This window comes from Enhydra lutris, unplaced genomic scaffold (assembly GCF_002288905.1).
Source record: "Enhydra lutris kenyoni isolate GAN:26980312 unplaced genomic scaffold, ASM228890v2 scaffoldscaffold53, whole genome shotgun sequence".
NCBI lineage: Eukaryota > Metazoa > Chordata > Mammalia > Carnivora > Mustelidae > Enhydra > Enhydra lutris.
The window spans coordinates 1,577,011-1,649,099 of NW_019154137.1; the positions used below are offsets into that span (position 1 = coordinate 1,577,011).

General features: G+C 40.4%; 1 pseudogene; it reads left to right on the forward strand.

Annotated features, from left to right (window-relative positions):
* Nucleotides 1-36,745: 36,745 nt before the first annotated feature.
* On the forward strand, nucleotides 36,746-41,312 carry LOC111157218 (annotated as a pseudogene).
* The last annotated feature ends 30,777 nt before the right edge of the window (nucleotides 41,313-72,089 follow it).

Genomic DNA, 72,089 nt, shown 5'->3' on the forward strand with positions numbered 1-72,089 from the left:
TAATGGTAAAAGATAAAAAGAATATACATTTTTAATGAGGCAAAGATAAAATCTTTCTAAGGGCCAACACAAAACTCAAAGCCACAAAGAATAGGAAAATGGTTTCCAAGTTTGTTAGTGAAAAGCAGGGTTACAATTCTATAGGGTACAGCCCACCATAAACATACTGAAAGATACAGCAGCCAGTGGGGAGATGAGGAGGAAGCCTGAGACACGGAACAGGTGGAGGTTTAATGTTCACAATACATAAAGTATTCCCCCCAAAGATCAGCAACAAAGGTGTATGATCCAGTAGGCAAGTATCTGAAGAGGCCTGGCAGAGACAAAGAATAACAACAGAAAGAATAAGGACGGTTGGTGGGAATGCCAGCTGGTGCAGCCACTCTGGAAAACAGCAGGGAGGTTTCTCACGAAGTTGAAAATAGAGCTACCTTACAACCCAGCAATCGCAATACTGGGTATTTACCCCAAAGATACAAATGTAGTGATCCAAAGGGGCACATGCACCCGAATGTTTAAAGCAGCAATGTCCACAATAGCCAAACTATGGAAAGAACACAGATATCCATCAACAGATGAATGGATAAAGAAGATGTGATATATATATATATATATATGTATATATATATATATACATATATATATACACACACCTATATATATACATATACATACAATGGAATACTATGCAGCCATCAAAAGAAATGAAATCTTGCCATTTGCGACAACGTGGATGGAACTAGAGGGTATTATGCTTAGCGAAATAAGTCAATTAGAGAAAGACAACTATCATATGATCTCCCTGACATGAGGAATTTGAGAAACAAGACATTGGATCATAGAGGAAAGGAGGGAAAAATGAAACAAGAGGAAACCAGAGAGGGAGACAAACCGAAAGAGACTCAGTCTCAGGAAACAAACTTGAGGGTTGCTGGAGGGGAGGGAGGAGGGAGGGGTGAGGTGGCGAGGGGATGGACATGGGGGAGGGTATGTGCTATGGTGAGTGCTGTGAATTGTGTAAGACTGGTGATTCACAGACCTGTACCCCTGAAACAAATAATACATTATATATATTAATACAAAAAAGAGTAAGTGAAAAGAACGACGTTTGACTTCAATCGCATGGGTTTGCGTGTGTGTGTATGTGGGTAAAACTGAGAGAAAACGCACAGCCATATTAAAGATACATTCATCACACAACATCCTGCTCTTCCTCACATTTTCACTTTCAAAAGATACTAAGACACCTCTCAGGTCCTATTCACCATGGAAAATCCTGATCTCCCACGAAAACTTCCTAGCAAGAGAAAGACAGCGAAAGAGAGAAAGGCAGCTTACAAGAAACCTAAAAATGAAATGTAGATCAAAATTCAGGAAAGGTAAACAATTACTGTGCATTTTACTGGGGAAGGGAAACTAAGTGGGTATCATCTATGAAAGCTTCCAGTTTGGGCTGCATTTAAGCAAGCCGGTGAAGGTGGTTGTTTTTCCCCATCTCCATGCGAGCCGGCTATAATTCAATTTGTCCTCAATGTTCCAAAGGGTAAAATTCTTAAGTGGTTTTATATTACAGTAATCATCTTACCAGAAAGCTGTTTATCCAAGCAAAATGAGATTCACAAGTGATCTGAAAACAGAAATGTTTGTATCTCCAATATAATGGAATAATCAAGTTCCAAGTGACTGCTGAAAAATCTAGATGCAATGCAGGGTTTTTATTACATTATATTTTTCTAGTATTATAAAAGTAAAGATTGAATCATTTTATTGTCTTTGTAAAAGAGATCGTTAAGCTGACGGATTCTGGTCTTCAAATCAATCCATAGCAGAAATCTAAAGTCCACGCTTTAAATGCTAAGCAACATCTAAACAGTAGCAAAAAGAAATAAAAGTATTTCCTTCACAGTGACAAATTCAGTATGGCATTTCTTTAAAAAGTATTAATCGTTCCTCAGGAACTTAGGCTAATATGAATAGAATCTTCTGACTATATTTTGGACAAAATTTTTATGAGAAATTTTTGAAAAATTCACAAAGATGAGACTTGTTAGTCTACTTGTTTGTATATAACATACATTTATATATTTTATATAAAATACTATATATACTTGTTATTCTGACCAAGAAGAATATATTGAGCTCTACCCATATGATCAGTTATTTATATTGAGTTAACAACCCTCTTTAATTAAGATCTACAGTAATTTACAGACCACAATCTCAGAAAAAAATTGGGTATTTAATAGTAATCTGCCTTCTTAAAGGTTTATCCTATTCGTCAACATTAAATTAAAAATACAAAGAATTTCCTTTTAAAAAGATACAATACTATTTGACATCCCATTCGGTCATAATCACCATGAATCAACTAAATGAAAAACAAACAAAAAAAAACAACGCTGGTCTCATCACAATTAGTGTAGTCCATTCACTAGAGTTATACCTCTTTTTAGTAAGTAACTTTCAAATATGGTAAGAATTGTTAAGTGGCAATTCACTACTCAGAATTCCAAAGAAAGCCAACTCTTTCAGACTAAGAGTTTTCCAACATAAGTCTCCACTTTACAAATTAGGTCACTCAACTTTTACTGTGCAAGGGATTCAAAGGAGTACAGGATCCAAGTCTGGATAGAGAAGAGTTTTCCTGGGTCCATACCAGATAAGTTTAGCAAATTTAACAAAATGAAAGAAGGCAGCAAGGGACATGCAGGTACCTCTATCATTCATCCGATCTTACATATTCACAGTGAAAGTTGTATTATGGGATTTAGTTAGGCCCATAGTTCACTGGTGAATCAAAAAAGTGAAAGTAGGAGTCATTTGTGATTTGCCTTATCATTTGATCTACAGCCAAGGCTTTATCTCTGTGCACTGGCCTACTAATTGAATCTTGGCATCTTCTTTCATAAATTAAGCTCACCATCACAATAAATGTATGAACTGTGATTTATTGATTTGTTTTATTTAAAACAGAGACTATAAATGCACTTGCATAACAATATGAATTCAGAATCCTTAATAGGTTTTACAATTTCTCCCAAAACTTTTTTCTTTAAAATTTTTTTAAAATTTTAAGTAAACTCTACACCACACATGGGGCTCAAACTCATGACCCCAAGATCAAGAGTCACATGCTCTATCAACTAAGCCAGCCAGGTACACCTCTCCCCCAAATCTTTAAAAATGGCAGGGGCAAGATGGAGTGAATGCAGTTACACAGCAGACTCAAAATTTTAAGAGAGTACCCAAAACTCAGTATTAAAATAAATGCTAATTTAATGCAGTTTTTAAAAAGCAATGTACAACTACCATTATACTTAATAATAAAAGATTGGGTGCTTTCTCTCTCATATGAGGAACAAGCCAAGGATAGATATCCTTGTGCTCTTACCACTTCTATTCAACAATGGGCTGGAAGTAGTAGTCAGGGCAATTAATTAGTCAAGGAAAAGAAATAACTGGCATCTACATTAGAAGGGAGGTAGGTAATAAGACTATCTCTATTAGCAAATGACTTGAACTTGCATAAAGAAAATCCTAAAGAATCAAGTAAAAGATTATTAGAATTAATAAATGAGTTCAGCAAGGCAGGCTATATACACACCAAAATCAACTGTACTTTCATACACTTGCAATAAACAAAATGAAAATGGAATTAAGAAAGCAATTCCAATAAAAACAGCATGAAAAAGAATTTAAAAAACAGGAGGTGTATGAATCCCAAATGGGACACCCCTACAGTGTCTGGCTCAAGTGACCATGGTGGATGGCACTCCTGGGCCCCACAGGACACCTTCTACATAAGGCCACTACTTTCAAGAGCAGGCAACATAACTGACCTACCTAATACACAGAAACAGACACCGAGAGTTAGACAAAAGCAGAGGGGAATATGTTCCAAAGGAAGATCAAGACAAAACCTTGGAAAAAGAACTAAACAAAATGGAGATAAACAATCTACCTGATAAATTGCTCAAAATAATGGTCCCAAAGATGCTCACTGGACTTGGGAGAAGAATGGATGAACTCAGAATGTCAACAAAGAGAAAATATAAAAAGAACCAATCAGAGCTGAAGAATACAATAACTGAAATGAAAAATACAGTAGATGAAATCAACAGCAGATTATAGGAAGCAGAAGAAGGGATCAACAATCTAGAAGACAGGGTAATGGAAATCACCCAAGTTAAACACTATAAAGGAAAAAGCATTTAAAAAATGAAAATAGGTTAAGAGATCTCTGGAACAACATCAAGAATGTTAACATTCACATTTTAAGGTTTCAGAAGGACAAGACAGAACAGAGCAGAAAGATTCATTGAAGAAGTAACATCTGGAAATTTTGTTAACCTGGAGAAGGAAACAGATATTCACATCCAGCAAGTACAGAGAAACCCAAACAAGGTGAACCCAAGAGGGTCCAGGTATGTAATAATTAAAATAACAAAAATTAAAAATAAAGAAATAATCTTAAAACTGGCAAGATAAAATAGTCACTTAAAGAGAAAGCCCAGAGGCACCTGTGTGGCTCAGTGGGTTAAGCCGCTGCCATCGGCTCGGGTCCTGATCTCAGGGTCCTGGGATCAAGCCCCGAGTCGGGCTCTCGGCTCAGCAGGGAACCTGCTTCCTCCTCTCTCTGCATACTTGTGATTTCTCTCTCTGTCAAATAAATATTTAAAAAAATAAAAATAAATAAAAATAAAAATAAAGAAATAATCTTAAAAGCAGCAAGATAAAATAGTTACTTAAAGAGAAAGCCCAGAGGCACCTGGGTGGCGGTCATGATCTCAGGGTCCTGGGATGGAGCCCCACATCAGGTTCCCTGCTCACTGGGAAGCCTGCTTCTCTCTCTCCCTCTGCCTGCCACTTCCCTGCTTGTGCTCTCTCTCTGGGACATGACATGACATGACATGACATGATATGACATAAAATAAACAGAAACCCCAAAAGATTATCAGCCAATTCTTCAGCATAAAGGCCAGAAGAGAGTGGCATAATATATTCAAAATGCCAAAACGGATGACCAAGACTACTTGGCATAGTTATTATTCAGAATTGAAGGGGAGATAGAGTTTCCCAGACAGATAAAAGTTAAAGGAATTTGTCACCACTAAACTGACATTATAAGAAATGTTGAAGGTGCTTCTAGAGCAATAAATCAAGGCTATAACTAGAACTAAGAAAAATAGGAAAGGGAAAAATTCCACTGGTAAAAGCAAATATATAGTAAAGTTAGTAGGGAAATCACTTATAAACTAGTATAAAGTTTAAAAGATGAAACAAGTAAAATCAGTTACATCTAAATAATTAGTTAAGGGATATATGAAGTGAAAAGACGTAAAACATGACATCATATACATAAAATGGAAAGGGAGGAATATAAATGTAGTGCTTTTAGAATGTGTTCAAATTTAAGTGACCATCAACTTAATATAGACTGCTATATTACAGGGATGTTATACATGAACCTCATGGTAACCACAAAACAAAACCTATAAGAGATAAAAATAGAGAAAGAAATCTAAGCACAAACACTAAAGAAAGTCATCAAATCACAAGGTAAGACAGCAAGAGAAGAGGGAACAGAGAACTACAAAAACTACCAAAAAACTCAACAAAATGGCAATAAGTACATACCTATCAATAATCACTTTAAGTGTAAATGGAATAAAGGCTATAATCAAAAGACAGGGTGACTGAATGGACGAAAACACAGGACCCATCGATATGCTGCCTACAAGTGGATTCACTGCAGACCTATAAACAGATTGAAACTAAAGGGAAAATAAAATATATTTTATGCAAGTGGAAGTGAGAAAAAAAAGCTAGAGTACCCACACTTATTTCAAACAAATAGATGTTAAAACAACAACTGTAAAAAGAGACAAAGAAGGGCATTACATAATTTTAAAGGGATCAATCCAACAGAGGATATAACAATTTTAGGTATCTATACACCTAACACAGAAGCACATAATGTATGAGGCAAATACTAACAGACATAAAGAAAGAAATTTACAGTAATAATATAACAGTAGGGGACTTTAATCCCCACTTACATCAATGGATAGATAGACAGAAAATAAGGAAGGAGTAGTTTTTTTTTTTTTTTTTTTTCATTTTAGAGACAGAGTGTGCCAGTTTGGGGTGGGCAGAGTGAGATGGAGAGAGAATCTTAAGCAGGCTCCACACCCAGCAAGGAACCTGATACAGGGCTTGATCTCACAACCCTGAGATCATGACCTGAGCTAAAATCAAGAGTTGAATGCTTGACCAACGGAGCCACCCATGTGCCCCTAGAAAGAGTAGCTTTGAATGACCCATTAGACTAGATGGACTTAGCAGATATATACAGACTATTCCACCCAAAAACAGCAGAATACATATTCTTTTCAAGTGTACATGGAACATTCTCCAAGACAGATCACATGTTAGGACACAAAACAAGTCTCAATGAATTTTAAAAGATTAAAATCATATCAAGCATATTTTTGAAGACTGAAATGATATCAATCACCTTTTCTAACCACAGGAGCATGAACAACCTTGTAGAGGTTAAACAACATGCTACTAAACAACAGACAGGCCCAAAAAGAAATCAGAGGAAATAAAAAAATGAAATGAAAACACAATAGTTCAAAATCTTTGGGATACACCAAAAGCAGTTCTAAGAGGAAAGTTTATAGTGATACAGACCTACCTCAAGAAACAAGAAAAATTTCAAACAAACAATCTAACTTACACCTAAAGAAACTAGAAAAAGAAGCGGGGGGAAGCCCAAACTGAGAAGAGGGAAATAATAAAGATCAGTTTGGAAATAGATGAAATACAGACAAAAAAAAAAATCAAAGAAACTATAAGCTGTTTCTTTACACTTGATCTTAGCCAAAAGGCTGAGAAGCGATTGAGTTGTTTCTTTAAAAAGACAAACAAAATTGATAATGTTTAGCCAGATTCAGGGGGGAAAAAAAGAGGACTCAAATAAACTCCGAGTTGAAAGAGAAGTGATAACCAACACCACAAAAATAAGAAACTACTAAGAAAAATTATACACCAACAAATTGGACAACTTAGAAGAAATGGATAAAGTTCTACAAATATACATCTTCCAAGACTAAATCAGGAAGAAAGAGAATATCTGAACAGACCAATTACTAGTAACAAAATTGAACTGGTAATCAAAAACCTACCAACAAACCAAAAACCAAGAGCAGATGGCTTCACAAACAAATTCTACCAAACATTTTTAAAAAGAGTTAATATTGGGTCGGGATGCCTGGGTGGCTCAGTTGGTTAGGCAGCTGCCTTCGGCTCAGGTCATGATCCCGGCGTCCTGGGATCGAGTCCCACATCGGGCTCCTTGCTCGTCAGGGAGCCTGCTTCTCCCTCTGCCTCTGCCTGCCATTCTGTCTGCCTGTGCTCGCTCTCTCTCCCTCTCTCTCTCTGACAAATAAATAAATAAAATCTTAAAAAAAAAAAAGAGTTAATATTGGGGCACCTGGAGGTACGGTCAGTTAAGCGACCGACTTTTGATTTCAATTCAGGTCTTGATTTCAGGGTTGTTTTTTTTTTAAGATTTTATTTATTTATTTGACAGAGATCACAAATAGGCAGAAAGGTAGGCGAGACAGAGGAAGGGAAGCAGGCTCCCCGCTGAGCAGAGAGCCCGATGCAGGGCTCGATCCCAGGACCCCGGGATCATGACCTGAGCTGAAGGCAGAGGCATTAACCCACTGAGCCACCCAGGCGCCCCTTAATTTCAGGGTTTTGAGTTCAAATCCTGAATTGGGCTCCATGTTGGGTGGTGCCTACATTAAAAAAAAAAAAAGAGTTAATACCTATTCTTAAACTATTCCAAAAGATAGAGGAAGGAATGCTTCCAAGTTCAGTTCATGAGGTCACAATTGCTCTGATACCAAAACCAGACAAAGACACTAGAAGAAAAATTACAGATCTATATTTGTGTTGAACACAGATGTAAAAATCCTCAGCAAAATATTAGCAAACTGAATTTAACAATACACTAAAGAGATTATTCATCATGATCAAGCGGGATTTATCTCAGGGATGCAAGGATGGTTCAATATCCACAAGTCAAAGTGATACCCATAATAAAATGAAAGATAAAAATCATATGATCATCTCAAAAGATGCAGAAAAAGCGCTAAACAAAATTCAACATCCATTCAGGAACATATCTCAACATAGATTAGAGTGAACACATCTCAACATAATAAAGGCCATATATGATAAACCCAGAGCTAAGATCATACTCAATGGTGAAAAAGTGAAAGCTTTTCCTCTAAGATCACAAAGAAGATAAGGATGTCCATTCTCACCACTTTTATCTACATGGTACTGGAAGTCCAAGCCACAGCAATCAGACAAGAAAAATAAACAAAAGGCATCCAAAATTGTAAGGAAGAAGTAAAACTGTCACTATTTGAAGATGATATGATACTATATACAGAAAACTATAAAGACTCCACCAAAAACCTATCAGAACTAATAAATGAATTCAGTAATGTAGAATACAAAATTAATATACAGAAATCTGTTGCATTTCTATATACTAATAATGAAATCACAGGAAGAAAAATTAAGAAAACAATCCCATTTACAATTGTATAAAAAGAATAAAATACCTATGAATAAGTTTAACCAAGGAGGTGAAAGACCTGTACCCTAAAAACTAGAAGACAATGATGAAAGAAACTAGAGATGACACAAAAAAATGAAAAGATATAACTTGCTCATGGATTAGAATAATTAATATTTTTAAATGTCCATACTACACAAAATAATCTACAGATTCAATGCAATACCTATCAAAATATCAATAGTATTTTCTACAGAACTAAAAGAAATAAACCTAAAATTCATATGGTACTACAAAAGGCCCCAAATAGCCAAAGTAATTTTGAGAAAGAACAACAATGCTGGAATTACTGCAGTCCCAAATTTCAAACTATATTACAAAGCTACAATAAGCAAAAGAGTATGGTACTGACAAAAGAAAAAAATGGACACAGAGATCAATGAAACAGAAGATGGAGCCCATGAAAAATCCATCAATTAATCAATGAGAAAGAAGGCAAGCATATACCATGGGAAATAGATGGTATTTTCAATAAATGGTGTTGGAAAAACTGGATAGTTACGTGCAAAAGAATGGTACGGCACCACTTTTTAAAAAATACCATATACAAAAATAAGCTCAAAATAGATTAAGGACCTAAATAAAAGACCTGAAACCATAAAATTCTCTTTTTTAAAAATTTTTATTTATTTATTTGACAGAGATAGTGAGAGTGAACACAAGCCAGGGGAACAGGAGAAGGAGAAGCAGGCTCCCTGTTGAGCAGGGAGCCTAACATGGGGCTCGGTCCCAGGACTCAGGGATCATGACCTGAGCTGAAGGCAGAGGATTAACCAACTGAGCCACTCAGATGCCCCCAAACCATAAAATTCTTTTTTTAAAAAAGATTTTATTTATTTATTTGACAGACAGAAATCACAAGTAGGCAGAGAGGCAGGCAGAGAGAGAGAGGAGGAAGCAGGCTCCCTGCTGAGCAGAGAGCCCAATGCAGGGCTCGATCCCAGGATCTGAAGGCAGAGGCTTTAACCCACTGAGCCACCCAGGTGCCCCCAAACCATAAAATTCTTAAAAGAACATACAGATAGTAAACTTTTGGACATTTGTTTTCATAATATTTTTCTGGATTTGTCTCCTCAGACAAGGGAAACAAAAGCAAAAATAACTAATTGGGACTACATTAAACTAAAAAACTTTTAAAGATTATTTATTTATTTATTTGACAAAGAGAGAAATCACAAGTAGGCAGAGAGGCAGGCAGAGAGAGAGGGGGAAGCGGGCTCCCTGCTGAGCAGAGAGCCTGACGTGGGGCTCAATCCCAGGACCCTGAGACCATGACCTGAGCCGAAGGCAGAGGCTTAACCCACTGAGCCACCCAGGTGCCCCTAAACTAAAAAGCTTTTGTCCAGCAAAGGAAACCATCAAAAAAAATGAAAAGGCAACCTACTAAATAGGAGCAGATATTTGCAAATGACATATCCAATAAGGTGTAAATATCCAAAATATATTTTAAAAACCCTAACAACTCAACACCAAACAACAACAAACAATCCAATTAAAAATGAGCAGATGGCCTAGAGACATTTTTCCAAAGGAGACATTAAAGATGGCCAACAGACACGAGCAAGGATGCTCAATATCACTAACCATCAAGGAAATGCAAATCAAAACCACAATGAAGTATCCCCTCATACCAGAATGGCTAAAATAAAAAAGATAAGAAGTCACAAGTGTTGGCGAGGATGTGGAGAAGAGGGTAGACTCCTGTGCACTGTCACTGGGAATGTAAATGGTTACAGCCACTACGGGACACAGCATGGAAGTTCCTCAAAAAATGGAAAATAGAAATACTATATAGTCCATTAACTCCACCACTGGGTATTTACCCAAAGAAAACAAAAACACTAATTCAAACAGATATATGCACTCCTTGGTTCATTTACAATATTTACACATATTTACAATAGCCAAGACATGGAAGTGACCTGTCCTTCAATAGATGAATGGATAAAATGTGGTATTGGACGCCTGGGTGGCTCAGTCAGTTAGGCGTCTGCCTTTGGCTCAGGGCATGATCCCAGGGTCCTGGGATTAAGCCCCACATCAGGCTCCTTGCTCAGTGGGGAGTCTGCTTCTCCCTCTCCCTTTGCCTCTCCCCCCGGCTTGTGCTCTCTTTCTTGCTCACTCTCTCTCTCTCTCAGATAAATAAACAAAATCTTTAAAACAAAGATAGAGAGAGAGAGAAAAGTTGTGCTATATATACACAATGGAATATTAACCATAAAAAAGAATGAAATCTTGCCATTCACAACATGGATAGACCCAGAGCATATTGTGCTAAGTGAAGTGAGAGAAAGACAAATACCGTATAATTTCACTTACACACAAAAATCTAAAAAAGAAAACAAACACAAGAGAAATTGAAAGAGACTTATAAATACAGAGAACTGGTGGTGAGTGAAATAGATAAAGGAGATTAAGAGGTACAAAGTTCCAGTTATAAAAATAAATAAGTCACGGGAATGGAAAGTACAGCATAGAGAATATCATGAGTACTACTGTAATTACTTCGTACGGTGACAGATGGTAACCAAAGTTACGGTGTATGTATTAACATATATAGGGGTGCCTGGGTGGCTTAGTGGGTTAAGCCTCTGCCTTCAGCTCGGGTCATGGTCTCAGGGTCCTGGGAACGAGCCCTGCATCGGGCTCTCTGCTCGGCGGGGAGCCTGCTTCCCTCTCTCTCTGCCTGCCTCTCTGCCTACTTGTGATCGATCGATCTCTCTCTCTCTCTCTCTCTCTCTCTCTCTGTTAAATAAATAAATAAATAATACTTTATAATTATCAAGCACTGTATCATACACCTGAAACTAATATGATATTGTATGTCAACTATGTTTCAATTAAATTTTTTAAAAAAATGAATAAAGAAAAAACTAAAAACAAAACCAGCGGGAAAACAATTATAAAGTTTTGTGTACCAAAGGACATTATCAAGAAAAGCCGGGGGCACCTGACTGGCTCAGTTGGTAGAGCGTGAAATTCTTGATCTTGGGGTTGTAGGTTTGAGCCCCACACTGGGTATAGAAATTACTTGGGGAAAAAAAAAAGATCTTAGAAATAAATAAAGAAGAAAGAGTAGGCAGCCAGAAGGAGGCAACTGTGGCGGAGATGTTCTCTTCTTCTCTGAGCAGTCACACAAAAGAAGGGCTGTGGAGGGACGCCTGGGTGGCTCAGTTGGTTGGACGACTGCCTTCGGCTCAGGTCATGATCCCGGAGCCCCGGGATCGAGTCCCGCATCGGGCTCCCAGCTCCATGGGGAGTCTGCTTCTCCCTCTGACCTTCTCCTTGCTCATGCTCTCTCTCACTGTCTCTCTCTCAAATAAATAAATAAAATCTTAAAAAAAAAAAAAAAGAAGGGCTGTGGAAAAGAGAAGTTTTGAAGCCTCGGGCTTGCTGCCCAGAGAAAAGAGAGAACCTGGAGATGGGGTGGGTGAAAGACGCATCCTGGGCGCCTCTCCAAAGGGCAGGCATGGACAAAGCTCCCCAGCCTGGAAGGAAGAGGGAGGGGGCCTCTGCTCCCAGTCAGCCCCCTGCAGCCTGCCTGGGAGGCCTGAGCACCACGCTCAGCCCCATTTCAGAAATAAAATAAATGAATAAATGTTTTCAAAGTGTGAAAAGAAAATGAAAAAAGAAAACTGAAAAGACAACCTCCAGAATGGGAGAAAATATTTGCCAATCACATATCTGATGAGGAATTAATGCCCAACTTAACAACAGAAGAGCCAGTTAAAAAATGAACAGAGAACCTGAAAAGATATGTTCCAAAGAAGATAAACAAGTGACCAACAAGCACATGGAAAGCTGCTCAGCATCACTAATCATTAGCAAAATGCAAATCAAATCCATATCGAAATACTACTTCACACCCATTAGGATGGCTATGATGAAAAACCAAACAAAACGGACAGTAACAAATGTTGGCAAGGGCATGGAGAAACTGGAATCCTTGTGCATTACAGGTGAGAAGAGAATATGGTGCAGCCACCATCAAAGAACTTGGCAGTTCCTCAATGCACTGAACGTAGAATTACCGTATGACTTGTACATCAACTCCTAGAAACATACTCAAAAGATCTGAAAACAGGGGATCAAACAAAAACTTACACACACATGTTCACAACAGCACTATCCAAAATAGCCCAAAACTGGAAAGAACCCCAATGTTCATCAGTGGGTGAATGAATAAAGAAAACATATTGTGTCCATAGGATGGGTCATCAGTCAGCCACTGTGGAACAAACACTTGGGTGGCACAGTCGGTGAAGCATCTGACTCTTGATTTCGTCTCAGGTCATGATCTCTGGGTTGTGGGATCAAGCCCCACGTTGGGCTCTGTGCTCAGCAGGGAGAGTCCTGAAGATTTTCTCTGTCCCTCTGCCCCACCCCCTCCACGGTCCCTAAACAAATAAACAAACAAACAAAAAAATCTTAAAGAAAAAAGAAGCCAATCAAAAAAGGTAACATACAGTATGACTCCATTTGTATAAAATGTCCACAATAGGGAAATTTATAGCCAGGAAGTAGATTAGTAGTGCTTAGTGCTGGAGGAACTAGGGGCAGAGGGTGACATCCGAAGGGCAGGGGTGGTATTTTTCTGGTGATTAAAAACTTATGAACATGGATTGTGGTAAGAGTTGCACATATCTGTGGATATACTAAAAATTATGGAGTTGCACATTTTATTTTTTTATTTCTTTTTTAAATTCTTTTTTTTTTTTAAGATTTTATTTATTTATTTGTCAGAGAGAGAGAGGGAGAGAGAGCGAGCACAGGCAGACAGAATGGCAGGCAGAGGCAGGGGGAGAAGCAGGCTCCCTGACGAGCAAGGAGCCCGATGTGGGACTCGATCCCAGGATGCTGGGATCATGACCTGAGCTGAAGGCAGCTGCTTAACCAACTGAGCCACCCAGGCGTCCCGGAGTTGCACATTTTAAATGGATGAATCCTATGGTATGTGAATGAACTCTCAATAAACCTGCTTTTCCAAACATCTAAGTTAACACAGAAAACCCATGATGACCAAAAGATCAGTATTTTCAATAAAGACAGCATCAGTGTTACTGATCTGTCCTTTTGCCTCAGGCTCCAGGATGGCTCAGCAGGTAAAGCCGAGGTCTCACCCGCACCCAGTGGCAGCTCCTTTGAAATTCAGCACTTAAATACATCCTTGAATTTTCAGTGGTCATTCCAACACAGTCAACTTTGTTTTCTGAGAAACAACTCTCTGTTCACACTCACATTCGAAGGGTGAATGTAATATATAAATGATGTAATCACAGTAACCGGTACAAAAGGCATAGAGAGGTTAGGTATTGAGGCGCCTGGGTGGCTCAGTTGGTTAAGCGTCTGCCTTCGGCTGAGATTATGATCCTAGGGTCCTGGGATCGAGCCTTGTGTTGGGCTCCTCGCTCAGCGGGGAGTCTGCTTCTCCCTCTCCCTCAAATAAATAAATTAAGTCTTTTTTTTTTTTTAAAGAGGTTTGGTGTCAAACCGCTGATCCATGACGCCATTGGCAGTACAACTAAGACTAGAAGGACAACTACAGAAGAGACCCCTAGTCAAGAGAATTCAGTGTGTCATGGCTTCCATTAATATGACTTGAAGGCTTGTTATGACTTGTTAAATGGGACTTCTAATGTTCTTGGCTTACAGGAGGGTTGCCAGGCAAAATGGAGGACACTGATTCAAAACTTCAGATAAACAGTAAATACATTTTTTAAAAGATTTTATTTATTTATTTGAGAGAGAGAGAGAGCACGAGTGAGTGGCAGAGGGGCAGAGGAAGAGGGAAAAGCAGGACTGGATCCCAGGACCCTAGAATCATGACCTGAGCCAAAGGCAGGCGCTTAACCGACTGAGCCACCCAGATGCCCCAGTAAATATATTTTTAGTATAAGGATGCCTCCAATATTGCCCAGAACTTCCTTATACTAAAACAAATCAGTTGTTGTTCATATAAAATTCAAATCAAATGGGGCATCCTATATTTTTATTTGCTAAATCTGAAAACTGGACTCTAAAGAAATTGCTCATAGGGCAAACCATGGATACTAAAAGTGACCAGTGAGTGGCTGAGAATCTGGGAGTCTGCCCTATGAGATGCAGCTTCATGAATTCTGAAATAAGAGTACGGAAAGGAAGATCATCCAAAAACACAAGATTCATTTTACTAAATATTTTTTATTACTTAGCATTTCCAACCGCTATTCCATCAACCCCCACAGACTAGGAAACAAAAATTTAATGATTATTTACTTAAGAAAAATACACACAAACACAAAAAAACTTTTTTCTAATATTTTCAATTCAAATATTTCTCCCTTCTTTCCTGAAATTTATATTAACAGGAAAAGGCACTTAAGGCTTTGGTTTGGGTTAGTATTTAAAAGGGAAAGAAAAAAGTTCAGTTGCAAGTGTCCAGAACACCAAGGCTTACATTTAGAACTTCCTTCCCCCTGCAAAGTTCAGGACTCATATTTGAAAGGCTCCTTTTCTCTACACTACAGGAAGATGGCCAGCAGTCCAGCTGGGAAACCTGTGGTCCTACAGAGGCCCAACTTCCCATCACCAGCCTGGGCAAGAGTTCAGAGGCACTTGCATTTCATCCTCTGTCTGCTTTATCAAGGACAAAAACCAGTTTGCTTCAAAAAGCTTTTACCAAAGTGGTTAGAAATCATGAGATGGGGGGAAAAAGGTTGAAAGGAGAAAAAAAGGTATTTTTAAATATTTTCTTCTCACAATGTGTATGAGAAGGGGAAAATATAACAAAGACTGTGTAAATATGCTGTTTTTAATAAGATCACATCAGTCATAGGTTTCAGAATCTCCATGGCATCTCATTAAATCAGAGAGATGTAAACTATGGCCAATAATGAGGGAATTGAATACAAACCTTGAACATATCAACTGCTGACGTCATAACCTGCCTCACCACGAAAAGCCCAATCATACCAGCATTAACTCACCACCCGGTATTCCGCATTTCTATTGTCAGACTACACAGGATGTCCATAAGTTTCATTTAAGGTAGAAATTTTCTTTTCTTTTCTTTTTTTAAAGCCTTATTTATTTATTTATTTGACAGAGAGAAAGAGATAGAGATCATAAGCAAGCAGAGAGGCAGGCAGAGAGAGAGGGGGCTGCCCGCTAAGCAGGCTGCCCACTAAGCAGAGAGCCTGATGCGGGACTCGACCCCAGGACCCTGAGATCATGACCTGAGCCGAAGGCAGACGCTTAACCCACTGAGCCACCCAGGCAACCGCCACCCAGGCAACCCTAAGGCAGAAAATTTCTTAAGAGATCTAACTTAAGGTCTTCTTAGTATCCTCACAAGGCTCTTCACTGTAGTACTAATTGCAAAAGCAGAAACCGTCCAAATAGCCCTCAAGAGGGGACTGGTTGAGGGGTGCCTGGGTGGCTCAGTCAGTTAAGCATCTGACTCTTGATTTTGGCTCAGGTCATGATCTCAGGGTCCTGGGATTGAGCCCCACATTGGGCTCTGCACTCAGTGTGGAGTCTGCTGGAAATTCTCTCTGTCCCGCTGCCTCTGTCCCTCCCCTTGCTTGCATGCTTGCTCTCTCTCAAAATAAATAAATAAAATCTTATATCTATATGGAGTGACTTTAAAACACAATTTAAATATATATTTCTGGTGGGATACACCTTAAGGACAAAAACACCTACCCATGAGCACAAGCATGTAAGCAGGCCCATGTGTCAATGTTCACACACACACACACACACACGCACACACACATAAATTGTAAATTGCTTCTAATAATCATGTGTTCACAGTACTGTTGATATTGTTATTCTGAGTACGTATACTGGGATAAACAAAACAATTACATAGGGGTCACTGAATTTTTTTGATTTGTTGAAAGGGGAGAGAGATGTGATATCAATGAGGTTAAGTAAAAATCATGTAGCCTTAAATTTGGATTAGCACCATCAAAAAGAACACGTGACATAGCTTATCTTAAAGGAAAATTATAACTGTGTGCCAGAAAAAGGCTTCAACACAATGACTATCCTAGTAATAATAATGCTTCTACCAAATATATAATAATACTGAAATAACGTCCCTCCCCCCCAAAAAAGGAGTAAGAACTCCATTTTTTAAATGGCTGGTTATGGGGTCTAGAGCAGAAAATGTAGAAGAGGAGACTGGAAAAGCTTACACTGAAAAGCAAGGAAGTCATAAAAGACGATTAGGGCCATGCCAAAAGGACTCTGAAACCAACGCAAATAAGCCTCCTTTGGCCAAATGTGGGATCATTTCAGCATCCCTGAGGGTAATAACTACAAGGATTGAAGCACATCATATATGTTTAAATGCAGGAGTTCATAAGGATGCAAAAAATGATCCTTGATCGTCTTTGGAAGTTGCTAAAAAGCCAGCTCGTTATTTTGGAAACTGGTAAATAAAGGGAAAGTATCAAGTACTCCTCTCACCTTTTCCATGTGATTTCTACCTCAGGATAAATGTACCATAATAGAAATAAGCATACAAACGTGGGCACCAGAGAGAAGCGTGTCAAAATCAAGCTAGAGGAACTGGGGAGCACCTGCCAGAGTGTGGAAGACCAATGGGGAGGTGCAGCGAGCAACAGTGAGAACACTCTGCAGTCATCCCAAGAGTCTAAAGGAGCGGCAGGTAGATCTGGAAACATGGCAGCGAGGAGGTTGGAGAGGAGTAAGCAAATGTCACTAATTGGATGGATGGAAGGAGTTTAAAAATATAACTAACGTTTTCGCATCTTGGGTGATTGACGGATGGCGGTGCCATGAACCCAACTGATGAATGTCAGGAAAAGCTGTACTCCCATCAAATTCCAGCAACGTTCGAAATCACCCTTAGAAAAAAATGCTCAGTGGTCAATCAGGAGATAAGGAAAACCAGGCAAAGTAAGGGCTGGTATTATCCTTTTTTTTTTTTTAACTACCTTTTAATTTTTACTTGGTCCATAGAATCCATTACAACCCCTTCCACTGTACACAAATACTTGTTCAATGCTGATTTTGCTAGGTTCATTTCTGTGGAAGACACCTCAAATAAGTGATTCTATGCTCGCTGCTTCCAGGATGATGAAACCAAAGACCTGGGTTTCAGTTCTCCCTCTGCTTCCAGCCATGTGACTTTGGGCCAGTTACCTTTCTGAGCCTCATTAGTCTTATCTCTAAAACAGGTGATAGTATTTATCCTATTTATTTCCCATGCTGTTCATTCATTCAGCTAATAAACTACAAGGAGAGCAGTGATAGCAGCAATAAGTTAAAGCTGCTTTGAACACTGTAAACAGATTTTCCAGCAGATTGTTTCAGTAACGTTTTGCAATTGGATATGTTGGAAAGTAAAACCCTTTCTGCTTTACTGAAAGAAACGGTGCTGTCATTTAGTCTGTTGGAAAGGGGGAGAAAAGTCAACAAATATTTTCAGTGGTAGTTTTGTGACCTGCATTTATTTAGGTACTTTGCAGGTGAGTGACCGAGTGATTCATTCTTTTTTTTTTTTTTAAGATTATTTATTTATTTATTTGTTTGAGAGAGAGAGTGAGCACAAAGTCAAGGGAGAAGCAGAGGGAGAAGAACAAGCAGCAAAAACTCCTTTTCTAGGAGAATGCAAAAAAAGAGGGCATGTATGCTTTAAAGTATTCTAGAAGATACGTCTTCCATTTATAATTACTTATCAACAGTTGCTAGATGTACATCATGGTACAGGATTAACCATACATTAGTAGGTATCCAATGAAAAATTAACTACTTGCCAAGCACTCTCCTAAGCAATCAGTATGTATATTTTCAGTAATTCTCACTCTCCTTGAAGGTAGACATCATTATCTGAAATTTACGAAGGAGGACCTTCGTAATAGATCCGTCCAATGTCAAATCAGCCAGAAGTGATGAAACCAGGGATCTAAGCCTGGAATGTCTTCTGGATCAAGAATTATAACTCAGGAGGTTCCTGAGTGGCTCAGTGGGTTGAGTATCCGACTCTTGATTTGGGCTCAGGTCACGATCTCAGGGTCATGAGATCGAACCCCACATTGGGCTCTACGCTCAGCACAGAGTTTGATTGTCCCTCTCCCTCTGCTTCTCCCTGTTCCCTCTCTCTCTCTCTCTCTCTCTCTCTCTCTCTCTCTCTCAAATAAATAAATAAATAAATAAACTTAAAAGAATTAGAATTCAGTCACTCACCTGCAAAGTACCTAAATAAATGCAGGTCACAAAACTAGCACTGAAAATATTTGTTGACTTTCCTCCCCCTTTTTCAACAGACTAAATGACAGCACCACTTCTTTCAGTAAAGCAGAAAGCATTTTACTTTCCAACATATCCGATTACAAAACGTCACTGAAACAATCTGCTGGAAAGTTACTTGACTATTAAGCCAAACAATTCTTTTGAACCCATAAAATGAAAATGCCTAACATTTTACAAGATAATGCCTGGAATGAACCCATTTTGTGGGAACTTGCTTCAAACTGCGGCAGAGAAGTACATAAATCATAAGAGGCCTTAGAGACAAAACAGACGTCCCAAAGCTCAGGCACAGATGAACATCCACTTTGGAACTGACATGCCCCTTGGTCCTTTTGAGTCCAGTTCTCAAGAAGCTGGGCAAACTAGTTTTGCGCCTGCAACAAATCAGAAAGGGGCCAGGAGGTAGCTACAGGAAGGCACACTGACAATGCAACCACATGACATCCAATGGCAATAGAAAGAGGAAAAGCATAAACACCAGTTCAAGGAAGATAAGAAGAGCACTGCCACCCGAGATCATACGTTACAGAAGCAAATATTTCTGCAAGTCTCAACAAATCCTGAGGGCATCTTTAAAACACTGTACAGTAATAGCCGTCAAGATGAACACGAGTCAGCGAGAAAATATGTAACCAAAGTATTTAAAATGAAACCACATTGGTGATAAGGGGGTAAAAACTGTTACCTAAGAAGAAAAATTCTACAGCGGCCCATTGCCCAAGGAATCGAAAAATCTGAGTGGTGTCTACTTTCCACCTTTCCTCACCTTATTTTCACTCAAAATACAGCGAGTTGCCTACAGGTATATCAATGGCCTTAATTCTGCCATGAAAGTAAATCTCGTAAGGTGAGAAGTAGTTGGGGGTAATGACACCGGCATACTGAGGGACTGAGGGGGCTTACCGTGAGAGAAATTCACTCGTCATCACTATATAAATACATTGATAATGACCAAAATGCATTTCAGAGATAAATTCATTGTGTGCACCTTCATTACTAATAGTTGATATCACACAGGAAAAAAGTGTGTACAATAAAATATGACTTCCTTTCTAAGTAAGCCTTGGGAAACACACACATTCACGCGCACACACACCAGCTTGCCTCCGGGTAAGATGCGCTTCAGGCTCCTGACGGTGTCCCCCAGGAGACGCTCCACATTCTCTCTGGCTAACCTTGCCCTACATTGTCCCAGATGGCAACCCTTCCATTCTCAGGGGGGAGACACATTCCAGCATCATGGTTAAGAGCTCAGATGCCTCAGACAGCCGACCTGAGCCCAGATGCTAGCTCTACCTATGAGTCATGTAACCCCGAACACAGAATTCCCAATGTCAAGTGGACATTAAAGGTACCTGGGGCAAAAAATAAATAAATACAAAATAAAAGTACCTTGTGCTTCACATCACTCGAAAACCGTTAGTGATACAGATTTTATAGCATGCGTACAAAGAACCAGGCACTGTGCAGGGCAGCAAGCATATCAAGGTGGAAAGGAAGAGCCGCCACTTTCAGAGAACTCAATTGCACGGGGAAAACAGAATATCAAAATAGAGCAGATCCGCGTTATGAATAGAGGTATGCGAGCTATGGTGCTACGGGACGCAGGAAGAGGACTTCGGCTGATGGAATTCCCAGGAGACAGGTCTCCTGTGTCTTAAATGAAGTTAGACAAGCAAAACAAAGGCTACAATAATATCTCCTGAGGCACAATTAGGGTTAATCCTTGTGCATCGCGTGTAGCTGCTGTGTGTTGGTAAACTACAAAGCATCCTAAGCACATGACTGAGTACAGGGGCGCTGAAAAAGCCCAACTGCTCCCAAACAACTCCCCCATCCAGCAGTCAGGCAGCCTGCAATTCCTACAAGAAAAGCTTGTCTCCCATCCATCGCATCCTTTTAGAAAATGCAAAACCGATCTAAAAGTGGAGGCAGATGAAAAGGGAACTAATATTTATAGAAGTCTTCTATGTGCCGGGCTCATTACAGGAGTCATTTCACCTAATCCTCAAAACAACCCAGTGACGACGGTATGATGAGCCTCATTTTATTCATAAAAAAATGGAGCTTTGGGGCGCCTGCATGGCTCTGTTGGTTAAGCGTCTGCCTTCGGCTCAGGTCATGATCTCCCAGTCCTGGGATCGAGCCCCACATCGGGCTTCCTGGCTCAGTGGGGAATCTGCTTCTCCCTCTCCCTCCACTTCTCCCCCTCCTCGTGCTCTCCCTCTATCTCAAATGAATAAATAAAATCTTTAAAAAAAAAACAGAGAGAGAGACTTCAGAAGGTTAGCATGCCCAAGGTCACTATGACGAAGTGGATGAGTCAGGATTCTAACCCTGAACACACGAACGACCACCCCTCAATTACACTGTGGCCCTTGTGGGCCAGTATGGGGATGGCCCACATCAAGATTTTGGAAATGCATCGATGTGCTTTTACAACTCCTAATTATTTGGGGACACCACTAACATTCAGTGGGCAGAGACCAGAGTCAACGAATGCTTGGAGCAGTCCCACGCAGCAAAGAATTGCCCCATATCCCAAAAGAGAGGAATGTTCTAGCAGACTAAATCCAACACACATGGTATGAGGAACAGTCTCGTGTATACTAACACTAGGTAGCTTTTATAAGAAGCTAAGAGGGGGTGCCTGGCTGGCTCAGTCGGTTACGTGTCTGGCTCTTGATTTCGGCTCAGGTTGTGATCTTAGGGTCATGGGATCAAGCCCAGTGTCAGGCTCCACACTCAGTGGGGAGTCTGCTTGAGATTCTTTCCCACTGCCCTTCCCCCTGCTCACTCCCTGTCTCTCTCAAATACATAAATGTTTTTTAAAAATAGTAAGAGAAAAGCCTAATAATTTAGGGCAAAGTCTTTTTTTTAAAGATTTTATTTCTTTATTTGATAGAGATCACAAGGAGGCAGAGAGGCAGGCAGAGAGAGAGGGAAGCAGGCTCCCACTGAGCAGAGAGCCCGATGCGGGACTCGATCCCTGGACCCTGAGATCATGACCTGAGCCGAAGGCAGAGGCTTTAACCCACTGAGCCCCCCAGGTGCCCCAAGGCAAAGTCTTTATGGAGATAGAAGTTTGAATCAAAGACATTGTCTCAAAATTATATGATGTACTCTCTCCACATTCTCTATAGTAAAGCATTTCTCAACAACCCATTATTGAAAAGGGTTTTGGGGCAATAGAGGCATTACTGCAAAAACAATGAAACTTTTGCAACAATGTCCGAGATTATGGCTTCCTTTTTAATAAATTTCAAACAAAATGTCATTAGACACATAAACCACATGGCTCTCAAAAGTTATTTTTAATATTTCAGATTATTATGCTATATACATGTATATATGGGCATATGTATGCATTTTTTAAAATTGGGCTCCACACCCCGCATGGAGCCCAACATAGAACCTGAACTCACAACCCTGAGATCAAGACCTGATTGAGATCAAGAGTAGGATGCTTAACTGACAGAGCCACCCAGACGCCCCATACTATATGTAATTTCTAAAAAATTTTGGGGCACCTGGGTGGCTCCGTTGATTAAGCATCTGTCTTCAGTTCAGGTGCTGATCCCAGAGACCAGGAATCGAGCCCCGCATCAGGCTCCCTGTTCAGCAGGGAGTCTGCTTCTCCCTCTGCCTTTCACCCCACTCATGCTCTCCCTCTTTCTCTCTCTCTAGCTTTTGCTCTCTCTCAAATAAATAAGAACTTTGAAGAAAAAAAAGAAATCGCTAAAAGAAAAAAAAAAAGTCTAACACTAAAAACCTCAGCTCTGAGAGATCATATGGGAAGCACCCAGGAGCTGCGTGGTGTTTTTCCATCTTCTCTGTGCACAGACATCTACTGCTCGACTTCTGTGTATCTTCTTATTTGACCATTTCTCTTCTTAAACCATCCTCTATTCCTCACCACCTAAAGAAGGATACGGTCTTCAAGATTTTTTGAAGTGCTGAGATCCTAAAATATGCCTTGATAGGTGGTAGTATTTGAAAATACAGAACACACTTTCTGGGATTCCCCACCGTCCCCTGTCCCATATCACAACAAAGGGAGCTATTTTGTCACTAGACTTATAAATATGGCCCAGGTCTGAGAATGATCGTACTTCCTCATTTTCCCCATTTTGACAGCCTATCATTAGTCCCGGCATGCTTTCTCTACTTCAGCTAATTCCTTCTTTCTCTTATCATACACAAAAAAGTCTGTTCAGTTGTCCTAACATTTTTATTTTGTGGTTCATGTGCATCACTGATTTTTTATTTTCCTGGCTTCTTATACAGAATTATCTTCTCACCTCTCACAAATGCAAACCCACTCTATAGAAGTAGGTACAAACATCCATTACTTCATTCCACCTTCTGGGACAACTGTGCCTTCACAGTCACCTCCTGGAACACATGCTGTGTTATTAGACATTACATACACTTGCCCTTTATGTTACAATCATGGCATTATATAGAAAGGCAGGTTATATCATTTATGAACATTATTTCTGGTTAAGAAAGTATTAAAAATTTTAAATTAAAAGCAGGATGTGGGGCACCTGGGTGGCTGGTTAAGTGTCCGACTCTTGATTTCAGCTCAGGTCATGATCTCAGGGTTGTGAGATCGAGCCCCGCATTGGGCTCCACGCTGGGCAAGGAGCCTGCTTCAGATTCTCTCTTTCCCTTCTCCCCTCCTGCTTCTCTAAAACAAGCAGGGGGAATTTACGGGTCCAAGATGGATAAGAACACGTACAGTGCCTTGTAAACATCTGAAAAAAATCAGGAACTGGTCCTGAATCTGGTCAAGAGGAAAAGGTAAATGTTCTTTATCACTGATACTGGGATAGCTTAGCAAACAGAACTAAGAAACAGAAACTGGAAGCAAAAAAGTCAAAGAAAGAGCAGAGAAGTAGTTTATCAGAAAGCCAACAATTAAGTGTGGATATGCAAAACTGACCCCTGGCAATGGTCTCAGCTCTAACCCGGCAGCAACCAGAGTATCACGGGGAATTAGGTGTCTAAGACAAAGGATGTCTTAAGACAGACTAATTAGAATTTCAATCCTGAAAGGGTGGCAAGAAGCTGACTTTGACCGACAGATTAATTCCTTAAATAAAGTCTGTGAGGGGCACCTGGGTGGCTCAGTTGTTGGGCATCTGCCTTCAGCTCAGGTCATGATCCCAGGGTCCTGGGATCGAGCCCCGCATCAGGCTCCCCGCTCAGAAAGAAGCCTGCTTCTTCCTCTCCCACCCCCCCACCCCGCTTGTGTTCCCTCTCTCGCTGTCTGTCAAATTAATAAAATCTTAAAAAAAAGAAGTCTATGACCCACATAACATGCTCACCACGAGGCGGAAGTTTAGTTGTAAATTGACTGACCTGTATGTGTGCTGAACTTCAGCGAGTAAGAAAAGGGGGTCAAGGAGTCAGAGAGAATGTAAGGTGAAGAGGCCAAGAAGGTTTAGCTTGAGAAGAATAAAATCCTGTCATTAAGAAGTTTCCATTGCCTGCTCTAGGTATACCAATGAGAAAAACATTAGGGGTACTGAAGAGAAGAGGACATTTGGTTCAACCCATTGACTCTTAAGTGTGCTTCATTTTCCCTAACCCTGGGCTAATGTCTGAGCCAGTAACTCATGGTTACTTTTAATTAGGTACTTTTAGAACAGAAATGCTGAAAACAGTTTGGTCTGGACTCTGATGTTTGACGCTTGAAGCATGTCATGCTATATTAGTTTGTCCCTTAACTAGAAAAGATAGTTCCTAAAGAACGGCCAGACAATTAAAGAACTAGACAATCTTCATTCCCACTCTTCATATCTGGGACATCAGAGCTCATCTACGTCCCCCACCCCTCTTTTTTTAAAAAAAGGTCACTGCGAATTCTTAATAAATAAAGCATTAGGCTAGATTTAATTCGTATCAAATTAATCTTAAGTGAAAAACCAGGGAGACCACATCTGATTAGATTACCTACAAAGAGAGCATATTCTTATGTTTTGCTAGAACTTTAATGAATATTGTTCACCACCCAAAAGACAAAAATTCGTTATTTTAGGAATTACGCCCTTGCCATGGTTTGAAAGTTTTTCAGTCTGAGTCTGAAATTACAAGAAACCAAATGTGATTCATTTTCATTTTACTTGACAAAACCATTTAGGTTGATAAATTCAAAGGTAAACTCTCATTAACGCACAGGTAAAAATCATGAATATTTGAAGGATAGCTTTGCCTCTTCAATCTCATCAATAACAACCAATTTAAATTTGTTCAACCTAGCTACACCGTAAAACATTTTTGTTATAAATATATGTCTCCAACAAATATTTCTGAAGCATATATTTCTTTTGATTTTTCACATTAAAAAAGGAAAACTGGAAATACCGCTTTATACTGTTTAGCCAGTCTTTGCTTTCCTCTTCCTGTTTATTCAGATGAGAAAAGAAAGGTCAGCTTTCCCTCTTCGCCTCCAATTCCCAATTTAGCATGCATTAATCTTTAGAATATAAGGTTAAAAGACAATTTTTTTCTAAACTGAGGAAGCTACTGCTATTTTTAAATATTGACTTATCCCTTTGGTCATCTCTGAAAAATCCAGGTGCTTAAGTGACTAACATTAATTAGATAACTGATAGGACTCTCTTTTTGCTCCAGATATTGGAGAAATGGTTGCCACATGTTTAACTCTGAGACTGAGTCTTAAGTACTCAGACAAGAAAATGAGCTAGGCCACATCAGGCTCCCTGCCCTGCAGGAAGCCTGATTCTCCCTCACCCACTCCCCTTGCTTATGTTCCCACTCTCGCTGTGTTTCTCTCTAATAAATAAATAAAATCTTAAAAAAAAAAAAAAACGAGCTAGGTAGTTTCTGTATAGTCCTACTTACAGCCTCCTTTGGAATGGTTTTGCCAATAATCCTTTCTTACTCCTAAATGGTAAAGTGGAAAGAAAAGAGACTTTCAAGTCACAAAGACCTGAGCTTAAATCGTAGCCTGGTCTCAAATTTCTTCTTTCTCCTAGGATTTAATTTCTTCATTGGCCATGGGATGATAAAGCCTACTTTTCAAAGGGTGGTTTTAAGGACTGACTAGAATAATACAATGTTAAGTGCCTGACTAAGCAGAATGGTAATAAATGTTAGTCTCCTATCTCCCTCTCCCAACTTGGAGATGACTTTGAATTTTAATATATCAAAATGAAAACGCTTCAAATAAAGTGCCTTCATGCAAGCCATGAGAAAAAACTTATTGCAATTTCAATCTGTAATACATGTTTGGTATTTTCGATTTCGATTTTCCTTAACCTCCAACTCTGTCAATTGTTGAACCCACAGGTATTTTATATGTTCATGACTGCCATCTTTTAAAATAACGAGTACCCCAGGGGCACCTGGGTGGCTCAGTTGGTGGAACATGTGACTCTTGGTTACAGATCAGGCCATGAACTCAGGGTTGTGAGATCAAGCCCCGAACTGGGCTCCACGCTGGAGCCTGCCTAGGATGCTCTCCCCCCAACCCCTCCCGCGCTCACACTTTCTCTCTAAAAAAATAAAAATAAAAATTAAGAGCACTCTGTACTCAATACATTCAACTTAATTTCTATGTATTATATAAGTTCAATTACATAAAAATGAAAGAAATACATAAAAAATGAAGGAAATAAAAAGTCATTCTTGGATGATGCTGTGAATTTTCTGGTCTTGCAATCCCTAACTTACTTTAGTTTGTTTTTTTTTAATACCTACAAACTTTTTCTGAACTTCTGCATTCTGAAAACCAAATTAATTTAAATACATATTAAAAGGGGCACCTGGGGGGGGCTCAGTTCTTAAGCATCTGCCTTCAGTTCAGGTCATGATCCCGGGGTCCTGGGATAGAGCCCTGCATAGGGCCCCTTGCTCAGTAGGAAACCTGCTTCTCCCTCTCCCACTCCCCCTGCTTGTGTTCCCTCTCTCGCTGTCTCTCTCTCTGTGTCAAATAAATAAATAAAATCTTTAAAATAAATACACACATACATGCTAAAAGATAAATGTATGCCAATCAGCCTTACTGAACTTGTGGGAGACTCTTCTCAGTCTCTGAGAACTGCATATCTTCTATGCACAGCAGGAGACTAGGGTTGTATTTTCTGGTCCCACCCCACCTGGGCAAACTGACCAGTGAAACCTGCCCCAAACTAATTACATGGTCTTTTCTGGGCATTGCAGCCAAGTAATTCTAGGCTGGTTTGAAGTAAACTCAGGGTCTCGGGGCAGCCATGTGCAAAGAGAATCAGAGAAAGGCAGTCTTCAGAGAGAGAGGGATGAAGGAATCACACAGAAAGAAGCAAAATGAAACCAGTGGAGGGGAGCCGGAGTGGCTCAGTCACTTAAGCATCTGCCTTCGGCTCAGGTCATGATCTCGGAGTCCTGGGATTGAGTCACACCTTGGACTCCTAGCTCAGCAGGTAGCCTGCTTCTCCCTCTGCCCCTCCCCCCACTCATGCTCTCTCTCTCTCTAAAATAAGTAAAATCTTTAAAAAAAAAAACACGAAGCCAGTGTAGCCCAAAACACAAATGCTACAACAGTTGCAATGTTACTGAGATTTGCCATTTCACTGCCCTGGACTCCACCCTATAAAACCGTTCCTTAACCCACTGGTAACTTCTGTTACTCAGAAGGAAAAAAAAAAAAACTTGACTAAGATAGGCATAGACAGTGAAACACAAACATCAAAATTTTATAGCTCCCCAGGGGCTGAGCATCACCATTTTAACAGATACTAAGATTTTATCACAACTAAAATAACAGAGAAAAATCACCACGTTTATAGTAAATTCCTTCTACTATTTTCAGTTGTGACAAAAATTGTGTTTAGAGAAAAACTGAGTAGGATTATTACTTACCAGAAAGAAAATGGTAAAAACAAGTTAAGTTTGTGACTGGAGGTGGTAAGGGTTGTAAGTTCTAAGAGTTAAGCTCGTGTTTTTCACTGATCTGGACCCATTAACGGGATATGAAATCTCTTTAATAGGTCAGGACATGCATTTGTAATGACACAGAAGTGCAGGAAAAACGTAGTAAGAATAAATACTGGTATCAGGATAAGTTTTCTTTCATAAAACCTTTGTTTAAGGTTTTATGAATATACTTTTGAATAACTAAGTCACTATATTCCCTACTGCTTGTCAAGGAGCTTGAAATTCACTGACAAAGCCATGTTTCCAAAATACCAACCAGAGACAATGAGTCCTACAATTACACTTCTATACTACATTTGTTCTCTGAGTTAAAACAAATTAAATCATTCCAAGGAAATAAAACTTTAACTCAAAATGGATCACAAGCTAATATATAATACAAAGCTATAAAACTTCTAGAAGAAAAGAAAAAAGAAAATCTTCAGGATCTTAGGTAGGCAGATATCTTATAGTTATGCATGAAAAGCACAATAAATGTTAACCAAAAAACCTCATCAGGGGCTAAAATGAATAAATAAATAAATCTTTTTTAAAAACCTGAAAAAAGTGGTCTTTATCAACATTAGAATCTCTTGTTCTGAGAAAGACACTATCAATAGAATGAAAAGACAAGCCACAAACTAGGAAAAAGTTATTTGCAAACCACATATCTGATAAAGAATTTGCGGCCATGATCTTTCAGGAACAATTACAAGGGGGGAGGGACGGGAATTACAAATAGCAATAAAATAAAGAACAACAATTACAATTTGACAATAAAGACAACTTAATTTTAATGAGCAAAAGTTCCAAACTGTTACTTAACCAAAACATAGGAGTAGGCAAGAAACACATGAAAAGGTGCTCGAAATCATTAGTTATTAGGTACATGCAAATTAACACAGTTTGGTAATTCTTTATCCATTCTCTCCTTTGGTACATATTTAGAGAGCTTTCAACAGTTCCTCGTGCAAGTAATATTATATAAACATTCTTACTGTGAAAATTAATAAAGGGAAACCTCATTAAACTCAAGTTGGGAGGCCAAAAGGGACAAGGTCTCATGTGTTACCTCTCCTCAGTTGTAGACCCCAGCAGGAAGAGACATACCTTCTAAGTCCCAAGTGAATACTACCTTACTATCCCAGCAGGAGGAATAAAGGTTTCCTCCTCCCCTAGCAAGAATCCAGCCAATGAGAGATTGTCATGACTGATCCAATGAGAAGCCACTATACTTTGATCACCCATTTTGCGCTCATGAACACTTTGTTTATAAGAGCACCTCTCAACTACCTCCTCTCCTCTGTGAGAGTGCTCCTCTCCTCTGTTCTCTGGACTTCCCTAAGGTTTTGCCATGTTTGCATGTCCTGAATTGCAATTCTCTGCTATTCTTCCTAAATAGACCCATTTTTAATGGTAAAATAACGGTTTTATTTTTAAGGTTAACATTGTCATACATCTTTGCACACATGTGATACTCTTTATTTAATCCAGTCCTCAAAGCAGAATCAATGGAATGAAGGGTATATGTATTGTTTTTATGGACACTGTCAACTTGTTTCAAAGCCCATAGTAACTGAGACTCCCAGAAAGAATAAGGAATTGAACTTCCTTTAAAAAAAAAAAAAAGAAAAGAAAAGAAAAGCCCCACTGAATTTCCTGATACTTAGTGAGCCCGTATTGCACTTACTGGCTAGTCACACATCTTTTTCTGTGAATTTACCATTTCTATCATATACCTATTGTTTGTGATTTTCTTTTTAATTTTATGACTTCCTTTTCTACCTTAGATATTCATCCTTAGTCATTTTTATATGTTACTATTGCTTTTTCCTACTTTGTTGCTGGTACTTTTCAAAAAATGATCACCAACCAGGGTATAATTTACATACAAAATTCATTCATTAGGCACGCCTGGGTGGCTCAGTCAGTTAGGCATCTGTCTTCAGCTCAGGTCATGATCTCAGGGTCCTGGGATTGAGTCCCACATGGGGCTCCCTGCTTGGCGGGGAGTCTGCTTCTCCCTCTCCCTCTGCCTGCTGCTCCCCTTGCTTGTGCTCTCTCTCTCTCTCTGTCAAATGAAATGAACAAAATCTTTTAAAAAAATAAAATTTAAATTTAAAAAAATTCATTTATTAAGAAAATACAATTAGTTATCTTACTACCTACAGAATGGCTAAGCATTTTTTTAAAATACAATAATACCAAGGGGCTGGCAAGGATTCTGAGCAACTGAAATTCTCATACATTGCTGGTAAAAACAGTCAGTCATCTTTTTATAAAGTTAAAACATACATTGGTCATATGATCCATCAAGGCTACCCAAAGATATTTACCCTAAGAAAAGAAAACTTAGGTTCACACAAAAGTCTATAAAAGAATGTTTATGGCAGCTTTATTGATATCAACCCCATCTGAAAACAGTCCAAGTGTCCTCCAAGTGGTGAATGGATAAACAGTGGTACATTCACACCAAAAGATAACACTCAGCAGTAAAAAGGAACAGACTACTGATCCACGCAACAATTTGAACGAGTCTTGAAGATGTTAGCTAAGTAAGGGAAAGGAGCCAGATTCACACGACTAAATACTGTATGATTCCATTTATATGACTAACTGGGAAAGGCAAAAGTTTAGGGACAGAGAACAGATCCGTGCTTGCTGGAGGCCAGGGTGAGATGACGTGCTGACAACACAGCAGGCGAATCTGGGTGGTCACAGGACTGTCCTGTATCTTCATCGTGGTGGTGGTGGTCATGTGACAATTATAGGTTTGTCAAAACTCAGAACTGTACACTAAAGGGGGAGAATTTTTTTTCTACATGTAAATTATACCTCAATAAACTTAATCAAAAGTGTCTAAAACTTAAATCTATGTGACTTAGATTACCCAAGTCCATTACTCCACTCAAGCGGACCCATATTTAGGGATTACGAAATAAGAACGTGCTACAGGACTGCCGCAGGTGACACAAAGGAGTTCTTTTAGCAGCCTCTCCTAATTAAATCCTTTGAATGAGGTTCCAAAACGGCCCATCAGGAAAATGAAAGTAACTTAAAAAAAAAAAAAGTTACAGGGTACCTGGATGGGTTAAGTGTCAGACTCTTCATTGCAGCTCAGGTCATGATCCCAGGGTCCTGGGATCAAGCCTGCATCCGGCTCTGCGATCCACGGAGAATCTGCCAGAGGATTCTCTCTCTCCCTCTTCCTCTCCCCCTCCTATTGCTCGTGCGCCCTGTGCGCACGCGCACACACACTCTCTCTCTCTCTCTCTCAAATAAATAAACCTTTTTTTTTTTTAAAAAAGCTGTTATACCAATACTTGATTACAGAAAGTTAAGAGTTAAGGCCTCTGCTCAAAAACTTAAATATGACACTAACATAACATCCACTGTCTGTAGAGAGAAAAGACTTATGATAATGACTGCATCTGTTCAGAGCTTTGCAGTTTACGAAGTGATTTCATACACTCCACCTCATTGAAGTTATTACAAAACACCTCAGAGCAAAGAATGCCTCACTAACGACAAGCAAAATACCTTACAGGGCTCCCCCACCCCCAGCCACGTTCCCAGGGAGCAGCAAGCCCGGCCAACGTGAGGCAAGCTCCGAGCACAGCTGTGAAGCAGGGACTGCCAACCCCCAAGCTTCATTTGCCTTCCATCCCCTGAGGGATGCTGAGCCCGGAGGGAAAGTTCAGTCAGTCCCAGATAGCAGAAGAGACCAGATTAGAGGACACGGCCATGGTGTCTCTAACAGAAGCAACCCCGGTGGAAGAAACCGGGCACGGGGCTATACAAACATTTGCACATTTGCCTTCGTTCCTGCCCACAGCTGCTGGGAGGAAACGGCAAGCTGTCTCTTTTCTAGGGTCCATTTCATGCTGAAAATATCTCGCTAGAGAGTATTCCTGTAAAATAAGAGTCACATTTTTTCCCTATCCCCAGTGTACCGCCTACTTCCCGAGTCCTGGGCCTTCGGTCACCCTATTACCTCTTTCTGGGATGCGCCTGTGCGACCGCGCTTTCTCCACCCCAAGGCAGTAAGCAGACCCCATCGTCCTTAAGGGCCAGCCCCAAGCTTCCCCAAGCAGCCCCTCAGAAGTCAGCAGTCCCTTCTGATTTCTACTGCATGCTGTGCAGCTTTCTCTTACAGAACCCATCCCGAGCGGCCTTGTCCCCCAGATGTTTGCTCACTTCCGGTCTTAAACTCCTCAAGAGCAGAGACCTGGCCTCGTTCAGCTGGGAGCCAGCGAAGAGGGAGCCGCGTACCTTACTCGATGCCCAGGGAAGTCCCAGCATGTTCACTGACCTGCGTCTGTGATCAAGTGTGTCTCGCTTTTCCGGAAAGCACCAAACCAAGAGGAGACACAGAGGTAGACACGGAAAGCAAAAGTATTTTAAAATAATGAAGCAAAACTGTGTTTTCCTTTGCACTAGTGAGGGTTCTCCAGAGAAAAAGGAGCAGTAAGAGTATACACAGACACAGACACACAGACACACACACACACACACAAAATATTAAATATAAAAATATATTTTATATATATATAATTTTATAAGTAAGGTCTATACCCAATCTGGGGCTTGAGCTCACAACTCCAAAATCAAAAGTCACGTGCTCTACCAACAAACAGAGCCAACCAGGCACCCCTATATATTTAAATATAAAACACACACACATGCGCGTGCACACACATGCACACACACATGCATGGGGGAGGGGGAAAGACAGATTTTAAGGAATTGGTTCACACCACTGTGGAGGCTGGCAGGCTGATGTTGAAGCTTGAGTCCAAAGGTAGTCAGGTGGTTGACAGAATTCTTTCTTTGGGGGTGGATCAGTCTTTTTCTATTAAGTCCTTTAAATAATTGGATAAGTCCCACTCACTCTATGGAGGGTAACCTGCTTTACACAGTAAAATATACTGATTTAAATGTTCAACTCATTTAAAAATACCTCCAAAGAAACATGTAGAATGTGTAGGCGAATAGCCAAATTGACATAGAAAATTCATCTTAACACCCCCTTTTTCCTACATACTACTCCACACCTCCCTCCTCCCAGTCCTTCTCCCCAGTGCTACTACCACAGAGGAAGCCATTTCCTTTAAAAAAGAAACAGTTTTATTTAAGGGAAGCTATACAAACTCCCACTAGGTTCTAACAAATGATAATATTCCAGAAGCCCAAATGACTAAGGCCATGTAATACAAACAAATTATCCAATTATGAAATGTTCAAAGGCTCTTTTAAACTCGCAGATAAACCTAAATTGTGAATGATTTATATTGCAACTGATGCTAGTTTGTTACGCTGCAGTACCTTCTAAAGAGTCAGAGTTCATTTCAAAATAACCTGACTCCTACAACACAACCCAACGTTCTCTTCCTATGCTGCTCTTTTTAAATAAGGTACAAGCCTTCTCAACAGAAAGTGAGGTTTCAACATATCAAGGAGGAAGAAACAAAAGAGAAAAACTTGCAAAATAAAGAAGTATCAATCATCTTGAATGCTAAAATCCCCTGATGCACAAAGAAAAACAAAGTGAGAAACTGTCTTAACTATTTTAACTAAGAATTTTCAAGAGTTTATCCACAAATATCTTGTGACACAGAAGCAGAATCTAATAGACTATTACTCTACCCACCAAACACTGAACTTCGAGCAGAGCAGACCCAGATCTCAATCAGGATTTCTCTTGGTCGTAAGGATGATCACATTCCAATTTATTAATGCAACAACTATTTATTGAGTGCTTACTATGTGTCAGGTACTGTGGACTACATAAAGATGTCTCCAGTGGAGAAGACCAGGTAAAAACATAATTGCAAACGAATGCGTTACAGGCAACTGTTCTCACCCACCAAAGTCACTAACAGGCTGTAGTAGCTAAATCCACGTCACTGACCATGTTCGCTCCTTCCTGACCTGGCATCGCTGGAGTGTGGTATGGAAGACTACTTTTTAGATTAAATATTAAACATCTCTTCCACCATGTTCTAAATCCACGCGGGCTTGGTCTCCTGATTTTCCTGACGGCACAATTTTAGATCTCTTCTTCTCTGCCCAGCTCTATCTACAAAGCTGGTGGTTCACTTATTTCTGTCCTTCTCACTTTATGAGCCCACCTAAGAGCCAAGAATCGCATGCACTCCCTGGCTTCAACTACCACCCGTTTGCTGGTAATTTCTAAACTAAAAATTTTGCAACATTTATGTTATTTTAAAATTATTTGTCATTGTGGTCAAAAACATGTAACATAAAATTCTTTTATTTTAAGCCAAGACCTCTTCTGAGATCCAGAACCACACAGCCAACTGCCTCCTAGATCACAGAGGTGGAACGGGAGCACCTTCATTTTAGTGTGTTCCGACTGAACTCATCACCCTGCCTACGTGATTGGCTTTTTGCCTCCCCCACTCCTGTCGTATTCTATGGCCCTGGGAATGTCAGGTCCTTGACCAAGTCAGTGCAACCCAGAAACCTGGGGCTTTGCCCTTTATTCCTTCCCACATTCTCAATCCTTCATCCATTCAAGCTGCAAAGCCTTCTACTGGCTTTCAAACCCATCCTTCGTCCTCTCTCTCCTTTCTATGAGATCTTAGTTCAGACACATTATTTTGGCTTGAATTACTCTATCAGCCTTCTAACTCACCTCCTGATTAATCTTGGGACTTGCCCTCCTTCAGTTACCTCTACGAGCTACAGCCTGACTAATATGGCTAAAAGGCGACTCTGAAGTCACCTCTCTGCTGACAAATATCGCAATGGTTCCTCAGTATAAAACTAATCTCTTTGGAGTTACATATAAACCTTTTAGGGAGGACCTGGTCACTTGCTAATTCTCATCTCTCTCCACTGCCAGCACACAGAGTGCCTAGCTCTGGTTCGCGTTTTACCTCCCTTAGAGGGTTCACTCAACCCTGGAAAGCCCCTCCCTCCCCCAGAATACCTAGTTAACTCCTACATATTGTCCAGACTGAAATCCGTCCTCATCACTAACGAAAAGCTCTAAGGACACAGGAAGATGAACTGTAGTGTTTTGAGCTTGGGAGAGGAGCAAGGATCAGAGATACTCAAACTAAAAGCCTCATAGATGTGAAACTTAATAAAAGGCAACCTCATTTAGAAAGGAGCCAGGAGGCCAGAAGGGGGAGCTCTTGTGCCCTACGTGTGGTGGTCAATTGCGACAAAGGAAGAGACCTGCCTTACAAGCTGATACTACTTTAGCTACTTTACTACCCCAAAATGAAGAAGAAAGGTTTCCCCCACCACCACCACCACAGCAGAGTCAGTGAGAGATTGTCACAGCTCAGTCAATGAAAAGCCACTACACCTTGAACACACCATTTACTCCAACAGACTTTTTGTTTATAACAGCCCCCGCCCCCAACCTTTCCCTTCCTTCTGTAAAAGAGCATTCTTCTCCTTTGTTCTCCAGACTTGCCTACAGTTTTGCTTCAGCTTGCTCATCCCAAATTGTAATTCTCTGCCATCCTTGAATGAACCCATTTTTGTTGGTAACACATGTGACAGTGTTATTTCTAAGGTTAACACAGACCATGGAAACAATCCTCCAATCCAAAGAGCATAGACAGTAGTTCTCAAGGTATTATCTTCTGTCATACTGTTCACCGTTGTAGTGCCTTCCATCGGCAACTCTCAACACACGCCGTGACCCTCTAGAAAGTAAAGGGAAGCTCAGACCAAGAAAAGTAAACGTGTATATGGTGGGGCAGGAGGAAAAAAAGCAAAGAAAGGGAACCAGCTACACAAACCCACAGACACCTTCACCAACTTCTATGTCGTGAGCGGGGGGGCAGTAAAATTTTAAAAAATATATATGGATTTACTAGAGTCCAGCCTTCAAACACATATACTTATGGGTAAAGAGCTTGTGACGCTTACAACTTGAGAAATTCTTATAAAATCACCAGTGGAAGATGTTTGTCACCGTCATCAATTCCATAACTAGCCTGAAGGACATAGGGAACTCACCAGAGAGGGAAGTCCATGTGGCCCCACAAGACCGTACTACCAACCAGTGGCATAATCCCAAGGAGTGAGAACATCCATGGGGTAGATGCTGGCAGTTGTGTAATTGAAGAAAAAGCTGACCATTACGACCCGTACAGCGGAACCGCCACAACGGGATGAAGCCAACACGCTTACTGCACTCAGGGAAATATGTAGGAACATCCGCTGCCAGGTCAGACTCAGAAATACGCATTTGAAGAGGTTCTGGACCCTCTGGAAACCAGTTTGTTCCCAGTCTCCAAGAGTGGTGAAACTGGGGGCACCTGGGTGGCTCAGTGGGTTAAAGCCTCTGCCTTTGGCTCAGGTCATGATCCCAGGGTCCTGGGATCGAGCCCCACATCGGGCTCTCTGCTCCGTGGGGAGCCTGCTTCCCCCTCCCTCTCTGCCTGTGTCTCTGCCTACTTGTGATCTCTGTCTGTCAAATAAATAAATAAAATCTTAAAAAAAAAAAAAGAGTGGCGAAACTGAAAAGAGCTGACGGTTGAGATTTTTACTCCAACAAGCAAATCTTTCAGTAGTATCCACATTTCAGCTGAGGTCATAGTGTCCTCTGTACCCAAGACAGTCCAAAGAAGAAATCGTTTACAGCAGCTTATATAGGCAGAACATTCCAGTAATTGAGCAGGTTGCTCAGTCTCAACTATCCTGAGAACTTCAAGTGGGGAAAAAAGTAGGAAGTGTAAGACAAGGAAATCAGGAACGGGACTTTGTTTCTCATCTCCACTCTGCTAAAAGGTCTAACTCTGAAAAACTTAATTCACCTACGAAGAGCTGAGCTTCTTCTTCTATCAAGTGTCCTTGGGGTGAGAAAAGACAGTGAAAAAAATCTTCTAAGGTCCCTTCCAGCTTTGAAACCAGATGACCTCCCTGACAAATACACAGGAGGTGGAAGAGAAACAGGCAAACATGAAAACTATCAGCAAGGAAGACAAATGGGTACCGACAGCTGGTAGAAGTGAGTAAAAATCTTTACTGGATATAAGGAGTCAACATAATATTATTAGTTAAGAAGTTTTAGCCATTGGTTTCTAAACACCCTTTCTCCCAACCTTCAGAATTTCTTCCTTCATTCTTCTAGGACTTTCTATGGTTACATGCCATATTGGGGGGAAATTGAATTACAAATAACATGGTTGCTTTTCCCAACAGATAGACTTGAATTTCCAGTGGTCTACTGTTACTCCCACAGCCAGGTGTGTGTAGAGAGGATGTTCCTGGGGTAAAAAGGAGAAGAAAAAAAGCCAGAGGGATATAGGATTCTTTCTCCTTCTGACCACATCAGGAGAAAAGTTTCAATTTACAAGAAAGGCAAAACAATTCTAAACTTTTATGCCATTAATACACAGCTGCGAAACATATATTAAAAAATGGGTGAACAATACTAAGAAACTGAAAAATTCACAGATTAGAACTTTTTTTAAAGATCTTATTTACTCATTTGGGAGACAGAGGGGCAGAGAGAGCACAAGCAGGGGGAGAGGCAAAGAGAGAAGCAGACTCCCCAATGAGCTAGAAGCCCGACGTGGGGCTCGATCCCAGGACCTGGAGATCATGACCTGAGCCAAAGGCAGATGCTTAACCATCTGAGCCACCCAGGTGCCCCGAGAATATTTTAAACCACTTCTCTCAGTAACTGCAGACAAAACAAGCAGACAAAAATAATCTGGTAAGGTTACACATACTTCAAATTCAATTATTGAGTTTAATCTATTAAGTATACATAGAACATTATTTCATCAAATGGAGAAAATAACTTGTTTTCACAAGCACACACACAGAATATTTTCAAAATCTGACCACATACCAGGCCATAAAGTAAGTTTCAACAAATATCAAAAGGACTGAAAATCAAAGTATATTCTCGGGGTGGCACAGTTTGTTAAGCATCCAACTCTTAGTTTTAGCTCAAGTCCTGATCTCAGGGTTGTGAGATTGAGCCCTAAGACAGGCTCTGCATTCAGCAAGGAGTCTGTTGAGACTCTCTCTCTCCCTCTGCTCCTCCTGCTAGTGCACTCTGTCTCTCTCTCTCTCGAATAAATAAATCTTCTTTTAAAAAGTATATTCTATATTCACTATGAAATTATGCTAAAAATTACTAAGTGATAACTAAAGCCATCCAAGTTTGGATATCAAGAAACACTCCTAAATTACACATAGGGTCAAAGAAGAAATCACAAAAGAAATTAGAAAATGCTTAAAATGTAAGAATAACAAACACAACATAGCAAAACTTGTGAGGTGCAGGTAAAGCAAAGCTTAGAGGAAAGCTTATGACCTTAAGTGCTTACGTTAAATAAGAAAGGCCAAAAAAATAGACTAGGCATCCAACATAATAAGCTAGAACAAACCCTGACATAATAAAATTTCAGGGGCGCCTGGGTGGCTCAGTGGGTTAAGCCGCTGCCTTCGGCTCAGGTCATGATCTCAGGGTCCTGGGATCAAGTCCCACATCGGGCTCTCTGCTCAGCAGGGAGCCTGCTTCCCTCTCTCTCTCTCTCTCTCTCTCTGCCTGACTCTCCGTCTACTTGTGATATCTCTCTGTCAAATAAATAAATAAAATCTTAAAAAAAAATTTCAAAATGTATAGAAATAATAAAGAGCGCAAATAAACGAAATGGAAGACAAAATACAAATCAAGAAAATCAAGAGTTGGGGTGTTGGGCAACAGGGGCGGATAGCCTAGTCACAGGGCCAAACCTCTGGCAAAAAGAGTCAGCATAAAATATTAGGAATAAAAGTGAACATTACAAATGCTGGGGAGATTAAAAAGATAACAGAAAACACTACGAGGGAACAGATATATGGAAGCCTCAAATGATGCTTCCAGGAGGCAATGAGGCAATATATTAATCAAAATGAAAAATTACACATATCATTTGATGTAGTAATTCCCCTGCTTTACACTGTTGTCTCACAAAGCTGCACAGATATGGACGTGCACGACAGTTTGCAAGAGATTTAATTACAGTGCTTACACCTAATCCAAATGCCCTGAGTAGGAGACAAATTTAGATAAACTACAGAGCACCCACGTCATGGGTTACTATGAAGTTATTAAAAATAGGAAGGCAACACGCCACGTAAACTTGTGCACATGAACATTCATAGCAGCATTCTTCATACGAACCAAAAAGCAGAAACAAGCCAACTATCCCATCAATGGATTTAAAAAAATTATAAATTTTACAAATTTATAATTTTTTAATAAATTTTTAAATTTATAAATTTTATTTTTTTATAAAAATTTTTATAGTATCTATCCAATAAAATGCTATTCGGTCATAGAAGGACTTAACTACCGATACATGTTAGAGACCATGAAGGAACCCTGAAATCATTGTCCTAAGTGAAAGAAGCTAGACAAAATACGCCATATATTGTATGCTTCTATTTATATGGAATGTTCAGAATAAGCAAATCCACAGAGACAGCAGTGGGTTGCCAAGGATGGGGGGGGCAGTGTTGTTAAGTGTCTGCTAATGGATACAAGGTTTCTTTTGATGAGAATGTTCTGTAATGAGTGGTAGTGGTTGCAAAATTTTGTGAACAAATTTTTTAAAAAAGACTAAATTGTGCATTTGAAAAGGACAAATTTTATGTTATGTGAATTATATCTCAATTGTTAAAAATTATATAAAGTAGTTATTTATGTCCTGACATGGGAAGATCTGAACATATGTTAAATCATTTTTTAAAGAGCACGCAAAGAGCAGTTTCTATCATGTTCTCATTTGTATTTAAAAGAGGATATAGGGGCGCCTGGGTGGCTCAGTGGGTTAAAGCCTCTGCCTTCAGCTCGGGTCATGATCTCAGGGTCCTGGGATTGAGCCCCGCATCGGGCTCTCTGCTCTGCAGGGAGCCTGCTTCCTCCCCTCTCTCTCTGCCTGCCTCTATGCCTACTTGTGATATCTCTCTCTCTCTCTGTCAAATAAAAAAAATCTTAAAAAAAAAAAAAAGAGGATATATGGGGACGCCTGGGTGGCTCAGTTGGTTAGGCGGCTGCCTTCGGCTCAGGTCATGATCCCAGCGTCCTGGGATGGAGTCCCACATCAGGCTCCCTGCTCAGCTGGGAGCCTGCTTCTCCCTCTGCCTCTGCCTGCCATTCTGTCTGCCTGTGCTCACTCTCTCTGACAAATAAATAAATAATATCTTAAAAAAAAGAGGATATATGTACCTACTTTTATTTGCATAGAAAACATCTGTACGCATAAAGACAAAAATAAAAAAACTAACAATGTCTGCCACTAGAGAGAGAAGACTTCTTTTTCACGGGTACTTTTTTGTTGTTGTTGTTTTCAGTGTATTGCTACGTGTATGTTACACTATAATAAAGACTAGAAAGCACCTGAAATATCTGTATTGAGAAGGACATTGGACATGATTGTACTGACCCCTACTAGAAATTAAAACACATTCATACCCTCTTATAGTGGGAAATCTCCAGCACACAGACTAAATCTGGTGTTCTGCTTTCATTCTTCTACCCATGAGAAATGCATGGACTAAAATGTTAGTTCTGTAGACACCTCTGATGAAATACAGTGTTGGCTAATGTAATATATAATCCTGATAATGAGAATGTTACTCCACAGTGATAGATTTTTTCTACTGTTGGATATGACAGCTTCATTCTCTAAAAATAAAAAAACATAGGATTTCTCCTGTATCAAATGAGATAAATAAAATATTTAAACTATGCTTATATCTCCAAAGCTGAGGCAGCAATTCAAATAATTTCAATAATAAAATCTTAGAGTACAAGGGGAACTTAATAGATCATCTAGATCCCACCACCTCCACAATGCTTAATTTTCCTATAAACCAGCATTCCTGTCAAGACGTTGTTGAGCCTTTCCTTAATCATTTCCAGTGACACAAGTCCCTGTACCCTGAGATGACTCATTCCACCATTCAAGGACTTTATTAGAAAATCTCCCTTCTTGCTGCTGTAGGCTTGAGTGGCTGGTGTTGAGACGGGCAAGTTCATAAAACCCGGGAAGGTGGTGCTGGTCCTAGCTGGACAGTACTTCTGACGCAAAGTGGTCATTGTGAAGAACATTGATGATAGCACCTCAGACTGTCCCTACAGCCATGCTTAGGTGGCTGGAATGGGCTCCTATCCCTGCAAAGTGACAGCTGCCATGGGCAAGAAGAAATTGCCAAGAGGTCAAAGATCAAGTCTTCTGCGAATGTTTATAACTACAATCATCCCATGCCCACGAAGTACTCTGTGGATATCCCCTTGGACAAAATGGTCGTCAACAAGGATGTCTTCAGAGACCCTGCTCTTCAATGCAAGGCCCCATGAGAGGCCAAGGTCAAGTTCGTGGGGACTTACAAGACCTGCAAGAATAAATGGTTCTTCCAGAAGTTGCAATTTTTTTTTTGTTGCAGTCACCCCCCCCCCAAGCCTGTCTTGGCTTAAGACATGCCTTCGTCACTAAGCTTCATCATCTACCTTGTGATTTAAAGTGAGACATGTGACTCCTTTCATTTGAACACTTACTGGCCATTGTAGGGTTATTAGTTTAACCCTACACTGATTTAAACTGATTTCAATACTGTATTGTCTCGGAATAAGGAGCCTCCAAGAGAGGGAGACTAGGGAACATGTGGTCGGTGGAGCAGTCAGAACACATGGAACAGGTGTGCCTGGATGGAGCAGCCATTAAGCATCTGAATTCGGCTCAGGTCATGATCCTGGGATCCTGGGATCAAGTCCCGATCGGGCTCTCTGCTCCGTGGGAACCCAACTTCTCCCTCTCCCACTCCCCCTGCTTGGGTTCCTTCTCTCACTGTTTCTCTGTCAAATAAATAAAATCTTAAGGAAAAAAAAAAGGAAACACACACAATATTTATCAATTAAGTTCACCATCTTATATGGACGTGGTTCATGACACTCCAAAATAATAAGAATAGTAACATCAAAGACCACTGATCACAAATGACTGTAACAAATATAATAATCATGAAAAAACCCCTGCAATAATTGCAAGAATTACCAAAGCATGACACAGAAACATGCAGTGGGGAAATGCTCTTGGGTTGGCTGCCCCAAACCTTCAATTTATAAAACACTATCTGGGGCGCCTGGGTGGCTCAGTGGGTTAAAGCCTCTGCCTTCGGCTCAGGTCATGATCCCAGGGTCCTGGGATCGAGCCCCGCATCGCGCTCTCTGCTCAGTAGGGAGCCGCTTCGCCCTCTCTCTCTCTCTGCCTGCCTCTCTGCCTGCTTGTGATCTCTGTCTGTCAAATGAGTAAATAAAATCTTTTTAAAAAAAAACATTCTATCTGTAAAGTGTGATAAAAGCAAAGTACAATAAAATGAGGTGTGCCTGTATATAAACACTTTATGTTGGGTTAAATAAATTATGAAAAGCTCTAAACCAAGCACCACTGTCTACATTTTTATCCTAGGAGCATAACTTTTCAAAATAAAAACCAGTAAGTTTAAGGATCTCTTTCTCTAAAGGAGTTTAGAAGCAAGGTTTCTGACTTTGTTCCTTTTCTTTATGTATTCATAGAAAAGAACTGAAATATATATAGGTATGTGTATATATATACACACACATACACACACACAGATTTTTTTTAAAGATTTATTTATTTGACAGAGAGAGACACAGCGGGAGAGGGAATACAAGCAGGGGAAGTAGGAGAAGGAGAAGCAGGCAGAACAGGGAGCCCGATGCAGGGCTCAATCCCAGGACCCTGGGATCATGACCTGAGCTGAAGGCAGACACTTAACAACTGAGCCACCCAGGGGCCCCCTGAAGTCTATTTTTTTGAACTAACGTATATTTTTAAATGACTGAAGAATAAGATTTCACAGAACATTATCTGACCATCTTTTATGAGCGCATTAACTTTCTACCACATTCTCTAGTTACTTTTGTCCTTGCCATCTCCCGCACTAGAATTTTGGAGGGTGGGCTCTGGGTCTCAGTCTCCCATCGCTATACCAGCTAATGGAAAACACAATGGCCCTAGGATCAGGGCATCTGACTTTGAGCACCATTTCTTTCCAAGTAGTTGTTACCTCTCCCAGGTCTGACAACATCTCTGGGCTTCAAGTTCTTTGTCTCTAAACTGAGAGGGGTGATATATATGTTCACATTCAGCACTCAATATTTCATTATACTAAGTTAAATTTTAACTCTGGGGCCATCCATACCCCCTTCTAGCCCTTTAGTAGTGTACCTCAACTCCAGGAGCAAAGGAAGGCTTTGCCACTATATATCTTGGAGCCGTTCTCTCTAACTTCCTTAAGAGAGAAACAACAGAGGGCCCCTGGGTGGCTCAGTTGGTTAAGTGACTACCTTCCGCTTGGGTCATGATCCCAGAGTCCCGGGACCAAGTCCGACATCGGGCTCCCAGCTCCATGGGGAGTCTGCTTCTACCTTTGACCCTCTCCCCTCTGGTGCTCTCTCTCACTCTCTCTGTCTCTCAACTAAATAAATAAAATCTTAAAAAAAGAGAGAGAGAGAGAGAGAGAGGAAAACAACAGAAAAGCCAAAGTAAAATCACAGTCAGATACTGAAGCACCGAGGAAATTCACAAAGCAGAAAATCTTTCAATCAGTTCAATCTATATTTACTGTTTCAGGACACGTAAAACAATAATGTGCACCAATACAGTGTGTCTCTAACGGATTTTAAAGGAGAGTTATGTGTTTGCTAGTTAACTAATGCTGCAATAACATGCAAGTTTAATCATTACTTAAGCACTATAATTGCATTACTAAATTCAGTCTGACACTAGTCCCACACTCTCACTCTAAGATTTTATTCTCTGTGAAATCTGTCATCTATACATCCGTCCTCTTTTATTGCCCTTACCTCAAGACAGATTTGTTTAATACATGTAAATTCTTAAAGGTATGACAGACTCTCGAATGTGAGGTACCAGCTTCTTAGAATTAGCACTTTGCCTTACAAACTAAAGAAATGTTGCCTATAAAAGATGGCATACAAAGCTACTCCAAAAATTCTCCAGTTCCAAGTTAGGAGATAGAACGAAACCTTAGTCACTGGCAAGAATTCAGAAATACCAAAAATAAGTCAAACTTCTGCTTTGGAAGAGATGAAGTAGATGTGTGTTTCCCTATTCCTCCTACAAAGTGCCGCTAAAAACCATGGACATCATATATAAAACAAATACAAGAAAGCTCTGAAAGGTGGAGAGAAGAGGCAGACTGGCCAGGGAACTCAGGACCCAAGGAACAACACAGTGGTGAGTTCCATGGGTTTTCTACTAAAACCCATATATGCTAGCTGTGAGGCGGAAGAAGCAGAAAACCAAGAAATGACAATGAGCACAGAGGAAAAAAGAAACCCTGTTCACCTAGCCAACAGATCAGGAAAGGGGCAGGTTAGCAGGACAGAATACTTTTAGATAAGAACTGCTCTATTCCAGCCCAACACCACGGAAAAAATTGTAATGATACACACATCAACAAAGACTTAGGAACCTAAACGTTCATCCTCACAGGGCTGTAATGAGGCATACTTACCCCAGCTGGGGTGGTGTCAAGAGGCTAACAAGAAAGTCCGAACTTGCCCCACTGCCCAGTGGTAATGTGGCTATCCTCCACCACGGCATCTGTGGATGCCACGTACAGAGCAGTAACAATGCACTCCTACCCTTCTCAGTCAGGGAGGTACCACTGAAGGCCTAATGGGGAGCCAGTACTCCCACCCTCACCCAGCGTTAATGAGAAGCTGACCCCTCAAGCATCAACAGAGGTCAACTGGGGCATCTAGACATTGAGACCCACTTGGCAGTAATGAGTCACCACTGTCCCCACCCCTGACGGAGTGGTACCAGAAGAAGCTGGCTAAAACTGAAAACATCAATAAAACTCCAAATCTCATGACATGCTTAAAATGTCCAAGTCTACACCCCCCCAAAAAACCACTCATCATACCAACTCAAGCTGAATGACAAAATAAATGTCAATGTCAAGATGACAGAGATGTCAACATGTGACAAAGATTTTAAAGCAGCCATCATAAAAAATGCTTGAATAAGCAATTGTGAACATGCTCAAAACAAATGAAAAAAAGAGTCTCAGCAAAGAAACAGAAAGTCACAGAAAAGAAATAGAAGATATGAAGCAGCCCCAAATGGAACTTCTGAAACTGGAACATACAATAACTGAAAAGAAAACACTCAGCAGATAGGCTCAGCAGCACAATGAAAGGGGCAGAAGAAAATAGTGAATTCAAAGACAGAATAACACTAATAACCCAACCTAAACAAAAGGGAGAGAAAAAACAAACAGAACATCAGGACGTGGGGCACCATAAAATAAGATTTAACATTCATGTCACCAGAGTCTGAGGAGAGAAAAATAAGATGCCAGTGAAAAGGTACTCCAAGGAATAATGGCTGGAAATGTCCCAAATTTCAAAAGAAAAAAGCCTGCAGATTTAAGAGGCTGTGTGAACCCCAAACTGGGTAAATCTGAAAAAATCTTATCTAATATATATCATAGTCATACTTCGATGCATAAAAAAATCCTGAAATCAGAGGGAGGCAGAGAAGTGTCACCTTGCCTACAAGGGGAAACAATTCACATGACAGATTTTTCATCAGTAAACCATGGAGGCCATAAGGAAGGGGCATACGAGATTTTTCGAATGTGGGAAGAAAGGAACTGTCAACCTAGAATCTAATATCCAGCAAACATTTCCTTCAGGAATGAAGGAGAAATCAGTCTATTCTCAGATGAAGGAAAACTAAGAATTTGTTGCCACAAGACCTACTCTAAAAGAAAGGCTAAAGGAAGATGTCTCAACTGAAAGGAAATGATAAAATAAGGAATCTCATAATATCAGGAAGAAAAAAAGAACATGGTAAGAAAAGTATGGGTAAATACAACAGATTTTCTTTCCTTTTTATTCTCTTGAGTTGTCTAACTTAGGTTTATGGAGATGGAATAGATCTATATCTTGATGCGGAAGTGGTTAGATGCATATATAAAGTGACAAAAGGCTGTAAAATTATAAACACATTGTACCAATGTCAATTGTTTAGGCTCTGAGAAATTACTATAGTTACACTGAGGAAAGCAAGGTAAAGGGCACATTCTTTCTTTCTGTACTATTTTTGCCAGTGCCCGTGAATCAGTAATTCTTTCACAATAAAATTTTCTAACAATAAAGTTTCTTAAAGTCTAATTAAAATCAGGTTATTTCCTAAGTAATAGTGAGGCACTTTAAAAGAAATCCCACCAGTAAGAGCTAAGGCAAAGTCATTCAAAGCCTGGTGGTTAATTTTTGTCATTTTCTTTAGTCATTTGTCCAAATAATTGACAACAATATCAAGATAAAAATGTCCCCTATTCTTTGGTAACTACTAAGTTGCTGATGTTGTCACTTAGCTCATTCTTTTGATTTTTTTTCTTCTATAGATGTTTGCTTTAAATAAAATAGCTAGAAAAAATTTAAACAGCCAAAATTCTTTTGAAAATCAAATTATACTATTTATATAAAATAATAGTAGCTAGCATTCATTGACTCTTAGAATATTGTAAGCACTGTGCTAATTTTTTACATGCATTATTTTATTTAATTCTTTTTAAAAAAGATTTATTTATTTATTGGTGGGGGCAGAAGGAGAGAGAGGATCTCCAGCAGACTCCCGGCTAAGTGCAGAGTTTGACACATGGGGCTGACCTTATGACCCCAAGATCACCACCAGAGCCGAAATCAAGAGTCACACCTGTAACCCACTAAACCACCCAGACACCCCTAGATTTGATTCTTATAAAATCAAAATAAATAAATCAAATAAGATTTGATTCTTATAAAACAAGGATGTTTTCACCATTTGAGACAAGGCAACCATGACTCAAAGAAATTAAGTAACTTGCTTATTAACACACAAGAAGGAATGGCAGCCTAATTTCAAGTCAAGCTTAAAGCTGATACTCCTAACCATGACTATAACTCCTAAGTCCACAATGATTAAGTACTATTTTATATAATAGATAGACAGCATGTGTGCTGATGTCTATTGAATGATTCCTACTAAATAATGCACTGCAAATTATTATTTTAATTATTCCAATTAGGATTTCAATCACATTGGGAACTAGAACAAATAAATGTTTTTCAATATATTATAGCTAAGAGATCACAAGAACTGGGTTTATGTCTTAAAGGCACATTCAATACCATGACTTCCCTACAATGATAGTAAGTCTTAAAATAGTGTATGATGCTGAAACTGGTTGTTACAGATGTTCATGTTTTTGTAAAGGCATAAGAAGTTTAGGATGGGCTAAAGTTTACCAAATTTGGGGCGCCTGGGTGGCTCTGTCGGTCGAGCACCTGATTTCGGCTCAGGTCTTGATCTTAGGGTCCCGGGATCAAGCCCCACATTGGGCTCCCTGCTCGGAAGGGAGTCTGCTTCTCCCTCTCTCTCTGCCCCTCTCCTCCCCTACCCCTCACTTGTGCTCTCAACTCTCTCTCTCATGTTCTCTCCCAAATAAATAAAATCTTTTTTTAAAAAAATAATCAAGTTTACCAAATTGTCTAACAGAGTGGGGGGTGCGAGGTCAGAGAAAAAATACACTCTTTTAGTTGTTAAAACACTTTAAATTTTCAAAAGCCAACACACAGCTAACTTTAAATCATGGTGAAATACAAAAGTACTATAGGTTAGGTATTGATACCTTTAATTGTACATCTGAAACAAATATTTTTGGGGTAAGCTTCCTAAAAATGTTTCACAAACACACTAGGCTCACATAAACACAACTTAAATGAATCTTCCTTTAACTGGGGGTTTTCCCTGTAATTCTTCGGAGAAAGATTAAGGACCTTAAAAACTAATAAAGTACTCAAGATACGCTTCTGAAGCTATACACTAAGACACTTTCAAAAGCCTACGTGAAGCCCATCCACGGTTCCCTTCACATCCACACATTTATTGCCCTTAAAGATATACACTCATCCAGGACTACAAAAAATGCTTCTCACTTTTGGATAAAGGTTAAGTTAGTATATATTGCTGACCAGTGTTCCCTCTTTGCTTCTGTTTTGCACCAAAATGACAATATTTCATTTTAGTTTCCTAAAGATAACATTTTTAAACAAAATGGTTTCCAAATGCATCGAGCGGGTTCCTGCTGCTTCAGGTTGATTGGCTGGACCGGCAAAGCAGCGAGGCCTGGCACTGCAGCTGCTCCCACGTTCTCAGTTACTTCCGCAATTTGTACAGTTTGCTGGGTAACATGAGAGTTTATACAATTATCTACAGTACGTCATGTCATGAATAACATACGCACATTACGATATCACAAGCTTATAGGTTGGGCTTGCTTTTTCCATTAAGAAGAAAGCCGACATGTTAATTATCACAGAAACTGGGGGTGTTTCGTGTTTTCATCACTGAGCAATAACTTTAGAACCCAATAAGTTCATATTTTTTAATCGCCGTATTAGACAATGTGCCAGCTTCATGACCCATTTAGCCTTCACCCCGGTCCACCTACCAGTCAAATAAAACATGCAAAAATCGCCTTCATTGTATCAGTCACTTAACTCAAAAAGTGCCCATGGTCTCCCTCTGCAGCATGATATTCAAGTCCCTCCATTTTCTGACTCTTTTTCTCCTTTCTCTCTTATTACTAAATACCATGTAATGGAACAGATCATAACAGTCACCTGCACATCCTTATATGTGCACTTTTTTTAAGGGGGGCGAGGGGTAGTGAGAGAATCTTAAGTAGCCTCCATACCGAGCACAGAGCCCTACGCAGGACTTGATCTCACGAACCTAAGATCATGACCCAGTGAGCCATAATCAACAGTCAGAGGCTTAACCGACTGAGCCACACAGGCGCCTCTTATATGTGCACTTTTATTCACAATTTCCCTTCACCTGGAATATCCTCTCATATCAAAATCCTTCCCAGCCGTCAAGATTCTCTTTGAAACCCAAGCCTGTAGTTGAACCTACCCTGACTAGTCCAGGCTTCTCTGCTCCTTGGGCACTTTCTTAGCAATCACCTTTTTTATGTCACTGCAGGCTCCTTGAACACAGAGGCCCTTGAGCAAGTGATTTAACTTTTTCTTCTCCATTACATTAAATACCTTTTTAAAATCAGTAGGGTTGGATGAAATGATACCTAGGGCTCTTCCTTGCTCTAAAATTTTACACATCTGGGGATACCTGGGTGGCTCAGCTGTTAAGCATCTGCCTTGGGCTCAGGTCACGATCCCGGGGTCCCGGGGTGGAGTCCTGCATCAGGCTCCTTGCTCTGCTCTGCCTGCCACTCTCCCTACTTGTGTGCGCACTCTCTCTCTCTCTCTCTGACAAATAAAATCTTAAAATAAATAAATAAATGAAATATTACACATCTGTTTCTTGCATCCCCGATCATGTGTGTATTTTAGTCATCTGATAAATATTTCAAACTATTTGAGTTTACCAACACCTATTATAAACTTACCCAGTGCTGTCTACTGGATAATATTCTAAGTATGACAATTTCCAAATGGCAAAAAAAAAAAAGCTGCCAGCTTAATCAAACAGCCATAATTAGTAAGCTAAATATTCATTTATTTGTTTTCTCACTCAACAAACATTAATTAAATAGCAGGGTCAGAGGATGCCTGGGTGGCTCAGTTGGTTAAGGGTCTGCCTTTGGCTCAGGTCATGATCCCAGGGTCCTGAAATGGAGCCCCACATCGGGCTCCCTGCTCAGCGGGAAGCTTGCTTCTCCCTCTCCCACTCCCCCTGCTTACACACTGGCTCTCTTGTTCTCTCTGACAAATAAATACAATCTTTATTAAAAAAAAAATCAGGGTCAAGTGCCATATCAGACAACACGGAGGTAACTAACTTGGCCCTTGCCCTCAAGGGACTCACAATCCAATGGGAGTCACAAAGAAGTAAAAGCACTCATCACAATAAAGATTGCTAAAGAAAGGCACAAATGATACTATACAAATATATGAAAGAAACAACTGGCAACAGCTGTGAAGTAGAGGAGGCCCAAGGAAATGTTCCCAGGATGGGTGACAAAGTCCTGAAGGACAAAAAGTAGTCATCATTTCAGGAAAAGCAGCAACTACAAAAGGAAACATGGAAAGTTTGCGGAAGCACAATTAAAGCACCACTTTAGGAGGGGTGACAGAGGAGCTAGAGAGACGGGCAGGAGCCAAAATCTGTTGGGACTCTAATCCTTTAGTAACAGAGGACCTGAAGTGCCTGGGCACTGAATATTATGAAAATAATATCTGTACGTAAATCATCAAGCTGTACATGAGAAACCGTGTGCGACAAAGACTGTGAGTTGTCCCCCAGCATCTTTTCTTCCCTTCTAAGAACATAATCATCATTTTAACTGGGCACATGGCCCCAGAGTTCAGGACCACATCTTCTAGCCTCCCTGACAGCTAGGTGTCACCGTATGACAAGGTCTGGCTAGTGGGCTACACTAGCAACCGGTGCACACGTCTGTTAAGTTCGATCCTTAAGTGGAAGGAGTATCTTATCTCCTGCTCCTTCTGCCATCCCTATGGTTACAATAAGGATGGGACAGTGAGTTACAGCAACCAGCTCAAATCACGACATGGAAGGTACGTTCTGAGGACAGCAGAACGAGAAGAACGCATCTGGGTACCTAATAATTGAGGAGCTTCCATCCGACCCTGATGTGGGAAAGAGCAAGCTTGTTTAAGGTACTCTATCTGGGGGGCCTCTGTTAGAGCAGATAACTTCTATCTACACGAACATACAATGGAATTTAAAACTGCATCAGAAGGATTCAAGAACCGCTCATATTTACCAATAACACTAGACAAGAAAAAAGGAGTTCTAAAAATAAATACGCAATAGAGAGAGAGATAAGGAGTTCTAGAATTCACGTCTTTCAAGTTTAGTGAGCATGTAGAGGTTATCAGGATGTCATTATGTTTCTTAAATTCCACATAGAGTGAGATCATATAATTGTCTTTCTCTGACTTATTTCACTGAGCATAATATCCTCTTTCGCTTAGCATAATACCCTCAAAACAGAGGATCATAGGAAAAGAGAGGAAAAAAATAAAACAAGATGAAATCAGACAGGGAGACAAGCCATAGGGACTCTTAATCATAGGAAAGAAACTGAGGGTTGCTGGAGGGGAAGGGATAGGGGGACGGGGTAACTGGGTGATAGGCATCAAGGAGGGCACCATACATAATGAGCACTGGGTATTATATAAGACTGATGAATCACTGACCTCAGCCTCTGAAACCAAAAATATATGTTAGTTAGTTGAATTTAAATTTTAAAAAGAATGTCATTATGTTAAGACCATGCTAAGTAGTAAACACAATTAGAAGACAAAAATAGGGGGCGCCTGGGTGGCTCAGTGGGTTAAAGCCTCTGCCTTCGGCTCAGGTCATGATCCCAGGGTTCTGGGATCGAGCCCCGCGTCGGGCTCTCTGCTCGGCGGGGAGGCTGCTTCCCCCTCTATCTCGGCCTGCCTCTCTGCCTACTTGTGATCTGTCAAATAAATAAATTAAATCTTTAAAAAAAAAAAGAAGACAAAAATAGGTTGTCAACATGCATTACTTGCCTAATGTGGTCAGGACAATACAGCGATGGGCTCGTGTTAATTCATGGTCCTACAATTATTATTCCAGTATTCAAAATCAGTTTTTTAAACTGATAGAAAATTTTCCATTAACAAACATAATACAGGAAAGGAAGTAAGAGATCTATACCAAAATTTACCAGTACCCATGCCCCTCAAACTAAGGAAACTGATCTTTGAGGTTCTCAAACTAATTAGGTAAAAGTGAGTAAGTATGACAGGTCTTCAGGAATCTCAGATTGTCCTCTAGTACATTCCTAACACACAACCTATACACAGGAGCCCAAGAAGCCCTTCGGAGATACCTCACTATGGCTTAGTCTGAACAGCCAACATCCCATGCTGCCTTCTATGGTTGATATCTACCTCCCCTCCATGCCTACCCTACTGGAAATTTACGGTCATGGTCAGGTTCTTAGTATATTTCAATAATTACATATCAAGTTAACTATTCTATGTTAATGAGTAAGTTTAGAGAAGACAGCACCAAGACTGTCTGTAAACCCATTTTGATCTGCTATGGCAAAAGTGCCTAACTTTCATTTGGTCGGACTGTTTTTTTAAAAGTAGCTCTGTTGGGGAATGCCTGGGTGGCTCAGTGGGTTAAGCCTCCGCCTTCAGCTCAGGTCATGATCCCACGGTCCTGGGATTGAGCTCCGAGTCCGGCACCCTGTTCACCAGGGGGTTGTGCTTCTCCTTCTCCCTTTGTCCGTCCCCACTCTTGTTCTCATTCATTCTCTATCTCTCACTCTCTCTCAAATAAATAAAATTTTTAAAAAAAACTTTAAAAAGAAAAAAAGTGGTTCTGTTGGGGCACCTGGGTGGCTAAATCAGTTAAGTGTCTGACTCCCAATTCATGATCTCAGGGTCGTCAGATCAAGCCCTGAATCAGGCACCACATTGGCAATGGAGCCTGCTCAAGATTCTCTCTCTCCCTCTCCTTCTGCCCCTCCCCATGCCCTCTAAGGAAAAAAAAAAAGTGGTTCTGTTAACTAAAACAAAAATCTTTAAAAGCCACAGGTCTCACCAAATAGTGGAAATGTCTGACAAATCGTTAAGACTTCAGTACTTGTGGAAGTGACATTTTTCAAACAGGCAGGACCATCAGGCGCCTGTCATGTCATCCTATGGCATGGAAATTACCTATTCCTGTACCAGTCCCTTAGCAGCTTATATTTCCGCTGTTTTTCCAGTTGAAAATTAAATGATGCTGGTCACAACTGTGATCTTATAATCCCCATTAAGTTACTGGGAAGGGATACAAGGAACAACCAAGAAAGTACTCTGGGCTTCCAAGAATTAAACAAGGGTTTATAACTAAGGGCAGGGCTTCAGCTTGATGGAGGCAGAGACCAACTATCCTCTTCCTCCTTCCAGTTACGACTTCAAACCCAGAGTGCCGAGCGAGATTCACTCGGCCTTCTAAGGCCTTTCCATTGCATTCTGAAGAACAAAGAAAATGAACAGGATACTGCAACTGCCTCTGGGAAGAAAAGTAGAATTTTGCCTTGTATACACCCCTGCATCCCCAGGACGTGGGTCAGAAGATGCTCACTAAGTTTTCCTGAATGAATTTACATGAAACAACTCACTTCCTCTCGTCAGAGCGTGTTGCCCTATGCCAGAAGACTAACTAGAGCCAGTAAGTCTACTGTATATGCAGGGAAAGCAGATTCATCTTTGAAACAGGTGGATGGACCTAACCCACATGCAGTCACTCAGAACCATTCTAAAAGATTAAGGCGTCTCCACCATTTTTGGCACTAAATTAAGCAGAAAATCAAACTACTGTGAAGTTTCAGAGTATACTGTAATGGGTTCATTTTTTATTATCAGCGAATGACATCTTAAGTCATAGAACACTGATTATTCACATTACTCTAAATCCTCCTTTCTAAATGGGCGATACTTTCTCGTTGTCCCAACGGCCCTCTGAAACCAGACCGGTCTGGCTTGTCTTAAATCAGCAAATTTGACCCCTTTCCATGTCATAATGGCTTAATAAACAAAACTAGCCACAAAAAAAGGGCAGCATCAAAATACAGACACCTAAGCTCCTAAGTCAAGCATCCTTTTTTCTTTTTTTTTTGTTTTTCACTCCACAGCCTCTCCTATCCTAACTCCAGGTGATGTGAACTATTAATCTCTATGATAAAGATGTGCTTCCACCGAATTAACATAAAGGCATACTTAGTGTTCTTCTTCCAGTGCAAGCAGTGCTACCTTTTCTAATTCCATTCTACCCACGAGCTGCCAGATTATGACACCAGCCCCGCACATGATGAACAGAGCATCCATTTAAGAATTAAAAAACACCCTTACAGGGAGGCTGGCAGAGCAGAGGGTCCTGAGCTTGCTCCCCCCCACACACCCTGAGGCTGCAACTACCTCAAATGCAACACACTCTGCAAGTGACTGAAGACTATGAGAAGAGGTCTCCCCCAGCTAGGAATATGAAGAAAAACACTCACTGCAAAGAGTAGGAATGGGGGACGCCTGGGTGGCTCTGTCGGGTAAGCGTGTGCCTTTAGGTTGGGTCATGATTCTGGGGTCCTGGGATGGAACCCTGCATCATGCTCCCTGCTCACTGGGGAGCCTGCTTCTCCCTCTGCCTGCTGCTCCCTCTGCTTGGGCTCTCTTGCTCTGACATATAAATGAAATCATTAAAAAAATGAAATAAACATAACCTTTCATGGGATATTATATAGCTTAGAATATTAGAGTTTAAAAAAGGAAACCAATTGGGATGCCTGGGTGGCTCAGTGGGTTAAGCATCTGCCTTTGGCTCAGGTCATGATCCCAGGGTCCTGGGATGGAGCCCTGTATTAGCTTCCCTGCTCAGCAGCGAGTCTGCTTCCCCCTCTCCTATTCTTCTTCCTCTCATCAGAGAGTGTTGCCCTATGCCAGAAGACATTCTTCGCCCTGCTTGTGCTCTCCTCCTTTCCAATAAAGAAAAATCTTTTAAAAAGAAAAGACAAGAGTAGGAAGAGCACAGAGACAGGTTCTGGAAACAAACACCTGGCACTTCAACGCAGAGGTAGAAGGGATGCCACAGGATTGGAGGTCCTGCCTGAGGAAAAAGGGGACCAGGCCCCATACTGGGCACCCCACCCTGAGGACCTGCACTGGAAAGACAATGCCCCAAAAACATCTGGCTTTGGAAACCGGTAGGGTTTAACTCTGAGGAAGTCAGAGGGCTCTAGGAAACTGATACTCCTCTCTTAAGGGGCCACCATAATACATCACTCCGACTGAGATTTACTGACTAATAATTGACTGATTTTAGGGAATGTGGTGAAGGGAGAAGAACCTGTAGTTTTCTCCTGGAAAGCAAGTGCTGGTGGATGCTATTTTTCTTGGCTTCCTTCAGCCTAGCTGGTGAGACATTGGCAGGAGCCAGCTCTGACACTCTCCATCTACCTTAATAACACCACTCACCTGGTCGCAGCATGTGCCCCAGGCCCAACCCACTCAACTCCCCCATTCTGGAAGATGCAAGTACAGAGCACTCCCTAGCCCACCACACCTGTCAGGCAGACCCAGTTAAGATTGGTCTCCCCTCAAAGTGACAACGGCTCCACCACACCCGGCACAATTAGCCCTTGCCAGGACCAGCACACCTCTAAAACAACTCTTGTCCTAGAAAGAGGGGGACCAGCTCTGCCTACCAAAAAATGCACAGCAGTCACAGCAGCAGCCCACAAACAACAGAAGGAAGTAGGGAGTAGTCAAAAGTAAAATTATGCTTACAAAAATTAGTAAAGGGATGGATATGCAAAATGAAAAGATATAAAATGTCATATACATAAAATGTTATTGGGAGGAGTAAAAACATAGTAATTTTATTATTTTTTTAAAGATTTCAGTTTTTTTCTTTATTTGACAGAGATCACAAGTAGGCAGAGAGGCAGGCAGAGGGGGGGAACAGGCTCCCCACTGAGCAGAGCCCAATGTGGGGCTTGATCCCAGGACCCTGGGATCATGACCTGAGCCAAAGGCAGAGATTTTAACCCACTGAGCCACCCAGGCACCCCAAAACATAGTACTTTTAGAATATGTTCGCAGTTAAGTGATCACCAACTTAATATTGACCGTTACATACACAGGATGTTATATGGGGACCTTATGGTAACCACAAAGCAAAAACCTATAATACATAAACAACAAAAAAAAAAATGTAACCCTAGAGAAAAAAATCACCAAATCACAAGGGAAGACAGCAAGGGAAAAAGCAATGGAGAAGAACTACCAAAAAAAAAAAAAATGAAATTTAAAAAAATGGCAATTAGTATACCTATCAATAAATATTTTATGGAATGCCTGAGTAGTTCAGTCAGTTAAGCGCCTGACTCTTGACTTCAGCTCAGGTCATGATCTCATGAGATCAAGCCCCATATCAGGCTCTGCAGTGGGCGTGGAGCTTTCTTTGGTTTCTCCCTCTCCCTCTGCCCCTCCCTTCCCACCCCCATCCATGCACACACACACACTCTCTCTCTAAAAATAATAATAATAAAAACTTTATTTTGATCTTTTTAAAGATTTTATTTTTAAGTAATCTCTACACCTAACCTGGGGGCTTGAACTTACAAACTTGAGATGAAGAATCGCACACTACACCAATTGAGCCAGCCAGTGGTCTCCAATAATTACTTTAAATGTAAATGGAATAAATGCTATAATCAAAAGACACAGGGTGACTGAATGGATAAAAAAACAATGTCCATCTATATACTACCTGGTACCGACACACTTATACATAAAAACACATACAGACTGAAAGTGAAGGGGATGAAGAAAAATATTCCATGCAAATGGAACAAAAAACAAATTAGACAAAAAACAGATTAGACAAAATATACTTTAAAACAAAACTGTAACAAGCCACAAAGGAGGGAATTACATATGATAAAAGGATTGATCCAACAAGAAGGTAAAACAGTTGTAAATATATATGCATCCAACATAAGAGCATTAAAATGTGTAAAGTACATATTAACAGACATAAGAGATGAAATTAACAGTAATACTGTAACAGTAGGGGATAGCACTCCACTTGCATCAATGGATGATAATCCAGACAGAAAATCAATAAGGGAACAGTGGCAATGAGTGACAAATTAGACCAGATGGACTTAACAGATACATACAGAACATTCCATCCAAAAACAGCAGAATACATAATCTTTTCAAATGCACATGCAACACTGTCCAAGATAGATGACATTAGCCAACAAAACAAGCACTAATAAATTTTAAAAGATTAAAATCATATCCAGCATCTTTTTCTGACAACAATGGTATGAAAGTAGATGTAAATTACAAGAAAAAAATTGGAAAAAAAACCCACAAAGGTGTGGAAGCCAAACAAAATGCTACTAAAACAACCAATGGTCAACCAAGAAAAGAAATTTAAAAAAATTTCAGAAAATACCTGGAGACAAATGAAAATGGAAATACAATAGTTCAAAATGTTTGCAACACAGCAAAAAAATTTCTAAGAAGGAAGTTTATAATGATATAGGCCTATCTCAAGAAACAAGAAAAATCTCAGATAAATGATATAACCTAATACCTAAAGGAATGAGAAAATGGAGAAGAAACAAGGCCCAAAGTGAACAGAAGGAAGTAAATAACAAAGATCAGAACAGAAATAAATGTAATATAGACTAAAATCACAAGTGAAAATGTAAGTAAAACTAAGAGCTTGGACCTTGAAAAGATAAGCAAAACTGATAAATCCATAGCCAGACAAGAAAAGAAAATCAAGAAAGAAAAGGGAACTACACAAAATAAAATAAAATCAGAAATGAAAGTGGGGTGCCTGGGTGGCTCAGTGGGTTAAGCCTCTGCCTTCAGCTCAGGTCATGATCTCGGGGTCCTGGGATTGAGACCCACATCGGGCTCCCTGCTCAGCAGAGAGCCTACTTCTCCCTCTCCCACTCCCCCTGCTTATGCTCTCTCTTGCTCACTCTCTCTCTCTCTCAAATAAATAAAATCTTTTTAAAAAAATCAGAAATGAAAGAGAAGTTACAACTGATACTACAGAAACACAAAGGATTATGAGACTACTGTGAAAAATTATACACCAACAAACTAGAGAAACTAGAAGAAATCAATGAAGTCCTAGAAATCTACATCCTCCAAGACTGAATTAGGAAGAAGTAGAAAATCTGAATAGACCAACTAATAATAAACAAACTGAATCAATAACAAAAGAAGCTCCCAACAAATAAAAATCCAGGACCAGATGGCTTCATAGGAGAACTCTACCAAAGATTTAAAGACTACTTAATAGCTATTCTTCTCAACAATTCTAGAAAACAGAAGAGGAAGGAATCCTTCCAAATTCATTCTATGAGGCCAGCAATACCCTGATACCAAAACCAGACAAAGAAACTACAAAAAAAAAAAATTACAGACCAATGTTCCTGATGAACATAGATTTTAAAAACTTCAACAAAATGTAATCAACCAAATGGAACAATACATTGAAAGTGGGGCACCTGGGTGGCTCAGTTGTTAGGTGTCTGCCTTCGGCTCATGTATGATCCCAGGATCCTCGGATCAAGCCCCGCATTGGGCTCCCTGTTCTGCGGGAAGCCTGCTTCCCCTCTCCCATTCCCCCTGCTTGTGTTCCCTCTCTCGCTGTGTCTCTCTTTGTCAAATTAATAAAAAAAAAAAATCTTAAAAAAAAAAGAATGAAACTAGACCCCTTTCTTATGCCATATACAAAAACAAACTCAAAATGGACTAGAGACCTAAATGTAAAACCTGAAATCACAAATCTCCTAAACAAAAACTTAGGTAGCAAACTCTTTTTTTTTTTTTAAGATTTTACTTATTTATTTGAGAGAGAGAAGGGTAGAGAACATGAGTTGGGGGCAAGGGACAGAGGGAGAGGGAGAGAGACAAAGACTCCCCACTGAGCGCAGAGCTGACATGGGGCAATCCCAGGACCCTGAGCCAAAGTCAGATGCCTAACTGACTGAGCCACCCAGGCGCCCCAGTAGCAAATTCTTGGACATGAGTTTTAGCACTGTTTTTCTGAGTAAGTCTCTTCAGGCAAGGAAAACAAAAGAAAAATAAACATCTGTAAGTACATCAAACTAAAAAGCTTTTGAACAATGAAGGAAACCATCAACAAAACGAAAAGGCAATGTACTGAATGGGCAAAGATATTTGTAAACGGTACATCCAAAAAAGGGTTAACATCCAAAATACATAAAGAACTCACACAACCCAACACCAAAAAGAGATATAATCTGATTAAAAGAAGAGGACCTGACTCAACTTTTTCCAAAGACATCCAGATGACCAGCAGACACATGAAAAGATGCTCGACATCACTTTTCATCAGGGAAATGAAAATCATAACCACAGTGAGCTACCACCCCACACCTGTCAGAATGGCATTAAAAGACAAGAAACAAGTTGTTGGTGAGGATGTGGAGAAAAGGGAAGCCTCGTGCCCTCTTGGTGGAAATGCAAACTGGCGCACCCTGGAAAACAGTATGGAGCCTCTTCAAAAAATTAAAAATAGAAATACCATACAATCCAGTAATTCTGTGTCAGGGTATTGACCCAAAAAACCAAACACTAATTGAAAAAGAGCTAGGCACCTCTATGTTTACTGCAGTTTTGTTTATCATAGCCAAGATACGGAAGCAACCTAAATATCCACTGATAGATGAATGCATAAGGGTGATGGGGAGTGTGTGTGTGCGTGCGTGTGTGTGTGTGTGTGTGTGTGTGTTGGACATTACTCAGTCATAAAGTAAATGAAATCTTACCATTTATGACAACACGGATGGACCTAGAGAGTGTTAAGTGAAGTACAAGTCAGAGAAAGACAAACACCATATGATTTCACTCCTATGTGGAATCTAAAAAAACAAAGCAAACAAACAAAAACAGAAACAGATTCACAAATGCAGAGAACAATCTGGTGGTTGCCAAACAAGAGGCGCTTAGGGGGATGGGCAAATTAGGTGAAAAGAATTAAAAGGTATAAACTTCCATTTATCAATAAGTCACAGGGAGGAAAAGTACAGCATAGGGGATATAATCAATGGTATTGTAATAATTCTGTATGGTGACAGATGATAAGAACACTTATCTTCGTGATCATTTCTTAATGTATATAATTGTTAAATCACTATGTTGCACACATGAAACTAATATTAAATGTCAACTATAGTTCAGTTAAATACATATATAAAATATATAAATTTTATATTATATATATTATATATATATAGTCACACACATACACACTTAATATTTACAGCAAATCATTCTGAGTGAATCAAGTCACTTTAACTTAAAATGAAACTACTTTGGCCCCTGAAAAGAAACTCAATTCAAGTATATAATAAGCATTAAAAAAAACTACAGAGGAAGCATAAAATAACATTACAAAATCATTCTGAAAGAAAAAGTACATGAAATCAGAAGTAGGAAGAGACCAATCCAAGATTAACTCATTTAGAAAGATAGCTACACTCTTCAAGACATCTAATCATGTCCAAAGATTATTTTTATTTTTATTTTTTTGAAATTTTACTTATTTATTCATGAGGGACAGAGAGAGAGAGAGAGAGAGAGAGACAGAGGCACAAGCACAAGAGAAGGAGAGTCCTCACTGAGGAGAGAGCCTGATACGGTACTCGATCCCAGGACCCTGGGATAAGGACCTGAGCTGAAGGCAGACGCTCAACCAACTCTGCCACCCAGACATCCCTTATTTTTATTTTTTAAAGATTTATTTATTTGAGAAGACAGATAGACGAGAGAGAGAACACTAGTAGGAGGCAAACAGGGAGAGGGAGAGGGAATCCCAAGCAGATTCCACATTCAGTGCAGAGTCCAACATGGGGCTCGATCTCATGACCTGAGCCAAAATCAAGAGTCTAACGCCTAACCAACTGCACCACCCAGGTGTCCCCCAAAGATTATTTTTAATAATAAAAAGTAAATAGGGATGCCTGGGTGGTTCAGTCAGTTAAGCGTCTGCCTTTGGTTCAGGTCATGATCCCAAGGTCCTGGAATCGAGTCCTGTGTCAGGCTCCTTGCTCAGCGGGAAGCCTGCTTCTCCCTCTCCCTCTGCTGCTCCCCTTGCTTGTGCTCTTGCTCTCTATCTGACGAATAAATAAATAAAACCTTAAAAAATTAAAATAAAATATAAAGTAAATAGCCACTCTTTAGCTGGAAAGTTGACACTGACTGTGACTTACCACTCCGATGGAGAACTGCGAATAGCCTGCCCTTCCTGCAGCACACACAGAAACGTCCTTGACTGTAACAACAGACTCTATTTTAGTGAGGCATGAGTGGCTGAAAAATCTTCAGATTTTTTTTAAAAGTTCTAGTTATTTGTCAATACCTGCACACAATATCAGGGAATGTATTTTATGGGACATTTTCCAAAACACACCATCCCAAAATATTTTTTAAAATGCCAGCATGTACACATAAAATTTCTCTGGTATCTCTGGCTCTGGCACACTATGGAAGCAGGTGTAGACAAGGAGGGTGTAGACACACTAGTGAGTTAAGCAGTTTTGTTGTTTTTTTTTTTAAAGATTTTATTTATTTATTTATTTGACAGACAGAGATCACAGGTAGGCAGAGAGGCAGGCAGAGAGAGAGAGGAAAGCAGGCTCCCTGCTGAGCAGAGAGCCTGATGCGGGGCTCGATCCCAGGACTCTGGGACCATGACCTGAGCCGAAGGCAGAGGCTTTAACCCACTGAGCCACCCAGGCACCCCAAGCAGTTTTGTTTTTATTTTATTCTTTAGCAGTTTTGTTTTGAAATATAAGCCTGGCTTAGTTATGGAGCACTAATATCCATATGCTTGTGGTAAGTATATAATGAGCAAATCTATACGATTAATATGGATTCAGAATTCAAAATCAGATAAATATACAATCTTTTTTATTTATTTTTTTTAAAGATTTTATTTATTCATTTGACAGAGAGAGAGAGATCACAAATAGGCAGAGAGAGAAAGGGAGGGAAGCAGGCTCCTTGCCAAGCAGAGAGCCGGATGTGGGGCTCGATCCCAGGACCCTGAGATCATAACCTGGGCTGAAGGCAGAGGCTTTAACCCACTGAGCCACTCAGGCGCCCCAATATCTCATCTTTTAAAAGACCAGTCAGTGATTAAAATAAAATATAAGGGGTGCCTGGGTGGCTCAGTTGGTTGAGCGTCTGCCTTCGGCTTGGGTCATGATCCCAGGGTCCTGGGATCGAGCCCCACATGAGGCTCCCTGCTCAGTGGAGAGCCTGCTTCTCCCTCTATGTAGCCCTGCCTGCTGTTCTGCCTACTTGTGCTCTCTCTGTCTCTGTGTCAAATAAATAAATAAATATTCTTTAAAAATAAATACAATGAAAATGAAATTTAAAGAAGGCATTCTGCAGCAATTTAGAGCTACGCTACAAAGAATGGCGTAAGATCTGAGTTACAATGAGCAGGGACTCTCTGAACATTTTGCTAGAAAAACAGTGGTACCAACAGACACATTACTCTCATTCCCTTTGTGGCTACATTTGTTTCAAAACACCTGTTTCTCTTTTTGGGGTGATGAAAATGTTCTAAAATTGATTGTGGTAATGGTTACCCAACTCCGTGAAGATACTAAAACCACTGAATTGTACACTTTAAATGGGTCAATTGTAGGGTAGTTGAATTATAGCTCTATGAAGCTCTTACATACTTTTAAAACATATTTGCGGAACCCTATAGTGTACACAAAAACAGAGCTATGATTGGCTGTCAATATAAAGGATTCTCAATGTGATTTACCCTCGCAATTTTTTTCCAGTTCAAAATAAACACACACAGACACACACACACACACACGCATGCACACCCCTGTGCATACACATGCAACATACATGTACACAGCTTTGGGGATTAAAATATTCAGAATACATTCCTTGCTTTTTAATAAGAACTGCTTCAAAAGTACCTTATTCCAAACAGCTTGCCAACTTTAACCCCCTGCTCTGATCCTTCCTATCTCTGTATTTATCCAGAACATTTTCTAGCATGCCTTGTTTAGCTATCGTGCTCTTATACAAAGTCCCCTGTCAGAGGTAGGATAAAAAGGAAGCACTGTGGTTAAAACACAGACTCTAAAACTAGGTTGCATAGATTTTCATGCTAGCTCTTCTTCTTATTAGGTGTGCAAGCTTGGGAAGTTATCTCACTTCTCTGCCTCAGTTTTCTCATCTGTATAATGGGGATAATAACAGTACCTCACGGCATTGTTATATGGTTTAAATGTCTTCATGCATATAAAACACATTGTAAGTGCTTTATATATATATATATATAAATATGCAAATATATAACAACCTAGTAATTGTGGATTGGAATCACCATTAGTATTGGCTGGGACGTCTGGGTGGCTCAGTCGGTTAAGCGTCTGCCTCTGGCTCAGGTCGTGGGATCAAGCCCTGCGTCGGGCTCCTTGCTCAGCGGTGCGTCTAGCTTCTCCCTCTGCCTGCTGCTCCCCCCGCCTGCACTCACGCTCTCTCTCTCTGACAAATAAATAAAATCTTTAAAGACATTTATTAGTATTGGCTGACATCAGGGTGCTTCACATCCTCTCTCGCCCCTGCCGCACTGCAGGATACTTCAGGGCAGTGGATATATTTTCTTACTCCCATTTACATATAAATACTTAACAAATCCTTGCTCATGAATGTTTAAATAAAACAGCTCTGTGATGCCAAAAGTGCTTAGAAAATTTCTTAATAAACCCCCAATTCACTTTGCTAAATGCCAAATTGTGCAAGAAGTTATACAGGTACCAAAAAACGGTCAGACTCTCCACTGCCGAAATTCTGATTTCACTCTGTCAGCTCAAAGACGAGAAACATGAAAGAATCCAGGGCGCCTGGGTGGCGCGATCAGTTGGGCCTGCGACTCATGGTTTCGGCTCAGGTTGTGATCTCAGGGTCCTGAGATCGAGCTACGCCTCGGGCTGCTCTGTGCTGAGTCTTCTTGGGCCTCTCTCTGCCTTTGCCCCTCCCTGCCTGCACTCACATACACACTCCCTCTCTCTCAAAACAAATAAGTAAATATTGAAGGAGGGGGGAAGAAAGCAACACGAAAGAACCCTTTGGGTAACAAGTCTTTTCCATTATTACTGAACAAGCACTTCGTTAAAACCCAAGGGCCCTACATTCGGCTCCCAGCTCCATCTCCGGCGGCGAGACCTTCTGCAAGTCGTTCAGCCTCACTGTGCACACGCCACTGAAGCAAAGAAAATAAGAATAAGTAACCATGCTTCAAAAGAAAGTTAGTTCTGTAAGTAAGTGGCATCATCCTTAACATTTGAGCTTCTTACCTAAGGACAGAATAGGTCTAATTTTTCTAAAGATACTTCTGAATGTTGTCTTTTCATGTTCAAATCCAATGCTGATCATGATGGCGATCAGTGCAGGTAACACTGCTAATCCGTAATATATCCCATCCGGATGGTGAGCCAAGCTTTTCAAGTATCTGAATGTGTATTATCATAACAATCCTCCCAAAATACCGAGCGAATATACAGTTACCTGAGCAATGTGTCTCCCGGTTTGCTCCCTTCTGTATACCAATGGCATTCCATAACCAAGTCGGCTACCCGAGGATCAACTGCCTTATCAGCTGACACTGGAAAGGAAGAACACTAGAATGGGGGAATGCGGGAACACTACTGTCATGCACCGCCAACCCAAAAGGCTACACCAGCCCTCCAACACCAGAAGCTGCTCTCAATGATCTGCTTAGACTTATCCATCCATTTCTCAAAACTGCTACTGAACTTTCATCATCTCTAAGGTCTTCTTTGATTTGTTGCCAGAGTAACTACCAGAAAAGCTTAAGATAACATCACAACTCAAAATCTACTGAAGACATTATTCAAACAGAATTACCCTCCTCCCAGTGCCTTAACTGTTACAAATATTTCAATATTTTCTTCTGCGAGAACCTCAAATATGGAATAGAGATAAATCAAGAAAATATATGACCTCTTTGAGTATCAGAACACCAAAAATTTTCATTTCAAAGACAACATTGTTTATTGTATACATTTTCCTGCATCTCCCTTTCCCTTCAAAATGAAGATTAAACTTTTAAATCCAACTAAGCTGAACGCTATCATATTTAAATATATATTGGGTCAATCATATTAAAAAATTTACAGTTTCCTTGCATTCAGTGTGATACCATCTTTGAATAAGTAATAAACCGAGCACTTCCCATAAACTTTCCTCTCTGCCAGAAAACCAGTGTTACTTCTAGGCAGTCAGTTCACTGTTTAAGAGATATATGTGGAAAAAATATCATTCCTGCTGGGATTAAGGCAATACAAAGGAAAGACACAATTTTCCCTTATATTTCTTGTTCATATATAAGTGGCAAAGCTCCCATAGTATGTCACAAATTTTAGCTAGTTAAACCATGAAATCTACTAAGAGTCAATAATATCTACCATGGGGGTGCCTGGGTGGCTCAGTGGGTTAAAGCCTCCGCCTTTGGCTCAGGTCATGGTCCCAAGGTCCTGGGATCGAGCCCCGCATCAGGCTCTCTGCTTAGTGGGGAGCCTGCTTCCCCCTCTCTCTCTCTGCCTGCCTCTCTGCCTACTTACGATCTGTCAACTAACTAAATAAAATCTTAAAAAAATAATAATATCTACCATGTAGCTTGAATTATGCTTAGGACTTCATATGCATTAGTTCATATCATCCTTAAAACCACCAGATGAGATTGTTTACAGAAGAGCCAAACAAGGCTCAGAGAGGTGAGGGGAGTTGCCCAAAACCACAATGGCAACAAGAGGCAGAGTCAGGATTTGAATCCAAGCCTATGATTCCAGGGCCCAAGATCTTAGCCACTGATTTCTACTGACTTCCTGATGAGAGGTACTCAACAGGAGCACAGAAAAAAAATGCTGACATGAAGTTCTTTAGAAAAGCATGCCCATTTTTATGAAATGGAACCAAGAAACCAAACTCTACAACTCTATTATCCCCTTTCCCTGAAAAGACTGTAAAATGGAAAAGCACTTGACACACAGAACATAACCACCCTCCCTTAATTGCCCTTCTATGTCCTGATGAGCTTTGGGCAATAACACAACAAGACAACAATGGCAGGCCCTGTGAACCACAACGAAAGTGGGACAGCAATAATCACAATCAGTTGAGACATTCGGCATTTGACTTACTTTCGTTACTTTCCCTCCTTTTCTTCACTTGCCTTTTTCTTCATCTTTCTCATTCAGAGCAAATCAAATCATTCGCTTGGTAACAGGCATTCCTCCAACGCCCTGGTCACCCCTTTTCAAAACCATCTGAAACTCTAGAAACCTTTTGTTACCCTCAGAGCACACGAACCTTGACAACTTTCCTCTGCTATTGAATATTTCGGTAGCCAGCAATTAATAAAGCAGCCTGTAGAACGTATGTGTCATAAATGAAAGCAGCTTTAAAGTTAGCAGGAGTTGACTTTAACCGATGACACAGGCAAGTGCTCATGGGATGGGATAAAGCTGTGACCCCCCCCCATCAATTGTGCTCCCCAAGTTCATGGTCATTGTGTTCTAACAGCCTGTCTTTTGAAGACCAGGCCCTTGGCAGGCCCTTCACTATCCATCTTAGCTATTTCCCACCAATATTAGAAACTCTGTTAGGACTCAACACATTTTAAGATTTAGATCGTTATCAAACAACCAGAGTGTTCTCTTGAACTAAAAGAAATTGGGCAACATGGTGGAAAAATTTTATAATGTCTGTTATGGCTCCTGAAGGTCACCATGAAAATGTAAGGCTATGAAAATGCCCTGGCATTTGACTAAAGGAACAGACTTGGCATATCGTGGCCTCGGTGCTTTTCAAAGGGTCACCCCAGGGTTACCACAGCTGACCTTGCACAAGCAGAGACTTTATTTGAAGTACTGGGTTTTACGTCAAATTTTCACATGAATATTGCACTCTAAAGCACAATGCATATGAATCTGTTTAAATATCATTAAGTAGTTTTCATTAGCTACCAGTGAATGTTCTTCAAGAATACACAAGCTGGGGGCACCTGGGCGGCTCAGTGGGTTAAGCCTCTGCCTTCAGCTCAGGTCATGATCTCAGGGTCCTGGGATGGAGTCCCGCATGGGGCTCTCTGCTCAGCAGGGATCCTGCTTCCCCTTCTCTCTCTGCCTGCCTCTCTGCCTACTTGTGATCTCTGTCTGCCAAATAAATAAAATCTTTAAAAAAAAAAAAAAGAATACACGAGCTGTTTACTTTGTTGCTCCTGGGGCACACTAGCACATCCCCACCCTGCTCACCCAGTATGCCCAGTATACTCCAGTTTGAGGGAAAGAGTACTGAGCAGAGATTCCATTGGCTTAAACTAGTTCAATGCCTGGAAATAATAGGTACTTAACACCTATCTGTTGAATGAACTGGCAGAATGATTTCAAGAACTAGTCTTCCACGGTAAGAGAACATTCCCGAAAAATCTTTTGGGACATACAATTACTCTCAAACCCACAAAGGCAAAAGGACAAAGAAAATGTATCAATTACGATTTACAGATATTGATAAGGGAGAACAATAAAAATAATATTGTAGGGCGCCTGGGTAGCTCAGTTGGTTAAGCAACTGCCTTTAGCTCCGGTCATGATCCTGGAGTCCGTGGATGGAGCCCTGCATCAGGCTCCCTGCTCGGCATGGAGTCAGCTTCTCCCTCTGACCCTCCCCCTTCTCACACTCTCTCTCTTTCTCTCTCTTTCTCAAATAAATAAAATCTTTAAAAAATCATATTGTACTTAATTTAGTGAGAAAGGAAAGGTTGCCAGGATGTCATATAGGGATAATATTTCAGGAGGTGGGACATAGTTAAGGTATTAAAAAACAATTCCATGGGGTACCTGGGTGGCTCAGTCGGTTGAGCGTCTGCCTTCGGCTCAGGTCACGATCCCAGGGTCCTGGGATCAAGCCCCACATCAGGCTCCCTGCTCCGTGGGAACCTGCTTCTCCCTCTACCTCTGCCTGCCGCTCCCTCAGCTTGTGCGTGCTCTCTCTCTCTGTCAGGCAAATAGATAAAATCTAAAGAAAAAACCAATTGCATATACTGGAACCAAGACGAGTTATCAATTGCCTATTGTGTTTTCCTTTGCACATTTTTAATATTAATGATCTCAAACTTACGAAGTAAAAGAAAGAACTGCAATGGACAACCATGTGCCCATGTAACCGTGTATGGTACTGGAACCACTAAAAGCAGGAACTATGCCTCATTTGTTTTGTACCTTTCTCCTGCTTTTAAATACTGATTTCCATATACATGAGGAGTTCAATAAATATTTAGCAACTGTAAAGTATAAGTGTCTCATCATATTAAATAAATTCTTCTTAACTCGATCCTCCCCCTACCCCCAACTAAAAGCCTCACCCTAAAGAAGCGTGCTCTGGTTTAAATAACAAAAGCAAAACCAAAAATAAAGATTCCTAATGGCACTAGATGAGAGAGTATTGAGAGATCGAGTTCTGGGCTCATTTCAATCACATGACCCATATCTGTTTTCCTATGATAAAACGATGCGCACACAGCCAGCCCTCTATTCAGAGTTGTCGCATGAATAAATCAGCATTTATTTACATGGTAACCAGTATGAGAAAGGTATTGGGGAGGCGACAGTTGTATATTTACCTCTCTAATCTCCACCACCAAGAGCAACAACTTCTTATGTGCATGGCGCTGGTTTAAGCACTTTACCGTGAGGTATACAATCCCTTATCTGAAAGCCTTGGTGCCAGATGTGTTTCCAAATCCAGAAATGTCCAGGCTTTTGGAGAGGCAATAACCTGTGTATACTAGGTATTACATAATACCCCAGGAGGGTCTGAGGCACTGCCCCGTAAACATACTACTAATTCTACAGCAAAACCAAATAAAGATGAACACTAAAGAGAATAAAAACTATAAATACCCTCTTCTCAGTTCAAGTCAGATTTTTGCCACCGTCTGCGTAGGGCGCTTACCAAACAAAATTTTTACCAGTTGTCAGAGCTTCTGAATTTTAATAATTGCAAACAACAACTTGGAGACTTAGGTAACTCATTTGATCCTTACAAGTACCCTAAGAGGGAAGTCCGATTATCCCTTACCTCACCGGTGAGAAATAGGAGGTACAGAGAGGTTAACCAACTGGCCCGGTGTCACATAGCTAGGAAGTCTCCTAGCCAACAACAGAACACAAACAGCCTAAGCCCAGAGCTTGTGCCCATAACAACTGGACTCCTGGTCCTCTCAGAAACCACTTGAGAACACTTGACAGATATGTGAAAAGTGAAACAGCATGAAACGATTTAAGTACCCAAAACAATAACAGGAGAAACTTCACAAGGCAGCGTCTATGCGTTATCTGACAACTATTAATAGAGGGCATACCAAAAGCCAGGTGCTCAGGATACAATGATGAGAGAACCAGACAAATCCAGGTCGCCTTCACGAAGTCAGAGGCCCGTGGGTAGACAGCCAGGCATCACATCAACATAATTAACGCGCCACGTGGCAAGTGTGTGATTACCATTCACCTCCAGAGGAGGAGACTGGGTCAGGGGCGTTGGTGTAAAATAGGGCAAGGGATCTGAACTGTCCCATGACTGGTGTTGGGATTTGCAATGACAGAAAAGAAAGGAGATGGCTTTTCAAAGAGGTGATGGCCTGGCATCCATTCAGCAAGCAGTTGTGAACCTGCTCTAGGCCAAGAACGAAGCTAAGCACAGAAGTTCCCAACTGGAGAAAATCGGTTCAAAACAACATGGGATTTGTGTTAGAGAAGGATAAAGACATGGCGGACAGTCGGCTTGGCTCAAACCGTGAAGAATCCTTGAGTGCGAAGTTAAGGAGTAGGAAGTAGACTCTGCAGGAGTTGCTGAAGATTATTTCACAGGTTAATGCCCCATAACATTCAGATTTACCCCTGCGGAATGTCCACGACCGACTGAATTCCTATTTGGGGCCAACCAGACCTCAAAGCTGGATTGCTTTTGAGCAAGAGCTCAGGGCACAAAATCAATACCAAATCGAAATTCACGTAAGCCTCATGGAAGAGGAACCCTAATCTCTCAAAGAATGGCAATTGGAAAACTCTGGAGAGGGGTGCCTGACTGGCTCAGTCACAAGAGCATGTGACTCTTGATCTTGGGTTCATGAGTTCGAGCCCCACTTTGGGTGTAAGGATGACTTAAATATATAAAAACTTTCAAAAAATCATCACACACACCAAAAAACCAAACCAAAACAAAACAAAACAAAACCTCCAGAGAAGGCAACAAGTAAAGGAAAATGGGAGACTCCCCTGAAAAATCTCACAGCCATTACTAAAACCTAAGTATTCTTTCATACTCAAATGGAACTTCCAATCTTCCAAAGGAAACATATTTTTTTTAAGGTTTTATTAATTTGACAGAGAGAGCACAAGCAGGGGGAGCTGAAGGCAGAGGGAGAGAGAGAAGCAGGCTCCCCACTGAGCAGGGAGCCCGATGTGGGGTCCCAGGACCTAGAGATCATGACCAGAACCGAAAGCAGACACTTAACCAAATGAGCCACCCAGGCGCCCCAGGAAACATATTTGTATGAGAAAATAAAACATCATTCTTTGAAAAACAAATTCTTAGATGAAAATGGTCTGATTTTTAATGAGGCTGGTGACAACTTACCTCAGGGAACAGGTGACAATATAACTCTGGAAAGTAAACTGCTTTTCAAGCATTCACCTCAGAGTTCCCAGTCCCCTATCTCCTTATCTAAAAAGAGTTGTAGAGACCAAATTACTTATTTATTTAGCATACATATCAAACATAGCTTTTCTTCCTCAGGTCTTAATGTAAATAACTGAGTAGCTAGACAACCTCTGCAAAACACATTTTTATTTATTTCCACTGCGTAATTTTTTTTCCAGCCAGTGATCTTCCACAGAAAAGTAGTTCATAAAGACTCTTCCCTGGCTTCCTCTTGTTCTGAGAATCAAACCCAAATTCTTTCTCAGAATTTCCAGGCCCTATATTTATTATCCGACTCCCCTTTAGGCTCTGGAAGACCTTTAACGATCCCCCCCCACCCATGTCACCGGGGCTGGCCATCCTGGCTTGCTTTCTGTTCCTTAAACACCCTGCTGTCTGTTTGTCTGCCTCAAGGCCTTGGCTCTTACTCGTTTCTCTGCTCTTCACAAGGTAGGTTTATTCTCTCTTCTCTTTCAGGTCTCTCCATTCAAAGGTCACCTTCACTGCTGAGAGGCCTTTCCTGACCACCCTTGCCAAATAAGCCCTTCCCAGGTCTCCGTATCACATTTCGTTACTTATTTCCTTCATTGTTCTTCCTACAATCTGTGAGGATCTTCTTCGTTTGTTTGCTGGTTTGTTTTCTCTATCCTTTGGTGGACTATAGCCTCTGGGAGACTCCACAAGGCCAAGATCATGCCTTATAATAATACAGGGCCTCATGCCTAATAGAGGGCTTTGGCAAGTGGAAGGCGCTCAACAGATTTTGTCAAAGACATTACTAAATGAATGAAAAATATATTTAAAAGCTGATTGATACGAATGTTAGTAACTTGAAAAAAGCCCTTTTCTCCCCCATTGAATTTTGAGATGCTTTCTCTAGGGCTTTTTCTTTTTTTCCATAATCTGTCTACATTTTCTGAAATCTGATGATGCCTGGCAAATTGTTGAGTTATTTCACAGCAATAAAAATAGATCCTTTTCAAGCACTGGATTGAAGAAAAAATACTTTGAGGAGGTTGTAGTAGTTTATTAAACATCAAAATCAATTTGAAAACTGCTTGGTCTCCTTTCACTACTGCAAGTCAAATTACATGAAGAAAAGTAATGTCAAGGGGCGCCTGGGTGGCTCAGTGGGTTAAAGCCTCTGCCTTCGGCTCAGGTCATGATCCCAGGATCCTGGGATCGAGCCCCACATCGGGCTCTCTGCTCAGCAGGGAGCCTGCTTCCTCCTCTCTCTCTGCCTGCCTCTCTGCCTACTTGTGATCTCTGTCTGTCAAATAAATAAATAAAATCCTTAAAAAAAAAAAAGAAAAGTAATGTCAAATGGAAAGAAAATGAAAAAGACGATTCATTAGCAAAGTGCAATTGCGTGTAGTGACATCAGAAACACTGGTTCTGATAACCTCTGCATCTACCAAGTGGGTTTATTACATACATATAGAGACATGTCGAAAAGATTCAGAGAAAAATGCTCGGGATGAACTCATAGCCAACTTTATTTTTTTTTCTGGCAAACAGAAATAGTTCACATTGGTGGCAATCTTAACTGAGACTTAGTATCAATAATAATCACAAAAGGAAAAAAATAACAGAATGATACAAACTGTTTCCCTTGAAACAGTTTGCAAGTTAGTATGTCTTTCCAAAATAGGTTGCCAAGAAAATTACAGATTTAGGTTGGTCCTATTTACTGTATAAATCCTCTTTACCTACTCTATTCCACTTTTTTAAATAAAACTAAAGTAAAGCCAGGAATTTACCAAATAAATGAGGGAAACTACAAACCATCTGTCATCCATCTAACTAAACTGATAATCAATGGCCTTT